Source organism: Lampris incognitus, chromosome 14 (assembly GCF_029633865.1).
Source record: "Lampris incognitus isolate fLamInc1 chromosome 14, fLamInc1.hap2, whole genome shotgun sequence".
Taxonomy (NCBI): Eukaryota; Metazoa; Chordata; class Actinopteri; order Lampriformes; family Lampridae; genus Lampris; species Lampris incognitus.
Genome location: NC_079224.1, coordinates 50,159,426 through 50,231,514, shown reverse-complemented (window position 1 = coordinate 50,231,514; position 72,089 = coordinate 50,159,426).

Sequence of the window (72,089 nt, the reverse complement as noted above, 5' to 3'; positions counted from 1 at the left end):
GCTGGGTTTTGAGATGTTGGATAAAGACTCAAGCTATACATTGTGTTTGTCCATATTATCTGAGAACATGTTGTCTGTTAGAGTGGTACAGTGTGATGGTGTTCTGCTGAGTTTTGAGATGTTGGATAAAGACTCAAGCTATACATTGTGTTTGTCCATATTATCTGGTACAGTGTGATGGTGTTCTGCTGGGTTTTGAGATGTTGGATAAAGACTCAAGTTATACATTGTGTTTGTCCATATTATCTGAGAACATGTTGTCTGTTAGAGTGGTACAGTGTGATGGTGTTCTGCTGGGTTTTGAGATGTTGGATAAAGACTCAAGCTATACATTGTGTTTGTCCATATTATCTGAGAACATGTTGTCTGTTAGAGTGGTACAGTGTGATGGTGTTCTGCTGGGTTTTGAGATGTTGGATAAAGACTCAAGCTATACATTGTGTTTGTCCATATTATCTGGTACAGTGTGATGGTGTTCTGCTGGGTTTTGAGATGTTGGATAAAGACTCAAGCTATACATTGTGTTTGTCCATATTATCTGAGAACATTTCTGTTAGAGTGGTACAGTGTGATGGTGTTCTGCTGGGTTTTGAGATGTTGGATAAAGACTCAAGCTATACATTGTGTTTGTCCATATTATCTGAGAACATGTTGTCTGTTAGAGTGGTACAGTGTGATGGTGTTCTGCTGGGTTTTGAGATGTTGGATAAAGACTCAAGCTATTCATTGTGTTTGTCCATATTATCTGGTACAGTGTGATGGTGTTCTGCTGGGTTTTGAGATGTTGGATAAAGACTCAAGCTATACATTGTGTTTGTCCATATTATCTGAGAACATGTTGTCTGTCAGAGTGGTACAGTGTGATGGTGTTCTGCTGGGTTTTGAGATGTTGGATAAAGACTCAAGCTATACATTGTGTTTGTCCATATTATCTGAGAACATGTTGTCTGTTAGAGTGGTACAGTGTGAGGGTGTTCTGCTGGGTTTTGAGATGTTGGATAAAGACTCAAGCTATACATTGTGTTTGTCCATATTATCTGAGAACATGTTGTCTGTTAGAGTGGTACAGTATGATGGTGTTCTGCTGGGTTTTGAGATGTTGGATAAAGACTCAAGCTATACATTGTGTTTGTCCATATTATCTGAGAACATGTTGTCTGTTAGAGTGGTACAGTGTGATGGTGTTCTGCTGGGTTTTGAGATGTTGGATAAAGACTCAAGCTATACATTGTGTTTGTCCATATTATCTGAGAACATGTTGTCTGTTAGAGTGGTACAGTGTGATGGTGTTCTGCTGGGTTTTGAGATTTTGGATAAAGACTCAAGCTATACATTGTGTTTGTCCATATTATCTGAGAACATGTTGTCTGTTAGAGTGGTACAGTGTGATGGTGTTCTGCTGGGTTTTGAGATGTTGGATAAAGACTCAAGCTATACATTGTGTTTGTCCATATTATCTGGTACAGTGTGATGGTGTTCTGCTGGGTTTTGAGATGTTGGATAAAGACTCAAGCTATACATTGTGTTTGTCCATATTATCTGAGAACATGTTGTCTGTTAGAGTGGTACAGTGAGATGGTGTTCTGCTGGGTTTTGAGATGTTGGATAAAGACTCAAGCTATACATTGTGTTTGTCCATATTATCTGAGAACATGTTGTCTGTTAGAGTGGTACAGTGTGATGGTGTTCTGCTGAGTTTTGAGATGTTGGATAAAGACTCAAGCTATACATTGTGTTTGTCCATATTATCTGGTACAGTGTGATGGTGTTCTGCTGGGTTTTGAGATGTTGGATAAAGACTCAAGCTATACATTGTGTTTGTCCATATTATCTGAGAACATTTCTGTTAGAGTGGTACAGTGTGATGGTGTTCTGCTGGGTTTTGAGATGTTGGATAAAGACTCAAGCTATACATTGTGTTTGTCCATATTATCTGAGAACATGTTGTCTGTTAGAGTGGTACAGTGTGATGGTGTTCTGCTGGGTTTTGAGATGTTGGATAAAGACTCAAGGTATTCATTGTGTTTGTCCATATTATCTGGTACAGTGTGATGGTGTTCTGCTGGGTTTTGAAATGTTGGATAAAGACTCAAGCTATACATTGTGTTTGTCCATATTATCTGAGAACATGTTGTCTGTTAGAGTGGTACAGTGTGATGGTGTTCTGCTGGGTTTTGAGATGTTGGATAAAGACTCAAGCTATACATTGTGTTTGTCCATATTATCTGGTACAGTGTGATGGTGTTCTGCTGGGTTTTGAGATGTTGGATAAAGACTCAAGCTATACATTGTGTTTGTCCATATTATCTGAGAACATGTTGTCTGTTAGAGTGGTACAGTGTGATGGTGTTCTGCTGGGTTTTGAGATGTTGGATAAAGACTCAAGCTATACATTGTGTTTGTCCATATTATCTGAGAACATGCTGTCTGTTAGAGTGGTACAGTGTGATGGTGTTCTGCTGGGTTTTGAGATGTTGGATAAAGACTCAAGCTATTCATTGTGTTTGTCCATATTATCTGGTACAGTGTGATGGTGTTCTGCTGGGTTTTGAGATGTTGGATAAAGACTCAAGCTATACATTGTGTTTGTCCATATTATCTGAGAACATGTTGTCTGTTAGAGTGGTACAGTGTGATGGTGTTCTGCTGGGTTTTGAGATGTTGGATAAAGACTCAAGCTATACATTGTGTTTGTCCATATTATCTGGTACAGTGTGATGGTGTTCTGCTGGGTTTTGAGATGTTGGATAAAGACTCAAGCTATACATTGTGTTTGTCCATATTATCTGAGAATATGTTGTCTGTTAGAGTGGTACAGTGTGATGGTGTTCTGCTGGGTTTTGAGATGTTGGATAAAGACTCAAGCTATACATTGTGTTTGTCCATATTATCTGAGAACATGTTGTCTGTTAGAGTGGTACAGTGTGATGGTGTTCTGCTGAGTTTTGAGATGTTGGATAAAGACTCAAGCTATACATTGTGTTTGTCCATATTATCTGGTACAGTGTGATGGTGTTCTGCTGGGTTTTGAGATGTTGGATAAAGACTCAAGTTATACATTGTGTTTGTCCATATTATCTGAGAACATGTTGTCTGTTAGAGTGGTACAGTGTGATGGTGTTCTGCTGGGTTTTGAGATGTTGGATAAAGACTCAAGCTATACATTGTGTTTGTCCATATTATCTGAGAACATGTTGTCTGTTAGAGTGGTACAGTGTGATGGTGTTCTGCTGGGTTTTGAGATGTTGGATAAAGACTCAAGCTATACATTGTGTTTGTCCATATTATCTGGTACAGTGTGATGGTGTTCTGCTGGGTTTTGAGATGTTGGATAAAGACTCAAGCTATACATTGTGTTTGTCCATATTATCTGAGAACATTTCTGTTAGAGTGGTACAGTGTGATGGTGTTCTGCTGGGTTTTGAGATGTTGGATAAAGACTCAAGCTATACATTGTGTTTGTCCATATTATCTGAGAACATGTTGTCTGTTAGAGTGGTACAGTGTGATGGTGTTCTGCTGGGTTTTGAGATGTTGGATAAAGACTCAAGCTATTCATTGTGTTTGTCCATATTATCTGGTACAGTGTGATGGTGTTCTGCTGGGTTTTGAGATGTTGGGTAAAGACTCAAGCTATACATTGTGTTTGTCCATATTATCTGAGAACATGTTGTCTGTTAGAGTGGTACAGTGTGATGGTGTTCTGCTGGGTTTTGAGATGTTGGATAAAGACTCAAGGTATACATTGTGTTTGTCCATATTATCTGAGAACATGTTGTCTGTTAGAGTGGTACAGTGTGATGGTGTTCTGCTGGGTTTTGAGATGTTGGATAAAGACTCAAGCTATACATTGTGTTTGTCCATATTATCTGAGAACATGTTGTCTGTTAGAGTGGTACAGTGTGAGGGTGTTCTGCTGGGTTTTGAGATGTTGGATAAAGACTCAAGCTATACATTGTGTTTGTCCATATTATCTGAGAACATGTTGTCTGTTAGAGTGGTACAGTGTGATGGTGTTCTGCTGGGTTTTGAGATGTTGGATAAAGACTCAAGCTATACATTGTGTTTGTCCATATTATCTGAGAACATGTTGTCTGTTAGAGTGGTACAGTGTGATGGTGTTCTGCTGGGTTTTGAGATGTTGGATAAAGACTCAAGCTATACATTGTGTTTGTCCATATTATCTGAGAACATGTTGTCTGTTAGAGTGGTACAGTGTGATGGTGTTCTGCTGGGTTTTGAGATGTTGGATAAAGACTCAAGCTATACATTGTGTTTGTCCATATTATCTGAGAACATGTTGTCTGTTAGAGTGGTACAGTGTGATGGTGTTCTGCTGGGTTTTGAGATGTTGGATAAAGACTCAAGCTATACATTGTGTTTGTCCATATTATCTGGTACAGTGTGATGGTGTTCTGCTGGGTTTTGAGATGTTGGATAAAGACTCAAGCTATACATTGTGTTTGTCCATATTATCTGAGAACATGTTGTCTGTTAGAGTGGTAGAGTGAGATGGTGTTCTGCTGGGTTTTGAGATGTTGGATAAAGACTCAAGCTATACATTGTGTTTGTCCATATTATCTGAGAACATGTTGTCTGTTAGAGTGGTACAGTGTGATGGTGTTCTGCTGAGTTTTGAGATGTTGGATAAAGACTCAAGCTATACATTGTGTTTGTCCATATTATCTGAGAACATTTCTGTTAGAGTGGTACAGTGTGATGGTGTTCTGCTGGGTTTTGAGATGTTGGATAAAGACTCAAGGTATACATTGTGTTTGTCCATATTATCTGAGAACATGCTGTCTGTTAGAGTGGTACAGTGTGATGGTGTTCTGCTGGGTTTTGAGATGTTGGATAAAGACTCAAGCTATTCATTGTGTTTGTCCATATTATCTGGTACAGTGTGATGGTGTTCTGCTGGGTTTTGAGATGTTGGATAAAGACTCAAGCTATACATTGTGTTTGTCCATATTATCTGAGAACATGTTGTCTGTTAGAGTGGTACAGTGTGATGGTGTTCTGCTGGGTTTTGAGATGTTGGATAAAGACTCAAGCTATACATTGTGTTTGTCCATATTATCTGGTACAGTGTGATGGTGTTCTGCTGGGTTTTGAGATGTTGGATAAAGACTCAAGCTATACATTGTGTTTGTCCATATTATCTGAGAATATGTTGTCTGTTAGAGTGGTACAGTGTGATGGTGTTCTGCTGGGTTTTGAGATGTTGGATAAAGACTCAAGCTATACATTGTGTTTGTCCATATTATCTGAGAACATGTTGTCTGTTAGAGTGGTACAGTGTGATGGTGTTCTGCTGAGTTTTGAGATGTTGGATAAAGACTCAAGCTATACATTGTGTTTGTCCATATTATCTGGTACAGTGTGATGGTGTTCTGCTGGGTTTTGAGATGTTGGATAAAGACTCAAGTTATACATTGTGTTTGTCCATATTATCTGAGAACATGTTGTCTGTTAGAGTGGTACAGTGTGATGGTGTTCTGCTGGGTTTTGAGATGTTGGATAAAGACTCAAGCTATACATTGTGTTTGTCCATATTATCTGAGAACATGTTGTCTGTTAGAGTGGTACAGTGTGATGGTGTTCTGCTGGGTTTTGAGATGTTGGATAAAGACTCAAGCTATACATTGTGTTTGTCCATATTATCTGGTACAGTGTGATGGTGTTCTGCTGGGTTTTGAGATGTTGGATAAAGACTCAAGCTATACATTGTGTTTGTCCATATTATCTGAGAACATTTCTGTTAGAGTGGTACAGTGTGATGGTGTTCTGCTGGGTTTTGAGATGTTGGATAAAGACTCAAGCTATACATTGTGTTTGTCCATATTATCTGAGAACATGTTGTCTGTTAGAGTGGTACAGTGTGATGGTGTTCTGCTGGGTTTTGAGATGTTGGATAAAGACTCAAGCTATTCATTGTGTTTGTCCATATTATCTGGTACAGTGTGATGGTGTTCTGCTGGGTTTTGAGATGTTGGATAAAGACTCAAGCTATACATTGTGTTTGTCCATATTATCTGAGAACATGTTGTCTGTTAGAGTGGTACAGTGTGATGGTGTTCTGCTGGGTTTTGAGATGTTGGATAAAGACTCAAGGTATACATTGTGTTTGTCCATATTATCTGAGAACATGTTGTCTGTTAGAGTGGTACAGTGTGATGGTGTTCTGCTGGGTTTTGAGATGTTGGATAAAGACTCAAGCTATACATTGTGTTTGTCCATATTATCTGAGAACATGTTGTCTGTTAGAGTGGTACAGTGTGAGGGTGTTCTGCTGGGTTTTGAGATGTTGGATAAAGACTCAAGCTATACATTGTGTTTGTCCATATTATCTGAGAACATGTTGTCTGTTAGAGTGGTACAGTGTGATGGTGTTCTGCTGGGTTTTGAGATGTTGGATAAAGACTCAAGCTATACATTGTGTTTGTCCATATTATCTGAGAACATGTTGTCTGTTAGAGTGGTACAGTGTGATGGTGTTCTGCTGGGTTTTGAGATGTTGGATAAAGACTCAAGCTATACATTGTGTTTGTCCATATTATCTGAGAACATGTTGTCTGTTAGAGTGGTACAGTGTGATGGTGTTCTGCTGGGTTTTGAGATGTTGGATAAAGACTCAAGCTATACATTTTGTTTGTCCATATTATCTGAGAACATGTTGTCTGTTAGAGTGGTACAGTGTGATGGTGTTCTGCTGGGTTTTGAGATGTTGGATAAAGACTCAAGCTATACATTGTGTTTGTCCATATTATCTGGTACAGTGTGATGGTGTTCTGCTGGGTTTTGAGATGTTGGATAAAGACTCAAGCTATACATTGTGTTTGTCCATATTATCTGAGAACATGTTGTCTGTTAGAGTGGTAGAGTGAGATGGTGTTCTGCTGGGTTTTGAGATGTTGGATAAAGACTCAAGCTATACATTGTGTTTGTCCATATTATCTGAGAACATGTTGTCTGTTAGAGTGGTACAGTGTGATGGTGTTCTGCTGAGTTTTGAGATGTTGGATAAAGACTCAAGCTATACATTGTGCTTGTCCATATTATCTGGTACAGTGTGATGGTGTTCTGCTGGGTTTTGAGATGTTGGATAAAGACTCAAGCTATACATTGTGTTTGTCCATATTATCTGAGAACATTTCTGTTAGAGTGGTACAGTGTGATGGTGTTCTGCTGGGTTTTGAGATGTTGGATAAAGACTCAAGCTATACATTGTGTTTGTCCATATTATCTGAGAACATGTTGTCTGTTAGAGTGGTACAGTGTGATGGTGTTCTGCTGGGTTTTGAGATGTTGGATAAAGACTCAAGGTATTCATTGTGTTTGTCCATATTATCTGGTACAGTGTGATGGTGTTCTGCTGGGTTTTGAGATGTTGGATAAAGACTCAAGGTATACATTGTGTTTGTCCATATTATCTGAGAACATGTTGTCTGTTAGAGTGGTACAGTGTGATGGTGTTCTGCTGGGTTTTGAGATGTTGGATAAAGACTCAGCTATACATTGTGTTTGTCCATATTATCTGAGAACATGTCTGTTAGAGTGGTACAGTGTGATGGTGTTCTGCTGGGTTTTGAGATGTTGGATAAAGACTCAAGCTATACATTGTGTTTGTCCATATTATCTGAGAACATGTTGTCTGTTAGAGTGGTACAGTGTGATGGTGTTCTGCTGGGTTTTGAGATGTTGGATAAAGACTCAAGCTATACATTGTGTTTGTCCATATTATCTGAGAACATGTTGTCTGTTAGAGTGGTACAGTGTGAGGGTGTTCTGCTGGGTTTTGAGATGTTGGATAAAGACTCAAGCTATACATTGTGTTTGTCCATATTATCTGAGAACATGTTGTCTGTTAGAGTGGTACAGTGTGATGGTGTTCTGCTGGGTTTTGAGATGTTGGATAAAGACTCAAGCTATACATTGTGTTTGTCCATATTATCTGAGAACATGTTGTCTGTTAGAGTGGTACAGTGTGATGGTGTTCTGCTGAGTTTTGAGATGTTGGATAAAGACTCAAGCTATACATTGTGCTTGTCCATATTATCTGGTACAGTGTGATGGTGTTCTGCTGGGTTTTGAGATGTTGGATAAAGACTCAAGCTATACATTGTGTTTGTCCATATTATCTGAGAACATTTCTGTTAGAGTGGTACAGTGTGATGGTGTTCTGCTGGGTTTTGAGATGTTGGATAAAGACTCAAGCTATACATTGTGTTTGTCCATATTATCTGAGAACATGTTGTCTGTTAGAGTGGTACAGTGTGATGGTGTTCTGCTGGGTTTTGAGATGTTGGATAAAGACTCAAGGTATTCATTGTGTTTGTCCATATTATCTGGTACAGTGTGATGGTGTTCTGCTGGGTTTTGAGATGTTGGATAAAGACTCAAGGTATACATTGTGTTTGTCCATATTATCTGAGAACATGTTGTCTGTTAGAGTGGTACAGTGTGATGGTGTTCTGCTGGGTTTTGAGATGTTGGATAAAGACTCAGCTATACATTGTGTTTGTCCATATTATCTGAGAACATGTCTGTTAGAGTGGTACAGTGTGATGGTGTTCTGCTGGGTTTTGAGATGTTGGATAAAGACTCAAGCTATACATTGTGTTTGTCCATATTATCTGAGAACATGTTGTCTGTTAGAGTGGTACAGTGTGATGGTGTTCTGCTGGGTTTTGAGATGTTGGATAAAGACTCAAGCTATACATTGTGATTGTCCATATTATCTGAGAACATGTTGTCTGTTAGAGTGGTACAGTGTGAGGGTGTTCTGCTGGGTTTTGAGATGTTGGATAAAGACTCAAGCTATACATTGTGTTTGTCCATATTATCTGAGAACATGTTGTCTGTTAGAGTGGTACAGTGTGATGGTGTTCTGCTGGGTTTTGAGATTTTGGATAAAGACTCAAGCTATACATTGTGTTTGTCCATATTATCTGAGAACATGTTGTCTGTTAGAGTGGTACAGTGTGATGGTGTTCTGCTGGGTTTTGAGATGTTGGATAAAGACTCAAGCTATACATTGTGTTTGTCCATATTATCTGAGAACATGTTGTCTGTTAGAGTGGTACAGTGTGATGGTGTTCTGCTGGGTTTTGAGATGTTGGATAAAGACTCAAGCTATACATTGTGTTTGTCCATATTATCTGAGAACATGTTGTCTGTTAGAGTGGTACAGTGTGATGGTGTTCTGCTGGGTTTTGAGATGTTGGATAAAGACTCAAGCTATACATTGTGTTTGTCCATATTATCTGAGAACATGTTGTCTGTTAGAGTGGTACAGTGTGATGGTGTTCTGCTGGGTTTTGAGATGTTGGATAAAGACTCAAGCTATACATTGTGTTTGTCCATATTATCTGGTACAGTGTGATGGTGTTCTGCTGGGTTTTGAGATGTTGGATAAAGACTCAAGCTATACATTGTGTTTGTCCATATTATCTGAGAACATGTTGTCTGTTAGAGTGGTAGAGTGAGATGGTGTTCTGCTGGGTTTTGAGATGTTGGATAAAGACTCAAGCTATACATTGTGTTTGTCCATATTATCTGAGAACATGTTGTCTGTTAGAGTGGTACAGTGTGATGGTGTTCTGCTGAGTTTTGAGATGTTGGATAAAGACTCAAGCTATACATTGTGTTTGTCCATATTATCTGAGAACATGTTGTCTGTTAGAGTGGTACAGTGTGATGGTGTTCTGCTGGGTTTTGAGATGTTGGATAAAGACTCAGCTATACATTGTGTTTGTCCATATTATCTGAGAACATGTCTGTTAGAGTGGTACAGTGTGATGGTGTTCTGCTGGGTTTTGAGATGTTGGATAAAGACTCAAGCTATACATTGTGTTTGTCCATATTATCTGAGAACATGTTGTCTGTTAGAGTGGTACAGTGTGATGGTGTTCTGCTGGGTTTTGAGATGTTGGATAAAGACTCAAGCTATACATTGTGTTTGTCCATATTATCTGGTACAGTGTGATGGTGTTCTGCTGGGTTTTGAGATGTTGGATAAAGACTCAAGCTATACATTGTGTTTGTCCATATTATCTGAGAACATGTTGTCTGTTAGAGTGGTACAGTGTGATGGTGTTCTGCTGGGTTTTGAGATGTTGGATAAAGACTCAAGCTATTCATTGTGTTTGTCCATATTATCTGGTACAGTGTGATGTTGTTCTGCTGGGTTTTGAGATGTTGGATAAAGACTCAAGCTATACATTGTGTTTGTCCATATTATCTGAGAACATGTTGTCTGTTAGAGTGGTACAGTGTGATGGTGTTCTGCTGGGTTTTGAGATGTTGGATAAAGACTCAAGCTATACATTGTGTTTGTCCATATTATCTGAGAACATGTTGTCTGTTAGAGTGGTACAGTGTGATGGTGTTCTGCTGGGTTTTGAGATGTTGGATAAAGACTCAAGCTATACATTGTGTTTGTCCATATTATCTGGTACAGTGTGATGGTGTTCTGCTGGGTTTTGAGATGTTGGATAAAGACTCAAGCTATACATTGTGTTTGTCCATATTATCTGAGAACATTTCTGTTAGAGTGGTACAGTGTGATGGTGTTCTGCTGGGTTTTGAGATGTTGGATAAAGACTCAAGCTATACATTGTGTTTGTCCATATTATCTGAGAACATGTTGTCTGTTAGAGTGGTACAGTGTGATGGTGTTCTGCTGGGTTTTGAGATGTTTGATAAAGACTCAAGCTATTCATTGTGTTTGTCCATATTATCTGGTACAGTGTGATGGTGTTCTGCTGGGTTTTGAGATGTTGGATAAAGACTCAAGCTATACATTGTGTTTGTCCATATTATCTGAGAACATGTTGTCTGTTAGAGTGGTACAGTGTGATGGTGTTCTGCTGGGTTTTGAGATGTTGGATAAAGACTCAGCTATACATTGTGTTTGTCCATATTATCTGAGAACATGTCTGTTAGAGTGGTACAGTGTGATGGTGTTCTGCTGGGTTTTGAGATGTTGGATAAAGACTCAAGCTATACATTGTGTTTGTCCATATTATCTGGTACAGTGTGATGGTGTTCTGCTGGGTATTGAGATGTTGGATAAAGACTCAAGCTATTCATTGTGTTTGTCCATATTATCTGGTACAGTGTGATGGTGTTCTGCTGGGTTTTGAGATGTTGGATAAAGACTCAAGCTATACATTGTGTTTGTCCATATTATCTGAGAACATGTTGTCTGTTAGAGTGGTACAGTGTGATGGTGTTCTGCTGGGTTTTGAGATGTTGGATAAAGACTCAAGCTATACATTGTGTTTGTCCATATTATCTGGTACAGTGTGATGGTGTTCTGCTGGGTTTTGAGATGTTGGATAAAGACTCAAGCTATACATTGTGTTTGTCCATATTATCTGAGAACATGTTGTCTGTTAGAGTGGTACAGTGTGATGGTGTTCTGCTGGGTTTTGAGATGTTGGATAAAGACTCAAGCTATACATTGTGTTTGTCCATATTATCTGAGAACATGTTGTCTGTTAGAGTGGTACAGTGTGATGGTGTTCTGCTGAGTTTTGAGATGTTGGATAAAGACTCAAGCTATACATTGTGTTTGTCCATATTATCTGGTACAGTGTGATGGTGTTCTGCTGGGTTTTGAGATGTTGGATAAAGACTCAAGCTATACATTGTGTTTGTCCATATTATCTGGTACAGTGTGATGGTGTTCTGCTGGGTTTTGAGATGTTGGATAAAGACTCAAGCTATTCATTGTGTTTTTCCATATTATCTGGTACAGTGTGATGTTGTTCTGCTGGGTTTTGAGATGTCGGATAAAGACTCAAGCTATACATTGTGTTTGTCCATATTATCTGAGAACATGTTGTCTGTTAGAGTGGTACAGTGTGATGGTGTTCTGCTGGGTTTTGAGATGTTGGATAAAGACTCAAGCTATACATTGTGTTTGTCCATATTATCTGGTACAGTGTGATGGTGTTCTGCTGGGTTTTGAGATGTTGGATAAAGACTCAAGCTATACATTGTGTTTGTCCATATTATCTGAGAACATGTTGTCTGTTAGAGTGGTACAGTGTGATGGTGTTCTGCTGGGTTTTGAGATGTTGGATAAAGACTCAAGCTATACATTGTGTTTGTCCATATTATCTGAGAACATGTTGTCTGTTAGAGTGGTACAGTGTGATGGTGTTCTGCTGGGTTTTGAGATGTTGGATAAAGACTCAAGCTATACATTGTGTTTGTCCATATTATCTGAGAACATGTTGTCTGTTAGAGTGGTACAGTGTGATGGTGTTCTGCTGGGTTTTGAGATGTTGGATAAAGACTCAAGCTATACATTGTGTTTGTCCATATTATCTGGTACAGTGTGATGGTGTTCTGCTGGGTTTTGAGATGTTGGATAAAGACTCAAGCTATACATTGTGTTTGTCCATATTATCTGAGAACATTTCTGTTAGAGTGGTACAGTGTGATGGTGTTCTGCTGGGTTTTGAGATGTTGGATAAAGACTCAAGCTATACATTGTGTTTGTCCATATTATCTGAGAACATGTTGTCTGTTAGAGTGGTACAGTGTGATGGTGTTCTGCTGGGTTTTGAGATGTTGGATAAAGACTCAGCTATACATTGTGTTTGTCCATATTATCTGAGAACATGTCTGTTAGAGTGGTACAGTGTGATGGTGTTCTGCTGGGTTTTGAGATGTTGGATAAAGACTCAAGCTATTCATTGTGTTTGTCCATATTATCTGGTACAGTGTGATGGTGTTCTGCTGGGTTTTGAGATGTTGGATAAAGACTCAAGCTATACATTGTGTTTGTCCATATTATCTGAGAACATGTTGTCTGTTAGAGTGGTACAGTGTGATGGTGTTCTGCTGGGTTTTGAGATGTTGGATAAAGACTCAGCTATACATTGTGTTTGTCCATATTATCTGAGAACATGTCTGTTAGAGTGGTACAGTGTGTTGGTGTTCTGCTGGGTTTTGAGATGTTGGATAAAGACTCAAGCTATACATTGTGTTTGTCCATATTATCTGGTACAGTGTGATGGTGTTCTGCTGGGTATTGAGATGTTGGAGAAAGACTCAAGCTATTCATTGTGTTTGTCCATATTATCTGGTACAGTGTGATGGTGTTCTGCTGGGTTTTGAGATGTTGGATAAAGACTCAAGCTATACATTGTGTTTGTCCATATTATCTGAGAACATGTTGTCTGTTAGAGTGGTACAGTGTGATGGTGTTCTGCTGGGTTTTGAGATGTTGGATAAAGACTCAAGCTATACATTGTGTTTGTCCATATTATCTGGTACAGTGTGATGGTGTTCTGCTGGGTTTTGAGATGTTGGATAAAGACTCAAGCTATACATTGTGTTTGTCCATATTATCTGAGAACATGTTGTCTGTTAGAGTGGTACAGTGTGATGGTGTTCTGCTGGGTTTTGAGATGTTGGATAAAGACTCAAGCTATACATTGTGTTTGTCCATATTATCTGAGAACATGTTGTCTGTTAGAGTGGTACAGTGTGATGGTGTTCTGCTGAGTTTTGAGATGTTGGATAAAGACTCAAGCTATACATTGTGTTTGTCCATATTATCTGGTACAGTGTGATGGTGTTCTGCTGGGTTTTGAGATGTTGGATAAAGATTCAAGCTATACATTGTGTTTGTCCATATTATCTGGTACAGTGTGATGGTGTTGTGCTGGGTTTTGAGATGTTGGATAAAGACTCAAGCTATACATTGTGTTTGTCCATATTATCTGAGAACATTTCTTTTAGAGTGGTACAGTGTGATGGTGTTCTGCTGGGTTTTGAGATGTTGGATAAAGACTCAAGCTATACATTGTGTTTGTCCATATTACCTGAGAACATGTTGTCTGTTAGAGTGGTTCAGTGTGATGGTGTTCTGCTGGGTTTTGAGCTGTTGGATAAAGACTCAAGCTGTACATTGTGTTTGTCCATATTATCTGAGAACATGTTGTCTGTTAGAGTGGTACAGTGTGATGGTGTTCTGCTGGGTTTGAGATGTTGGATAAAGACTCAAGCTATGCATTGTGTTTGTCCATATTATCTGAGAACATGTTGTCTGTTAGAGTGGTACAGTGTGATGGTGTTCTGCTGGGTTTTGAGATGTTGGATAAAGACTCAGCTATACAATTCTGTTTGTCCATATTATCTGAGAACATGTTGTCTGTTAGAGTGGTACAGTGTGATGGTGTTCTGCTGAGTTTTGAGATGTTGGATAAAGACTCAAGCTATACATTGTGTTTGTCCATATTATCTGGTACAGTGTGATGGTGTTTTGCTGGGTTTTGAGATGTTGGATAAAGACTCAAGCTATACATTGTGTTTGTCCATATTATCTGGTACAGTGTGATGGTGTTTTGCTGGGTTTTGAGATGTTGGATAAAGACTCAAGGTATACATTGTGTTTGTCCATATTATCTGAGAACATGTTGTCTGTTAGAGTGGTACAGTGTGATGGTGTTCTGCTGGGTTTTGAGATGTTGGATAAAGACTCAAGCTATACATTGTGTTTGTCCATATTATCTGAGAACATGTTGTCTGTTAGAGTGGTACAGTGTGATGGTGTTCCGCTGGGTTTTGAGATGTTGGATAAAGACTCAGCTATACATTATGTTTGTCCATATTATCTGAGAACATGTTGTCTGTTAGAGTGGTACAGTGTGATGGTGTTCTGCTGGGTTTTGAGATGTTGGATAAAGACTCAAGCTATACATTGTGTTTGTCCATATTATCTGAGAACATGTTGTCTGTTAGAGTGGCACTGTGTAATGGTGTTCTGCAGAGTTTTGAGAAGTTGGATAAAGACTCAAGCTATACATTGTGTTTGTCCATATTATCTGGTACAGTGTGATGGTGTTTTGCTGGGTTTTGAGATGTTGGATAAAGACTCAAGGTATACATTATGTTTGTCCATGTTATCTGAGAACATGTTGTCTGTTAGAGTGGTACAGTGTGATGGTGTTCTGCTGGGTTTTGAGATTTTGGATAAAGACTCAAGCTATACATTGTGTTTGTCCATGTTATCTGAGAACATGTTGTCTGTTAGAGTGGTACAGTGTGGTGGTGTTCTGCTGGTTTTTGAGATGTTGGATAAAGACTCAAGCTATACATTGTGTTTGTCCATATTATCTGAGAACATGTTGTCTTTTAGAGTGGTACAGTGTGATGGTGTTCTGCTGGGTTTTGAGATGTTGGATAAAGACTCAAGCTATACATTGTGTTTGTCCATATTATCTGAGAACATGTTGTCTGTTAGAGTGGTACAGTGTGATGGTGTTCTGCTGGGTTTTGAGATGTTGGATAAAGACTCAAGCTATACATTGTGTTTGTCCATATTATCTGGTACAGTGTGATGGTGTTCTGCTGGGTTTTGAGATGTTGGATAAAGACTCAAGCTATACATTGTGTTTGTCCATATTATCTGAGAACATGTTGTCTGTTAGAGTGGTACAGTGTGATGGTGTTCTGCTGGGTTTTGAGATGTTGGATAAAGACTCAAGCTATACATTGTGTTTGTCCATATTATCTGAGAACATGTTGTCTGTTAGAGTGGTACAGTGTGATGGTGTTCTGCTGAGTTTTGAGATGTTGGATAAAGACTCAAGCTATACATTGTGTTTGTCCATATTATCTGGTACAGTGTGATGGTGTTCTGCTGGGTTTTGAGATGTTGGATAAAGACTCAAGCTATACATTGTGTTTGTCCATATTATCTGGTACAGTGTGATGGTGTTCTGCTGGGTTTTGAGATGTTGGATAAAGACTCAAGCTATACATTGTGTTTGTCCATATTATCTGAGAACATTTCTTTTAGAGTGGTACAGTGTGATGGTGTTCTGCTGGGTTTTGAGATGTTGGATAAAGACTCAAGCTATACATTGTGTTTGTCCATATTACCTGAGAACATGTTGTCTGTTAGAGTGGTTCAGTGTGATGGTGTTCTGCTGGGTTTTGAGCTGTTGGATAAAGACTCAAGCTGTACATTGTGTTTGTCCATATTATCTGAGAACATGTTGTCTGTTAGAGTGGTACAGTGTGATGGTGTTCTGCTGGGTTTGAGATGTTGGATAAAGACTCAAGCTATACATTGTGTTTGTCCATATTATCTGAGAACATGTTGTCTGTTAGAGTGGTACAGTGTGATGGTGTTCTGCTGGGTTTTGAGATGTTGGATAAAGACTCAGCTATACATTGTGTTTGTCCATATTATCTGAGAACATGTTGTCTGTTAGAGTGGTACAGTGTGATGGTGTTCTGCTGAGTTTTGAGATGTTGGATAAAGACTCAAGCTATACATTGTGTTTGTCCATATTATCTGGTACAGTGTGATGGTGTTTTGCTGGGTTTTGAGATGTTGGATAAAGACTCAAGCTATACATTGTGTTTGTCCATATTATCTGGTACAGTGTGATGGTGTTTTGCTGGGTTTTGAGATGTTGGATAAAGACTCAAGCTATACATTGTGTTTGTCCATATTATCTGAGAACATGTCTGTTAGAGTGGTACAGTGTGATGGTGTTCCGCTGGGTTTTGAGATGTTGGATAAAGACTCAGCTATACATTATGTTTGTCCATATTATCTGAGAACATGTTGTCTGTTAGAGTGGTACAGTGTGATGGTGTTCTGCTGGGTTTTGAGATGTTGGATAAAGACTCAAGCTATACATTGTGTTTGTCCATATTATCTGAGAACATGTTGTCTGTTAGAGTGGCACAGTGTGATGGTGTTCTGCAGAGTTTTGAGAAGTTGGATAAAGACTCAAGCTATACATTGTGTTTGTCCATATTATCTGGTACAGTGTGATGGTGTTTTGCTGGGTTTTGAGATGTTGGATAAAGACTCAAGGTATACATTATGTTTGTCCATGTTATCTGAGAACATGTTGTCTGTTAGAGTGGTACAGTGTGATGGTGTTCTGCTGGGTTTTGAGATTTTGGATAAAGACTCAAGCTATACATTGTGTTTGTCCATGTTATCTGAGAACATGTTGTCTGTTAGAGTGGTACAGTGTGGTGGTGTTCTGCTGGTTTTTGAGATGTTGGATAAAGACTCAAGCTATACATTGTGTTTGTCCATATTATCTGAGAACATGTTGTCTGTTAGAGTGGTACAGTGTGATGGTGTTCTGCTGGGTTTTGAGATGTTGGATAAAGACTCAAGCTATTCATTGTGTTTGTCCATATTATCTGGTACAGAGTGATGGTGTTCTGCTGGGTTTTGAGATGTTGGATAAAGACTCAAGCTATACATTGTGTTTGTCCATATTATCTGAGAACATGTTGTCTGTTAGAGTGGTACAGTGTGATGGTGTTCTGCTGGGTTTTGAGATGTTGGATAAAGACTCAAGCTATACATTGTGTTTGTCCATATTATCTGGTACAGTGTGATGGTGTTCTGCTGGGTTTTGAGATGTTGGATAAAGACTCAAGCTATACATTGTGTTTGTCCATATTATCTGAGAATATGTTGTCTGTTAGAGTGGTACAGTGTGATGGTGTTCTGCTGGGTTTTGAGATGTTGGATAAAGACTCAAGCTATACATTGTGTTTGTCCATATTATCTGAGAACATGTTGTCTGTTAGAGTGGTACAGTGTGATGGTGTTCTGCTGAGTTTTGAGATGTTGGATAAAGACTCAAGCTATACATTGTGTTTGTCCATATTATCTGGTACAGTGTGATGGTGTTCTGCTGGGTTTTGAGATGTTGGATAAAGACTCAAGCTATACATTGTGTTTGTCCATATTATCTGAGAACATGTTGTCTGTTAGAGTGGTACAGTGTGATGGTGTTCTGCTGGGTTTTGAGATGTTGGATAAAGACTCAAGCTATACATTGTGTTTGTCCATATTATCTGAGAACATGTTGTCTGTTAGAGTGGTACAGTGTGATGGTGTTCTGCTGGGTTTTGAGATGTTGGATAAAGACTCAAGCTATTCATTGTGTTTGTCCATATTATCTGGTACAGTGTGATGGTGTTTTGCTGGGTTTTGACATGTTGGATAAAGACTCAAGCTATACATTGTGTTTGTCCATATTATCTGGTACAGTGTGATGGTGTTTTGCTGGGTTTTGAGATGTTGGATAAAGACTCAAGGTATACATTGTGTTTGTCCATATTATCTGAGAACATGTTGTCTGTTAGAGTGGTACAGTGTGATGGTGTTCTGCTGGGTTTTGAGATGTTGGATAAAGACTCAAGCTATACATTGTGTTTGTCCATATTATCTGAGAACATGTCTGTTAGAGTGGTACAGTGTGATGGTGTTCTGCTGGGTTTTGAGATGTTGGATAAAGACTCAAGCTATACATTATGTTTGTCCATATTATCTGAGAACATGTTGTCTGTTAGAGTGGTACAGTGTGATGGTGTTCTGCTGGGTTTTGAGATGTTGGATAAAGACTCAAGCTATACATTGTGTTTGTCCATATTATCTGAGAACATGTTGTCTGTTAGAGTGGCACAGTGTGATGGTGTTCTGCAGAGTTTTGAGAAGTTGGATAAAGACTCAAGCTATACATTGTGTTTGTCCATATTATCTGGTACAGTGTGATGGTGTTTTGCTGGGTTTTGAGATGTTGGATAAAGACTCAAGGTATACATTATGTTTGTCCATATTATCTGAGAACATGTTGTGTGTTAGAGTGGTACAGTGTGATGGTGTTCTGCTGGGTTTTGAGATTTTGGATAAAGACTCAAGCTATACATTGTGTTTGTCCATGTTATCTGAGAACATGTTGTCTGTTAGAGTGGTACAGTGTGGTGGTGTTCTGCTGGTTTTTGAGATGTTGGATAAAGACTCAAGCTATACATTGTGTTTGTCCATATTATCTGAGAACATGTTGTCTGTTAGAGTGGTACAGTGTGATGGTGTTCTGCTGGGTTTTGAGATGTTGGATAAAGACTCAAGCTATACATTGTGTTTGTCCATATTATCTGAGAACATGTTGTCTGTTAGAGTGGTACAGTGTGATGGTGTTCTGCTGGGTTTTGAGATGTTGGATAAAGACTCAGCTATACATTGTGTTTGTCCATATTATCTGAGAACATGTTGTCTGTTAGAGTGGTACAGTGTGATGGTGTTCTGCTGGGTTTTGAGATGTTGGATAAAGACTCAAGCTATACATTGTGTTTGTCCATATTATCTGAGAACATGTTGTCTGTTAGAGTGGTACAGTGTGATGGTGTTCTGCTGGGTTTTGAGATGTTGGATAAAGACTCAAGCTATTCATTGTGTTTGTCCATATTATCTGGTACAGTGTGATGGTGTTCTGCTGGGTTTTGAGATGTTGGATAAAGACTCAAGCTATACATTGTGTTTGTCCATATTATCTGAGAACATGTTGTCTGTTAGAGTGGTACAGTGTGATGGTGTTCTGCTGGGTTTTGAGATGTTGGATAAAGACTCAAGCTATACATTGTGTTTGTCCATATTATCTGAGAACATGTTGTCTGTTAGAGTGGTACAGTGTGATGGTGTTCTGCTGGGTTTTGAGATGTTGGATAAAGACTCAAGCTATACATTGTGTTTGTCCATATTATCTGAGAACATGTTGTCTGTTAGAGTGGTACAGTGTGATGGTGTTCTGCTGAGTTTTGAGATGTTGGATAAAGACTCAAGCTATACATTGTGTTTGTCCATATTATCTGAGAACATGTTGTCTGTTAGAGTGGTACAGTGTGATGGTGTTCTGCTGGGTTTTGAGATGTTGGATAAAGACTCAAGCTATACATTGTGTTTGTCCATATTATCTGAGAACATGTTGTCTGTTAGAGTGGTACAGTGTGATGGTGTTCTGCTGGGTTTTGAGATGTTGGATAAAGACTCAAGCTATACATTGTGTTTGTCCATATTATCTGGTACAGTGTGATGGTGTTCTGCTGGGTTTTGAGATGTTGGATAAAGACTCAAGCTATACATTGTGTTTGTCCATATTATCTGAGAATATGTTGTCTGTTAGAGTGGTACAGTGTGATGGTGTTCTGCTGGGTTTTGAGATGTTGGATAAAGACTCAAGCTATACATTGTGTTTGTCCATATTATCTGAGAACATGTTGTCTGTTAGAGTGGTACAGTGTGATGGTGTTCTGCTGAGTTTTGAGATGTTGGATAAAGACTCAAGCTATACATTGTGTTTGTCCATATTATCTGGTACAGTGTGATGGTGTTCTGCTGGGTTTTGAGATGTTGGATAAAGACTCAAGCTATACATTGTGTTTGTCCATATTATCTGAGAACATGTTGTCTGTTAGAGTGGTACAGTGTGATGGTGTTCTGCTGGGTTTTGAGATGTTGGATAAAGACTCAAGCTATACATTGTGTTTGTCCATATTATCTGAGAACATGTTGTCTGTTAGAGTGGTACAGTGTGATGGTGTTCTGCTGGGTTTTGAGATGTTGGATAAAGACTCAAGCTATTCATTGTGTTTGTCCATATTATCTGGTACAGTGTGATGGTGTTTTGCTGGGTTTTGACATGTTGGATAAAGACTCAAGCTATACATTGTGTTTGTCCATATTATCTGGTACAGTGTGATGGTGTTTTGCTGGGTTTTGAGATGTTGGATAAAGACTCAAGGTATACATTGTGTTTGTCCATATTATCTGAGAACATGTTGTCTGTTAGAGTGGTACAGTGTGATGGTGTTCTGCTGGGTTTTGAGATGTTGGATAAAGACTCAAGCTATACATTGTGTTTGTCCATATTATCTGAGAACATGTCTGTTAGAGTGGTACAGTGTGATGGTGTTCTGCTGGGTTTTGAGATGTTGGATAAAGACTCAAGCTATACATTATGTTTGTCCATATTATCTGAGAACATGTTGTCTGTTAGAGTGGTACAGTGTGATGGTGTTCTGCTGGGTTTTGAGATGTTGGATAAAGACTCAAGCTATACATTGTGTTTGTCCATATTATCTGAGAACATGTTGTCTGTTAGAGTGGCACAGTGTGATGGTGTTCTGCAGAGTTTTGAGAAGTTGGATAAAGACTCAAGCTATACATTGTGTTTGTCCATATTATCTGGTACAGTGTGATGGTGTTTTGCTGGGTTTTGAGATGTTGGATAAAGACTCAAGGTATACATTATGTTTGTCCATATTATCTGAGAACATGTTGTGTGTTAGAGTGGTACAGTGTGATGGTGTTCTGCTGGGTTTTGAGATTTTGGATAAAGACTCAAGCTATACATTGTGTTTGTCCATGTTATCTGAGAACATGTTGTCTGTTAGAGTGGTACAGTGTGGTGGTGTTCTGCTGGTTTTTGAGATGTTGGATAAAGACTCAAGCTATACATTGTGTTTGTCCATATTATCTGAGAACATGTTGTCTGTTAGAGTGGTACAGTGTGATGGTGTTCTGCTGGGTTTTGAGATGTTGGATAAAGACTCAAGCTATACATTGTGTTTGTCCATATTATCTGAGAACATGTTGTCTGTTAGAGTGGTACAGTGTGATGGTGTTCTGCTGGGTTTTGAGATGTTGGATAAAGACTCAGCTATACATTGTGTTTGTCCATATTATCTGAGAACATGTTGTCTGTTAGAGTGGTACAGTGTGATGGTGTTCTGCTGGGTTTTGAGATGTTGGATAAAGACTCAAGCTATACATTGTGTTTGTCCATATTATCTGAGAACATGTTGTCTGTTAGAGTGGTACAGTGTGATGGTGTTCTGCTGGGTTTTGAGATGTTGGATAAAGACTCAAGCTATTCATTGTGTTTGTCCATATTATCTGGTACAGTGTGATGGTGTTCTGCTGGGTTTTGAGATGTTGGATAAAGACTCAAGCTATACATTGTGTTTGTCCATATTATCTGAGAACATGTTGTCTGTTAGAGTGGTACAGTGTGATGGTGTTCTGCTGGGTTTTGAGATGTTGGATAAAGACTCAAGCTATACATTGTGTTTGTCCATATTATCTGAGAACATGTTGTCTGTTAGAGTGGTACAGTGTGATGGTGTTCTGCTGGGTTTTGAGATGTTGGATAAAGACTCAAGCTATACATTGTGTTTGTCCATATTATCTGAGAACATGTTGTCTGTTAGAGTGGTACAGTGTGATGGTGTTCTGCTGAGTTTTGAGATGTTGGATAAAGACTCAAGCTATACATTGTGTTTGTCCATATTATCTGAGAACATGTTGTCTGTTAGAGTGGTACAGTGTGATGGTGTTCTGCTGGGTTTTGAGATGTTGGATAAAGACTCAAGCTATACATTGTGTTTGTCCATATTATCTGAGAACATGTTGTCTGTTAGAGTGGTACAGTGTGATGGTGTTCTGCTGGGTTTTGAGATGTTGGATAAAGACTCAAGCTATACATTGTGTTTGTCCATATTATCTGGTACAGTGTGATGGTGTTCTGCTGGGTTTTGAGATGTTGGATAAAGACTCAAGCTATACATTGTGTTTGTCCATATTATCTGAGAACATGTTGTCTGTTAGAGTGGTACAGTGTGATGGTGTTCTGCTGGGTTTTGAGATGTTGGATAAAGACTCAAGCTATACATTGTGTTTGTCCATATTATCTGAGAACATGTTGTCTGTTAGAGTGGTACAGTGTGATGGTGTTCTGCTGGGTTTTGAGATGTTGGATAAAGACTCAAGCTATACATTGTGTTTGTCCATATTATCTGAGAACATGTTGTCTGTTAGAGTGGTACAGTGTGATGGTGTTCTGCTGAGTTTTGAGATGTTGGATAAAGACTCAAGCTATACATTGTGTTTGTCCATATTATCTGGTACAGTGTGATGGTGTTTTGCTGGGTTTTGAGATGTTGGATAAAGACTCAAGCTATACATTGTGTTTGTCCATATTATCTGGTACAGTGTGATGGTGTTTTGCTGGGTTTTGAGATGTTGGATAAAGACTCAAGGTATACATTGTGTTTGTCCATATTATCTGAGAACATGTTGTCTGTTAGAGTGGTACAGTGTGATGGTGTTCTGCTGGGTTTTGAGATGTTGGATAAAGACTCAAGCTATACATTGTGTTTGTCCATATTATCTGAGAACATGTCTGTTAGAGTGGTACAGTGTGATGGTGTTCCGCTGGGTTTTGAGATGTTGGATAAAGACTCAGCTATACATTATGTTTGTCCATATTATCTGAGAACATGTTGTCTGTTAGAGTGGTACAGTGTGATGGTGTTCTGCTGGGTTTTGAGATGTTGGATAAAGACTCAAGCTATACATTGTGTTTGTCCATATTATCTGAGAACATGTTGTCTGTTAGAGTGGCACAGTGTGATGGTGTTCTGCAGAGTTTTGAAAAGTTGGATAAAGACTCAAGCTATACATTGTGTTTGTCCATATTATCTGGTACAGTGTGATGGTGTTTTGCTGGGTTTTGAGATGTTGGATAAAGACTCAAGGTATACATTATGTTTGTCCATGTTATCTGAGAACATGTTGTCTGTTAGAGTGGTACAGTGTGATGGTGTTCTGCTGGGTTTTGAGATTTTGGATAAAGACTCAAGCTATACATTGTGTTTGTCCATGTTATCTGAGAACATGTTGTCTGTTAGAGTGGTACAGTGTGGTGGTGTTCTGCTGGTTTTTGAGATGTTGGATAAAGACTCAAGCTATACATTGTGTTTGTCCATATTATCTGAGAACATGTTGTCTGTTAGAGTGGTACAGTGTGATGGTGTTCTGCTGGGTTTTGAGATGTTGGATAAAGACTCAAGCTATTCATTGTGTTTGTCCATATTATCTGGTACAGAGTGATGGTGTTCTGCTGGGTTTTGAGATGTTGGATAAAGACTCAAGCTATACATTGTGTTTGTCCATATTATCTGAGAACATGTTGTCTGTTAGAGTGGTACAGTGTGATGGTGTTCTGCTGGGTTTTGAGATGTTGGATAAAGACTCAAGCTATACATTGTGTTTGTCCATATTATCTGGTACAGTGTGATGGTGTTCTGCTGGGTTTTGAGATGTTGGATAAAGACTCAAGCTATACATTGTGTTTGTCCATATTATCTGAGAATATGTTGTCTGTTAGAGTGGTACAGTGTGATGGTGTTCTGCTGGGTTTTGAGATGTTGGATAAAGACTCAAGCTATACATTGTGTTTGTCCATATTATCTGAGAACATGTTGTCTGTTAGAGTGGTACAGTGTGATGGTGTTCTGCTGAGTTTTGAGATGTTGGATAAAGACTCAAGCTATACATTGTGTTTGTCCATATTATCTGGTACAGTGTGATGGTGTTCTGCTGGGTTTTGAGATGTTGGATAAAGACTCAAGCTATACATTGTGTTTGTCCATATTATCTGAGAACATGTTGTCTGTTAGAGTGGTACAGTGTGATGGTGTTCTGCTGGGTTTTGAGATGTTGGATAAAGACTCAAGCTATACATTGTGTTTGTCCATATTATCTGGTACAGTGTGATGGTGTTTTGCTGGGTTTTGAGATGTTGGATAAAGACTCAAGGTATACATTATGTTTGTCCATGTTATCTGAGAACATGTTGTCTGTTAGAGTGGTACAGTGTGATGGTGTTCTGCTGGGTTTTGAGATTTTGGATAAAGACTCAAGCTATACATTGTGTTTGTCCATGTTATCTGAGAACATGTTGTCTGTTAGAGTGGTACAGTGTGGTGGTGTTCTGCTGGTTTTTGAGATGTTGGATAAAGACTCAAGCTATACATTGTGTTTGTCCATATTATCTGAGAACATGTTGTCTGTTAGAGTGGTACAGTGTGATGGTGTTCTGCTGGGTTTTGAGATGTTGGATAAAGACTCAAGCTATTCATTGTGTTTGTCCATATTATCTGGTACAGAGTGATGGTGTTCTGCTGGGTTTTGAGATGTTGGATAAAGACTCAAGCTATACATTGTGTTTGTCCATATTATCTGAGAACATGTTGTCTGTTAGAGTGGTACAGTGTGATGGTGTTCTGCTGGGTTTTGAGATGTTGGATAAAGACTCAAGCTATACATTGTGTTTGTCCATATTATCTGGTACAGTGTGATGGTGTTCTGCTGGGTTTTGAGATGTTGGATAAAGACTCAAGCTATACATTGTGTTTGTCCATATTATCTGAGAATATGTTGTCTGTTAGAGTGGTACAGTGTGATGGTGTTCTGCTGGGTTTTGAGATGTTGGATAAAGACTCAAGCTATACATTGTGTTTGTCCATATTATCTGAGAACATGTTGTCTGTTAGAGTGGTACAGTGTGATGGTGTTCTGCTGAGTTTTGAGATGTTGGATAAAGACTCAAGCTATACATTGTGTTTGTCCATATTATCTGGTACAGTGTGATGGTGTTCTGCTGGGTTTTGAGATGTTGGATAAAGACTCAAGCTATACATTGTGTTTGTCCATATTATCTGAGAACATGTTGTCTGTTAGAGTGGTACAGTGTGATGGTGTTCTGCTGGGTTTTGAGATGTTGGATAAAGACTCAAGCTATACATTGTGTTTGTCCATATTATCTGAGAACATGTTGTCTGTTAGAGTGGTACAGTGTGATGGTGTTCTGCTGAGTTTTGAGATGTTGGATAAAGACTCAAGCTATACATTGTGTTTGTCCATATTATCTGGTACAGTGTGATGGTGTTCTGCTGGGTTTTGAGATGTTGGATAAAGACTCAAGCTATACATTGTGTTTGTCCATATTATCTGAGAACATGTTGTCTGTTAGAGTGGTACAGTGTGATGGTGTTCTGCTGGGTTTTGAGATGTTGGATAAAGACTCAAGCTATACATTGTGTTTGTCCATATTATCTGAGAACATGTTGTCTGTTAGAGTGGTACAGTGTGATGGTGTTCTGCTGAGTTTTGAGATGTTGGATAAAGACTCAAGCTATACATTGTGTTTGTCCATATTATCTGGTACAGTGTGATGGTGTTTTGCTGGGTTTTGAGATGTTGGATAAAGACTCAAGCTATACATTGTGTTTGTCCATATTATCTGGTACAGTGTGATGGTGTTTTGCTGGGTTTTGAGATGTTGGATAAAGACTCAAGCTATACATTGTGTTTGTCCATATTATCTGAGAACATGTTGTCTGTTAGAGTGGTACAGTGTGATGGTGTTCTGCTGGGTTTTGAGATGTTGGATAAAGACTCAAGCTATACATTGTGTTTGTCCATATTATCTGGTACAGTGTGATGGTGTTTTGCTGGGTTTTGAGATGTTGGATAAAGACTCAAGGTATACATTATGTTTGTCCATGTTATCTGAGAACATGTTGTCTGTTAGAGTGGTACAGTGTGATGGTGTTCTGCTGGGTTTTGAGATTTTGGATAAAGACTCAAGCTATACATTGTGTTTGTCCATGTTATCTGAGAACATGTTGTCTGTTAGAGTGGTACAGTGTGGTGGTGTTCTGCTGGTTTTTGAGATGTTGGATAAAGACTCAAGCTATACATTGTGTTTGTCCATATTATCTGAGAACATGTTGTCTGTTAGAGTGGTACAGTGTGATGGTGTTCTGCTGGGTTTTGAGATGTTGGATAAAGACTCAAGCTATTCATTGTGTTTGTCCATATTATCTGGTACAGAGTGATGGTGTTCTGCTGGGTTTTGAGATGTTGGATAAAGACTCAAGCTATACATTGTGTTTGTCCATATTATCTGAGAACATGTTGTCTGTTAGAGTGGTACAGTGTGATGGTGTTCTGCTGGGTTTTGAGATGTTGGATAAAGACTCAAGCTATACATTGTGTTTGTCCATATTATCTGGTACAGTGTGATGGTGTTCTGCTGGGTTTTGAGATGTTGGATAAAGACTCAAGCTATACATTGTGTTTGTCCATATTATCTGAGAATATGTTGTCTGTTAGAGTGGTACAGTGTGATGGTGTTCTGCTGGGTTTTGAGATGTTGGATAAAGACTCAAGCTATACATTGTGTTTGTCCATATTATCTGAGAACATGTTGTCTGTTAGAGTGGTACAGTGTGATGGTGTTCTGCTGAGTTTTGAGATGTTGGATAAAGACTCAAGCTATACATTGTGTTTGTCCATATTATCTGGTACAGTGTGATGGTGTTCTGCTGGGTTTTGAGATGTTGGATAAAGACTCAAGCTATACATTGTGTTTGTCCATATTATCTGAGAACATGTTGTCTGTTAGAGTGGTACAGTGTGATGGTGTTCTGCTGGGTTTTGAGATGTTGGATAAAGACTCAAGCTATACATTGTGTTTGTCCATATTATCTGAGAACATGTTGTCTGTTAGAGTGGTACAGTGTGATGGTGTTCTGCTGAGTTTTGAGATGTTGGATAAAGACTCAAGCTATACATTGTGTTTGTCCATATTATCTGGTACAGTGTGATGGTGTTCTGCTGGGTTTTGAGATGTTGGATAAAGACTCAAGCTATACATTGTGTTTGTCCATATTATCTGAGAACATGTTGTCTGTTAGAGTGGTACAGTGTGATGGTGTTCTGCTGGGTTTTGAGATGTTGGATAAAGACTCAAGCTATACATTGTGTTTGTCCATATTATCTGAGAACATGTTGTCTGTTAGAGTGGTACAGTGTGATGGTGTTCTGCTGAGTTTTGAGATGTTGGATAAAGACTCAAGCTATACATTGTGTTTGTCCATATTATCTGGTACAGTGTGATGGTGTTTTGCTGGGTTTTGAGATGTTGGATAAAGACTCAAGCTATACATTGTGTTTGTCCATATTATCTGGTACAGTGTGATGGTGTTTTGCTGGGTTTTGAGATGTTGGATAAAGACTCAAGCTATACATTGTGTTTGTCCATATTATCTGAGAACATGTTGTCTGTTAGAGTGGTACAGTGTGATGGTGTTCCGCTGGGTTTTGAGATGTTGGATAAAGACTCAGCTATACATTATGTTTGTCCATATTATCTGAGAACATGTTGTCTGTTAGAGTGGTACAGTGTGATGGTGTTCTGCTGGGTTTTGAGATGTTGGATAAAGACTCAAGCTATACATTGTGTTTGTCCATATTATCTGAGAACATGTTGTCTGTTAGAGTGGCACAGTGTGATGGTGTTCTGCAGAGTTTTGAGAAGTTGGATAAAGACTCAAGCTATACATTGTGTTTGTCCATATTATCTGGTACAGTGTGATGGTGTTTTGCTGGGTTTTGAGATGTTGGATAAAGACTCAAGGTATACATTATGTTTGTCCATGTTATCTGAGAACATGTTGTCTGTTAGAGTGGTACAGTGTGATGGTGTTCTGCTGGGTTTTGAGATTTTGGATAAAGACTCAAGCTATACATTGTGTTTGTCCATGTTATCTGAGAACATGTTGTCTGTTAGAGTGGTACAGTGTGGTGGTGTTCTGCTGGTTTTTGAGATGTTGGATAAAGACTCAAGCTATACATTGTGTTTGTCCATATTATCTGAGAACATGTTGTCTGTTAGAGTGGTACAGTGTGATGGTGTTCTGCTGGGTTTTGAGATGTTGGATAAAGACTCAAGCTATTCATTGTGTTTGTCCATATTATCTGGTACAGAGTGATGGTGTTCTGCTGGGTTTTGAGATGTTGGATAAAGACTCAAGCTATACATTGTGTTTGTCCATATTATCTGAGAACATGTTGTCTGTTAGAGTGGTACAGTGTGATGGTGTTCTGCTGGGTTTTGAGATGTTGGATAAAGACTCAAGCTATACATTGTGTTTGTCCATATTATCTGGTACAGTGTGATGGTGTTCTGCTGGGTTTTGAGATGTTGGATAAAGACTCAAGCTATACATTGTGTTTGTCCATATTATCTGAGAATATGTTGTCTGTTAGAGTGGTACAGTGTGATGGTGTTCTGCTGGGTTTTGAGATGTTGGATAAAGACTCAAGCTATACATTGTGTTTGTCCATATTATCTGAGAACATGTTGTCTGTTAGAGTGGTACAGTGTGATGGTGTTCTGCTGAGTTTTGAGATGTTGGATAAAGACTCAAGCTATACATTGTGTTTGTCCATATTATCTGGTACAGTGTGATGGTGTTCTGCTGGGTTTTGAGATGTTGGATAAAGACTCAAGCTATACATTGTGTTTGTCCATATTATCTGAGAACATGTTGTCTGTTAGAGTGGTACAGTGTGATGGTGTTCTGCTGGGTTTTGAGATGTTGGATAAAGACTCAAGCTATACATTGTGTTTGTCCATATTATCTGAGAACATGTTGTCTGTTAGAGTGGTACAGTGTGATGGTGTTCTGCTGGGTTTTGAGATGTTGGATAAAGACTCAAGCTATTCATTGTGTTTGTCCATATTATCTGGTACAGTGTGATGGTGTTTTGCTGGGTTTTGAGATGTTGGATAAAGACTCAAGCTATACATTGTGTTTGTCCATATTATCTGGTACAGTGTGATGGTGTTTTGCTGGGTTTTGAGATGTTGGATAAAGACTCAAGGTATACATTGTGTTTGTCCATATTATCTGAGAACATGTTGTCTGTTAGAGTGGTACAGTGTGATGGTGTTCTGCTGGGTTTTGAGATGTTGGATAAAGACTCAAGCTATACATTGTGTTTGTCCATATTATCTGAGAACATGTCTGTTAGAGTGGTACAGTGTGATGGTCTTCTGCTGGGTTTTGAGATGTTGGATAAAGACTCAAGCTATACATTATGTTTGTCCATATTATCTGAGAACATGTTGTCTGTTAGAGTGGTACAGTGTGATGGTGTTCTGCTGGGTTTTGAGATGTTGGATAAAGACTCAAGCTATACATTGTGTTTGTCCATATTATCTGAGAACATGTTGTCTGTTAGAGTGGCACAGTGTGATGGTGTTCTGCAGAGTTTTGAGAAGTTGGATAAAGACTCAAGCTATACATTGTGTTTGTCCATATTATCTGGTACAGTGTGATGGTGTTTTGCTGGGTTTTGAGATGTTGGATAAAGACTCAAGGTATACATTATGTTTGTCCATATTATCTGAGAACATGTTGTGTGTTAGAGTGGTACAGTGTGATGGTGTTCTGCTGGGTTTTGAGATTTTGGATAAAGACTCAAGCTATACATTGTGTTTGTCCATGTTATCTGAGAACATGTTGTCTGTTAGAGTGGTACAGTGTGGTGGTGTTCTGCTGGTTTTTGAGATGTTGGATAAAGACTCAAGCTATACATTGTGTTTGTCCATATTATCTGAGAACATGTTGTCTGTTAGAGTGGTACAGTGTGATGGTGTTCTGCTGGGTTTTGAGATGTTGGATAAAGACTCAAGCTATACATTGTGTTTGTCCATATTATCTGAGAACATGTTGTCTGTTAGAGTGGTACAGTGTGATGGTGTTCTGCTGGGTTTTGAGATGTTGGATAAAGACTCAAGCTATACATTGTGTTTGTCCATATTATCTGAGAACATGTTGTCTGTTAGAGTGGTACAGTGTGATGGTGTTCTGCTGGGTTTTGAGATGTTGGATAAAGACTCAAGCTATACATTGTGTTTGTCCATATTATCTGAGAACATGTTGTCTGTTAGAGTGGTACAGTGTGATGGTGTTCTGCTGGGTTTTGAGATGTTGGATAAAGACTCAAGCTATTCATTGTGTTTGTCCATATTATCTGGTACAGTGTGATGGTGTTCTGCTGGGTTTTGAGATGTTGGATAAAGACTCAAGCTATACATTGTGTTTGTCCATATTATCTGAGAACATGTTGTCTGTTAGAGTGGTACAGTGTGATGGTGTTCTGCTGGGTTTTGAGATGTTGGATAAAGACTCAAGCTATACATTGTGTTTGTCCATATTATCTGGTACAGTGTGATGGTGTTCTGCTGGGTTTTGAGATGTTGGATAAAGACTCAAGCTATACATTGTGTTTGTCCATATTATCTGAGAACATGTTGTCTGTTAGAGTGGTACAGTGTGATGGTGTTCTGCTGGGTTTTGAGATGTTGGATAAAGACTCAAGCTATACATTGTGTTTGTCCATATTATCTGAGAACATGTTGTCTGTTAGAGTGGTACAGTGTGATGGTGTTCTGCTGAGTTTTGAGATGTTGGATAAAGACTCAAGCTATACATTGTGTTTGTCCATATTATCTGAGAACATGTTGTCTGTTAGAGTGGTACAGTGTGATGGTGTTCTGCTGGGTTTTGAGATGTTGGATAAAGACTCAAGCTATACATTGTGTTTGTCCATATTATCTGAGAACATGTTGTCTGTTAGAGTGGTACAGTGTGATGGTGTTCTGCTGGGTTTTGAGATGTTGGATAAAGACTCAAGCTATACATTGTGTTTGTCCATATTATCTGGTACAGTGTGATGGTGTTCTGCTGGGTTTTGAGATGTTGGATAAAGACTCAAGCTATACATTGTGTTTGTCCATATTATCTGAGAACATGTTGTCTGTTAGAGTGGTACAGTGTGATGGTGTTCTGCTGGGTTTTGAGATGTTGGATAAAGACTCAAGCTATACATTGTGTTTGTCCATATTATCTGAGAACATGTTGTCTGTTAGAGTGGTACAGTGTGATGGTGTTCTGCTGGGTTTTGAGATGTTGGATAAAGACTCAAGCTATACATTGTGTTTGTCCATATTATCTGAGAACATGTTGTCTGTTAGAGTGGTACAGTGTGATGGTGTTCTGCTGGGTTTTGAGATGTTGGATAAAGACTCAAGCTATACATTGTGTTTGTCCATATTATCTGGTACAGTGTGATGGTGTTCTGCTGGGTTTTGAGATGTTGGATAAAGACTCAAGCTATACATTGTGTTTGTCCATATTATCTGAGAACATTTCTGTTAGAGTGGTACAGTGTGATGGTGTTCTGCTGGGTTTTGAGATGTTGGATAAAGACTCAAGCTATACATTGTGTTTGTCCATATTATCTGAGAACATGTTGTCTGTTAGAGTGGTACAGTGTGATGGTGTTCTGCTGGGTTTTGAGATGTTGGATAAAGACTCAAGCTATTCATTGTGTTTGTCCATATTATCTGGTACAGTGTGATGGTGTTCTGCTGGGTTTTGAGATGTTGGATAAAGACGCAAGCTATACATTGTGTTTGTCCATATTATCTGAGAACATGTTGTCTGTTAGAGTGGTACAGTGTGATGGTGTTCTGCTGGGTTTTGAGATGTTGGATAAAGACTCAGCTATACATTGTGTTTGTCCATATTATCTGAGAACATGTCTGTTAGAGTGGTACAGTGTGATGGTGTTCTGCTGTGTTTTGAGATGTTGGATAAAGACTCAAGCTATACATTGTGTTTGTCCATATTATCTGAGAACATGTTGTCTGTTAGAGTGGTACAGTGTGATGGTGTTCTGCTGGGTTTTGAGATGTTGGATAAAGACTCAAGCTATACATTGTGTTTGTCCATATTATCTGAGAACATGTTGTCTGTTAGAGTGGTACAGTGTGATGGTGTTCTGCTGAGTTTTGAGATGTTGGATAAAGACTCAAGCTATACATTGTGTTTGTCCATATTATCTGGTACAGTGTGATGGTGTTCTGCTGGGTTTTGAGATGTTGGATAAAGACTCAAGCTATACATTGTGTTTGTCCATATTATCTGGTACAGTGTGATGGTGTTCTGCTGGGTTTTGAGATGTTGGATAAAGACTCAAGCTATACATTGTGTTTGTCCATATTATCTGAGAACATGTTGTCTGTTAGAGTGGTACAGTGTGATGGTGTTCTGCTGGGTTTTGAGATGTTGGATAAAGACTCAGCTATACATTGTGTTTGTCCATATTATCTGAGAACATGTTGTCTGTTAGAGTGGTACAGTGTGATGGTGTTCTGCTGGGTTTTGAGATGTTGGATAAAGACTCAAGCTATTCATTGTGTTTGTCCATATTATCTGGTACAGTGTGATGGTGTTCTGCTGGGTTTTGAGATGTTGGATAAAGACGCAAGCTATACATTGTGTTTGTCCATATTATCTGAGAACATGTTGTCTGTTAGAGTGGTACAGTGTGATGGTGTTCTGCTGGGTTTTGAGATGTTGGATAAAGACTCAGCTATACATTGTGTTTGTCCATATTATCTGAGAACATGTCTGTTAGAGTGGTACAGTGTGATGGTGTTCTGCTGTGTTTTGAGATGTTGGATAAAGACTCAAGCTATACATTGTGTTTGTCCATATTATCTGAGAACATGTTGTCTGTTAGAGTGGTACAGTGTGATGGTGTTCTGCTGGGTTTTGAGATGTTGGATAAAGACTCAAGCTATACATTGTGTTTGTCCATATTATCTGAGAACATGTTGTCTGTTAGAGTGGTACAGTGTGATGGTGTTCTGCTGAGTTTTGAGATGTTGGATAAAGACTCAAGCTATACATTGTGTTTGTCCATATTATCTGGTACAGTGTGATGGTGTTCTGCTGGGTTTTGAGATGTTGGATAAAGACTCAAGCTATACATTGTGTTTGTCCATATTATCTGGTACAGTGTGATGGTGTTCTGCTGGGTTTTGAGATGTTGGATAAAGACTCAAGCTATACATTGTGTTTGTCCATATTATCTGAGAACATTTCTTTTAGAGTGGTACAGTGTGATGGTGTTCTGCTGGGTTTTGAGATGTTGGATAAAGACTCAAGCTATACATTGTGTTTGTCCATATTACCTGAGAACATGTTGTCTGTTAGAGTGGTTCAGTGTGATGGTGTTCTGCTGGGTTTTGAGCTGTTGGATAAAGACTCAAGCTGTACATTGTGTTTGTCCATATTATCAGAGAACATGTTGTCTGTTAGAGTGGTACAGTGTGATGGTGTTCTGCTGGGTTTGAGATGTTGGATAAAGACTCAAGCTATACATTGTGTTTGTCCATATTATCTGAGAACATGTTGTCTGTTAGAGTGGTACAGTGTGATGGTGTTCTGCTGGGTTTTGAGATGTTGGATAAAGACTCAGCTATACATTGTGTTTGTCCATATTATCTGAGAACATGTTGTCTGTTAGAGTGGTACAGTGTGATGGTGTTCTGCTGAGTTTTGAGATGTTGGATAAAGACTCAAGCTATACATTGTGTTTGTCCATATTATCTGGTACAGTGTGATGGTGTTTTGCTGGGTTTTGAGATGTTGGATAAAGACTCAAGCTATACATTGTGTTTGTCCATATTATCTGGTACAGTGTGATGGTGTTTTGCTGGGTTTTGAGATGTTGGATAAAGACTCAAGGTATACATTGTGTTTGTCCATATTATCTGAGAACATGTTGTCTGTTAGAGTGGTACAGTGTGATGGTGTTCTGCTGGGTTTTGAGATGTTGGATAAAGACTCAAGCTATACATTGTGTTTGTCCATATTATCTGAGAACATGTCTGTTAGAGTGGTACAGTGTGATGGTGTTCCGCTGGGTTTTGAGATGTTGGATAAAGACTCAGCTGTACATTATGTTTGTCCATATTATCTGAGAACATGTTGTCTGTTAGAGTGGTACAGTGTGATGGTGTTCTGCTGGGTTTTGAGATGTTGGATAAAGACTCAAGCTATACATTGTGTTTGTCCATATTATCTGAGAACATGTTGTCAGTTAGAGTGGCACAGTGTGATGGTGTTCTGCAGAGTTTTGAGAAGTTGGATAAAGACTCAAGCTATACATTGTGTTTGTCCATATTATCTGGTACAGTGTGATGGTGTTTTGCTGGGTTTTGAGATGTTGGATAAAGACTCAAGGTATACATTATGTTTGTCCATGTTATCTGAGAACATGTTGTCTGTTAGAGTGGTACAGTGTGATGGTGTTCTGCTGGGTTTTGAGATTTTGGATAAAGACTCAAGCTATACATTGTGTTTGTCCATGTTATCTGAGAACATGTTGTCTGTTAGAGTGGTACAGTGTGGTGGTGTTCTGCTGGTTTTTGAGATGTTGGATAAAGACTCAAGCTATACATTGTGTTTGTCCATATTATCTGAGAACATGTTGTCTGTTAGAGTGGTACAGTGTGATGGTGTTCTGCTGGGTTTTGAGATGTTGGATAAAGACTCAAGCTATACATTGTGTTTGTCCATATTATCTGAGAACATGTTGTCTGTTAGAGTGGTACAGTGTGATGGTGTTCTGCTGGGTTTTGAGATGTTGGATAAAGACTCAAGCTATACATTGTGTTTGTCCATATTATCTGGTACAGTGTGATGGTGTTCTGCTGGGTTTTGAGATGTTGGATAAAGACTCATGCTATACATTGTGTTTGTCCATATTATCTGAGAACATGTTGTCTGTTAGAGTGGTACAGTGTGATGGTGTTCTGCTGGGTTTTGAGATGTTGGATAAAGACTCAAGCTATACATTGTGTTTGTCCATATTATCTGAGAACATGTTGTCTGTTAGAGTGGTACAGTGTGATGGTGTTCTGCTGAGTTTTGAGATGTTGGATAAAGACTCAAGCTATACATTGTGTTTGTCCATATTATCTGGTACAGTGTGATGGTGTTCTGCTGGGTTTTGAGATGTTGGATAAAGACTCAAGCTATACATTGTGTTTGTCCATATTATCTGGTACAGTGTGATGGTGTTCTGCTGGGTTTTGAGATGTTGGATAAAGACTCAAGCTATACATTGTGTTTGTCCATAACATCTGAGAACATTTCTTTTAGAGTGGTACAGTGTGATGGTGTTCTGCTGGGTTTTGAGATGTTGGATAAAGACTCAAGCTATACATTGTGTTTGTCCATATTACCTGAGAACATGTTGTCTGTTAGAGTGGTTCAGTGTGATGGTGTTCTGCTGGGTTTTGAGCTGTTGGATAAAGACTCAAGCTGTACATTGTGTTTGTCCATATTATCTGAGAACATGTTGTCTGTTAGAGTGGTACAGTGTGATGGTGTTCTGCTGGGTTTGAGATGTTGGATAAAGACTCAAGCTATACATTGTGTTTGTCCATATTATCTGAGAACATGTTGTCTGTTAGAGTGGTACAGTGTGATGGTGTTCTGCTGGGTTTTGAGATGTTGGATAAAGACTCAGCTATACATTGTGTTTGTCCATATTATCTGAGAACATGTTGTCTGTTAGAGTGGTACAGTGTGATGGTGTTCTGCTGAGTTTTGAGATGTTGGATAAAGACTCAAGCTATACATTGTGTTTGTCCATATTATCTGGTACAGTGTGATGGTGTTTTGCTGGGTTTTGAGATGTTGGATAAAGACTCAAGCTATACATTGTGTTTGTCCATATTATCTGGTACAGTGTGATGGTGTTTTGCTGGGTTTTGAGATGTTGGATAAAGACTCAAGGTATACATTGTGTTTGTCCATATTATCTGAGAACATGTTGTCTGTTAGAGTGGTACAGTGTGATGGTGTTCTGCTGGGTTTTGAGATGTTGGATAAAGACTCAAGCTATACATTGTGTTTGTCCATATTATCTGAGAACATGTCTGTTAGAGTGGTACAGTGTGATGGTGTTCCGCTGGGTTTTGAGATGTTGGATAAAGACTCAGCTATACATTATGTTTGTCCATATTATCTGAGAACATGTTGTCTGTTAGAGTGGTACAGTGTGATGGTGTTCTGCTGGGTTTTGAGATGTTGGATAAAGACTCAAGCTATACATTGTGTTTGTCCATATTATCTGAGAACATGTTGTCTGTTAGAGTGGCACAGTGTGATGGTGTTCTGCAGAGTTTTGAGAAGTTGGATAAAGACTCAAGCTATACATTGTGTTTGTCCATATTATCTGGTACAGTGTGATGGTGTTTTGCTGGGTTTTGAGATGTTGGATAAAGACTCAAGCTATACATTGTGTTTGTCCATATTATCTGAGAACATGTTGTCTGTTAGAGTGGTACAGTGTGATGGTGTTCTGCTGGGTTTTGAGATGTTGGGTAAAGACTCAAGCTATACATTGTGTTTGTCCATATTATCTGAGAACATGTTGTCTGTTAGAGTGGTACAGTGTGATGGTGTTCTGCTGGGTTTTGAGATGTTGGATAAAGACTCAAGCTATACATTGTGTTTGTCCATATTATCTGAGAACATGTTGTCTGTTAGAGTGGTACAGTGTGATGGTGTTCTGCTGGGTTTTGAGATGTTGGATAAAGACTCAAGCTATACATTGTGTTTGTCCATATTATCTGAGAACATGTTGTCTGTTAGAGTGGTACAGTGTGATGGTGTTCTGCTGAGTTTTGAGATGTTGGATAAAGACTCAAGCTATACATTGTGTTTGTCCATATTATCTGGTACAGTGTGATGGTGTTCTGCTGGGTTTTGAGATGTTGGATAAAGACTCAAGCTATACATTGTGTTTGTCCATATTATCTGAGAACATTTCTGTTAGAGTGGTACAGTGTGATGGTGTTCTGCTGGGTTTTGAGATGTTGGATAAAGACTCAAGCTATACATTGTGTTTGTCCATATTACCTGAGAACATGTTGTCTGTTAGAGTGGTTCAGTGTGATGGTGTTCTGCTGGGTTTTGAGCTGTTGGATAAAGACTCAAGCTATACATTGTGTTTGTCCATATTATCTGAGAACATGTTGTCTGTTAGAGTGGTACAGTGTGATGGTGTTCCGCTGGGTTTGAGATGTTGGATAAAGACTCAAGCTATACATTGTGTTTGTCCATATTATCTGAGAACATGTTGTCTGTTAGAGTGGTACAGTGTGATGGTGTTCTGCTGGGTTTTGAGATGTTGGATAAAGACTCAGCTATACATTGTGTTTGTCCATATTATCTGAGAACATGTTGTCTGTTAGAGTGGTACAGTGTGATGGTGTTCTGCTGAGTTTTGAGATGTTGGATAAAGACTCAAGCTATACATTGTGTTTGTCCATATTATCTGGTACAGTGTGATGGTGTTTTGCTGGGTTTTGAGATGTTGGATAAAGACTCAAGCTATACATTGTGTTTGTCCATATTATCTGGTACAGTGTGATGGTGTTTTGCTGGGTTTTGAGATGTTGGATAAAGACTCAAGGTATACATTGTGTTTGTCCATATTATCTGAGAACATGTTGTCTGTTAGAGTGGTACAGTGTGATGGTGTTCTGCTGGGTTTTGAGATGTTGGATAAAGACTCAAGCTATACATTGTGTTTGTCCATATTATCTGAGAACATGTCTGTTAGAGTGGTACAGTGTGATGGTGTTCTGCTGGGTTTTGAGATGTTGGATAAAGACTCAAGCTATACATTATGTTTGTCCATATTATCTGAGAACATGTTGTCTGTTAGAGTGGTACAGTGTGATGGTGTTCTGCTGGGTTTTGAGATGTTGGATAAAGACTCAAGCTATACATTGTGTTTGTCCATATTATCTGAGAACATGTTGTCTGTTAGAGTGGCACAGTGTGATGGTGTTCTGCAGAGTTTTGAGAAGTTGGATAAAGACTCAAGCTATACATTGTGTTTGTCCATATTATCTGGTACAGTGTGATGGTGTTTTGCTGGGTTTTGAGATGTTGGATAAAGACTCAAGGTATACATTATGTTTGTCCATATTATCTGAGAACATGTTGTCTGTTAGAGTGGTACAGTGTGATGGTGTTCTGCTGGGTTTTGAGATGTTGGATAAAGACTCAAGCTATACATTGTGTTTGTCCATGTTATCTGAGAACATGTTGTCTGTTAGAGTGGTACAGTGTGGTGGTGTTCTGCTGGTTTTTGAGATGTTGGATAAAGACTCAAGCTATACATTGTGTTTGTCCATATTATCTGAGAACATGTTGTCTGTTAGAGTGGTACAGTGTGATGGTGTTCTGCTGGGTTTTGAGATGTTGGATAAAGACTCAGCTATACATTGTGTTTGTCCATATTATCTGAGAACATGTTGTCTGTTAGAGTGGTACAGTGTGATGGTGTTCTGCTGGGTTTTGAGATGTTGGATAAAGACTCAAGCTATACATTGTGTTTGTCCATATTATCTGAGAACATGTTGTCTGTTAGAGTGGTACAGTGTGATGGTGTTCTGCTGGGTTTTGAGATGTTGGATAAAGACTCAAGCTATTCATTGTGTTTGTCCATATTATCTGGTACAGTGTGATGGTGTTCTGCTGGGTTTTGAGATGTTGGATAAAGACTCAAGCTATACATTGTGTTTGTCCATATTATCTGAGAACATGTTGTCTGTTAGAGTGGTACAGTGTGATGGTGTTCTGCTGGGTTTTGAGATGTTGGATAAAGACTCAAGCTATACATTGTGTTTGTCCATATTATCTGGTACAGTGTGATGGTGTTCTGCTGGGTTTTGAGATGTTGGATAAAGACTCAAGCTATACATTGTGTTTGTCCATATTATCTGAGAACATGTTGTCTGTTAGAGTGGTACAGTGTGATGGTGTTCTGCTGGGTTTTGAGATGTTGGATAAAGACTCAAGCTATACATTGTGTTTGTCCATATTATCTGAGAACATGTTGTCTGTTAGAGTGGTACAGTGTGATGGTGTTCTGCTGAGTTTTGAGATGTTGGATAAAGACTCAAGCTATACATTGTGTTTGTCCATATTATCTGATACAGTGTGATGGTGTTCTGCTGGGTTTTGAGATGTTGGATAAAGACTCAAGCTATACATTGTGTTTGTCCATATTATCTGAGAACATTTCTGTTAGAGTGGTACAGTGTGATGGTGTTCTGCTGGGTTTTGAGATGTTGGATAAAGACTCAAGCTATACATTGTGTTTGTCCATATTACCTGAGAACATGTTGTCTGTTAGAGTGGTTCAGTGTGATGGTGTTCTGCTGGGTTTTGAGCTGTTGGATAAAGACTCAAGCTATACATTGTGTTTGTCCATATTATCTGAGAACATGTTGTCTGTTAGAGTGGTACAGTGTGGTAGTGTTCTGCTGGGTTTTGAGCTGTTGGATAAAGACTCAAGCTATACATTGTGTTTGTCCATATTATCTGAGAACATGTTGTCTGTTAGAGTGGTACAGTGTGATGGTGTTTTGCTGGGTTTTGAGATGTTGGATAAAGACTCAAGCTATACATTGTGTTTGTCCATATTATCTGAGAACATGTTGTCTGTTAGAGTGGCACAGTGTGATGGTGTTCTGCAGAGTTTTGAGAAGTTGGATAAAGACTCAAGCTATACATTGTGTTTGTCCATATTATCTGGTACAGTGTGATGGTGTTTTGCTGGGTTTTGAGATGTTGGATAAAGACTCAAGGTATACGTTATGTTTGTCCATATTATCTGAGAACATGTTGTCTGTTAGAGTGGTACAGTGTGATGGTGTTCTGCTGGGTTTTGAGATTTTGGATAAAGACTCAAGCTATACATTGTGTTTGTCCATGTTATCTGAGAACATGTTGTCTGTTAGAGTGGTACAGTGTGGTGTTTTTCTGCTGGTTTTTGAGATGTTGGATAAAGACTCAAGCTGTACATTGTGTTTGTCCATATTATCTGAGAACATGTTGTCTGTTAGAGTGGTACAGTGTGATGGTGTTCTGCTGGGTTTTGAGATGTTGGATAAAGACTCAAGCTATACATTGTGTTTGTCCATATTATCTGAGAACATGTTGTCTGTTAGAGTGGTACAGTGTGATGGTGTTCTGCTGGGTTTTGAGATGTTGGATAAAGACTCAGCTATACATTGTGTTTGTCCATATTATCTGAGAACATGTTGTCTGTTAGAGTGGTACAGTGTGATGGTGTTCTGCTGGGTTTTGAGATGTTGGATAAAGACTCAGCTATACATTGTGTTTGTCCATATTATCTGAGAACATGTTGTCTGTTAGAGTGGTACAGTGTGATGGTGTTCTGCTGAGTTTTGAGATGTTGGATAAAGACTCAAGCTATACATTGTGTTTGTCCATATTATCTGGTACAGTGTGATGGTGTTTTGCTGGGTTTTGAGATGTTGGATAAAGACTCAAGCTATACATTGTGTTTGTCCATATTATCTGGTACAGTGTGATGGTGTTTTGCTGGGTTTTGAGATGTTGGATAAAGACTCAAGCTATACATTGTGTTTGTCCATATTATCTGGTACAGTGTGATGGTGTTTTGCTGGGTTTTGAGATGTTGGATAAAGACTCAAGGTATACATTGTGTTTGTCCATATTATCTGAGAACATGTTGTCTGTTAGAGTGGTACAGTGTGATGGTGTTCTGCTGGGTTTTGAGATGTTGGATAAAGACTCAAGCTATACATTGTGTTTGTCCATATTATCTGAGAACATGTCTGTTAGAGTGGTACAGTTAGATGGTGTTCTGCTGGGTTTTGAGATGTTGGATAAAGACTCAAGCTATACATTATGTTTGTCCATATTATCTGAGAACATGTTGTCTGTTAGAGTGGTACAGTGTGATGGTGTTCTGCTGGGTTTTGAGATGTTGGATAAAGACTCAAGCTATACATTGTGTTTGTCCATATTATCTGAGAACATGTTATCTGTTAGAGTGGCACAGTGTGATGGTGTTCTGCAGAGTTTTGAGAAGTTGGATAAAGACTCAAGCTATACATTGTGTTTGTCCATATTATCTGGTACAGTGTGATGGTGTTTTGCTGGGTTTTGAGATGTTGGATAAAGACTCAAGGTATACATTATGTTTGTCCATATTATCTGAGAACATGTTGTCTGTTAGAGTGGTACAGTGTGATGGTGTTCTGCTGGGTTTTGAGATTTTGGATAAAGACTCAAGCTATACATTGTGTTTGTCCATGTTATCTGAGAACATGTTGTCTGTTAGAGTGGTACAGTGTGGTGGTGTTCTGCTGGTTTTTGAGATGTTGGATAAAGACTCAAGCTATACATTTTGTTTGTCCATATTATCTGAGAACATGTTGTCTGTTAGAGTGGTACAGTGTGATGGTGTTCTGCTGGGTTTTGAGATGTTGGATAAAGACTCAAGCTATACATTGTGTTTGTCCATATTATCTGAGAACATGTTGTCTGTTAGAGTGGTACAGTGTGATGGTGTTCTGCTGGGTTTTGAGATGTTGGATAAAGACTCAAGCTATACATTGTGTTTGTCCATATTATCTGAGAACATGTTGTCTGTTAGAGTGGTACAGTGTGATGGTGTTCTGCTGGGTTTTGAGATGTTGGATAAAGACTCAAGCTATTCATTGTGTTTGTCCATATTATCTGGTACAGTGTGATGGTGTTCTGCTGGGTTTTGAGATGTTGGATAAAGACTCAAGCTATACATTGTGTTTGTCCATGGTATCTGAGAACATGTTGTCTGTTAGAGTGGTACAGTGTGGTGGTGTTCTGCTGGTTTTTGAGATGTTGGATAAAGACTCAAGCTATACATTTTGTTTGTCCATATTATCTGAGAACATGTTGTCTGTTAGAGTGGTACAGTGTGATGGTGTTCTGCTGGGTTTTGAGATGTCGGATAAAGACTCAAGCTATACATTGTGTTTGTCCATATTATCTGAGAACATGTTGTCTGTTAGAGTGGTACAGTGTGATGGTGTTCTGCTGAGTTTTGAGATGTTGGATAAAGACTCAAGCTATACATTGTGTTTGTCCATATTATCTGATACAGTGTGATGGTGTTCTGCTGGGTTTTGAGATGTTGGATAAAGACTCAAGCTATTCATTGTGTTTGTCCATATTATCTGGTACAGTGTGATGGTGTTCTGCTGGGTTTTGAGATGTTGGATAAAGACTCAAGCTATACATTGTGTTTGTCCATATTATCTGAGAACATGTTGTCTGTTAGAGTGGTACAGTGTGATGGTGTTCTGCTGGGTTTTGAGATGTTGGATAAAGACTCAAGCTATACATTGTGTTTGTCCATATTATCTGGTACAGTGTGATGGTGTTCTGCTGGGTTTTGAGATGTTGGATAAAGACTCAAGCTATACATTGTGTTTGTCCATATTATCTGAGAACATGTTGTCTGTTAGAGTGGTACAGTGTGATGGTGTTCTGCTGGGTTTTGAGATGTTGGATAAAGACTCAAGCTATACATTGTGTTTGTCCATATTATCTGAGAACATGTTGTCTGTTAGAGTGGTACAGTGTGATGGTGTTCTGCTGAGTTTTGAGATGTTGGATAAAGACTCAAGCTATACATTGTGTTTGTCCATATTATCTGATACAGTGTGATGGTGTTCTGCTGGGTTTTGAGATGTTGGATAAAGACTCAAGCTATACATTGTGTTTGTCCATATTATCTGAGAACATTTCTGTTAGAGTGGTACAGTGTGATGGTGTTCTGCTGGGTTTTGAGATGTTGGATAAAGACTCAAGCTATACATTGTGTTTGTCCATATTATCTGAGAACATGTTGTCTGTTAGAGTGGTACAGTGTGATGGTGTTCTGCTGGGTTTTGAGATGTTGGATAAAGACTCAAGCTATTCATTGTGTTTGTCCATATTATCTGGTACAGTGTGATGGTGTTCTGCTGGGTTATGAGATGTTGGATAAAGACGCAAGCTATACATTGTGTTTGTCCATATTATCTGAGAACATGTTGTCTGTTAGAGTGGTACAGTGTGATGGTGTTCTGCTGGGTTTTGAGCTGTTAGATAAAGACTCAAGCTATACATTGTGTTTGTCCATATTATCTGAGAACATGTTGTCTGTTAGAGTGGTACAGTGTGGTAGTGTTCTGCTGGGTTTTGAGCTGTTGGATAAAGACTCAAGCTATACATTGTGTTTGTCCATATTATCTGAGAACATGTTGTCTGTTAGAGTGGTACAGTGTGATGGTGTTTTGCTGGGTTTTGAGATGTTGGATAAAGACTCAAGCTATACATTGTGTTTGTCCATATTATCTGAGAACATGTTGTCTGTTAGAGTGGCACAGTGTGATGGTGTTCTGCAGAGTTTTGGGAAGTTGGATAAAGACTCAAGCTATACATTGTGTTTGTCCATATTATCTGGTACAGTGTGATGGTGTTTTGCTGGGTTTTGAGATGTTGGATAAAGACTCAAGGTATACATTATGTTTGTCCATATTATCTGAGAACATGTTGTCTGTTAGAGTGGTACAGTGTGATGGTGTTCTGCTGGGTTTTGAGATTTTGGATAAAGACTCAAGCTATACATTGTGTTTGTCCATGTTATCTGAGAACATGTTGTCTGTTAGAGTGGTACAGTGTGGTGGTGTTCTTCTGGTTTTTGAGATGTTGGATAAAGACTCAAGCTATACATTGTGTTTGTCCATATTATCTGAGAACATGTTGTCTGTTAGAGTGGTACAGTGTGATGGTGTTCTGCTGGGTTTTGAGATGTTGGATAAAGACTCAAGCTATACATTGTGTTTGTCCATATTATCTGAGAACATGTTGTCTGTTAGAGTGGTACAGTGTGATGGTGTTCTGCTGGGTTTTGAGATGTTGGATAAAGACTCAGCTATACATTGTGTTTGTCCATATTATCTGAGAACATGTTGTCTGTTAGAGTGGTACAGTGTGATGGTGTTCTGCTGAGTTTTGAGATGTTGGATAAAGACTCAAGCTATACATTGTGTTTGTCCATATTATCTGGTACAGTGTGATGGTGTTTTGCTGGGTTTTGAGATGTTGGATAAAGACTCAAGCTATACATTGTGTTTGTCCATATTATCTGGTACAGTGTGATGGTGTTTTGCTGGGTTTTGAGATGTTGGATAAAGACTCAAGGTATACATTGTGTTTGTCCATATTATCTGAGAACATGTTGTCTGTTAGAGTGGTACAGTGTGATGGTGTTCTGCTGGGTTTTGAGATGTCGGATAAAGACTCAAGCTATACATTGTGTTTGTCCATATTATCTTAGAACATGTCTGTTAGAGTGGTACAGTGTGATGGTGTTCTGCTGGGTTTTGAGATGTTGGATAAAGACTCAGCTATACATTATGTTTGTCCATATTATCTGAGAACATGTTGTCTGTTAGAGTGGTACAGTGTGATGGTGTTCTGCTGGGTTTTGAGATGTTGGATAAAGACTCAAGCTATACATTGTGTTTGTCCATATTATCTGGTACAGTGTGATGGTGTTTTGCTGGGTTTTGAGATGTTGGATAAAGACTCAAGCTATACATTGTGTTTGTCCATATTATCTGGTACAGTGTGATGGTGTTTTGCTGGGTTTTGAGATGTTGGATAAAGACTCAAGGTATACATTGTGTTTGTCCATATTATCTGAGAACATGTTGTCTGTTAGAGTGGTACAGTGTGATGGTGTTCTGCTGGGTTTTGAGATGTTGGATAAAGACTCAAGCTATACATTGTGTTTGTCCATATTATCTGAGAACATGTCTGTTAGAGTGGTACAGTTAGATGGTGTTCTGCTGGGTTTTGAGATGTTGGATAAAGACTCAAGCTATACATTATGTTTGTCCATATTATCTGAGAACATGTTGTCTGTTAGAGTGGTACAGTGTGATGGTGTTCTGCTGGGTTTTGAGATGTTGGATAAAGACTCAAGCTATACATTGTGTTTGTCCATATTATCTGAGAACATGTTGTCTGTTAGAGTGGCACAGTGTGATGGTGTTCTGCAGAGTTTTGAGAAGTTGGATAAAGACTCAAGCTATACATTGTGTTTGTCCATATTATCTGGTACAGTGTGATGGTGTTTTGCTGGGTTTTGAGATGTTGGATAAAGACTCAAGGTATACATTATGTTTGTCCATATTATCTGAGAACATGTTGTCTGTTAGAGTGGTACAGTGTGATGGTGTTCTGCTGGGTTTTGAGATTTTGGATAAAGACTCAAGCTATACATTGTGTTTGTCCATGTTATCTGAGAACATGTTGTCTGTTAGAGTGGTACAGTGTGGTGGTGTTCTGCTGGTTTTTGAGATGTTGGATAAAGACTCAAGCTATACATTGTGTTTGTCCATATTATCTGAGAACATGTTGTCTGTTAGAGTGGTACAGTGTGATGGTGTTCTGCTGGGTTTTGAGATGTTGGATAAAGACTCAAGCTATACATTGTGTTTGTCCATATTATCTGAGAACATGTTGTCTGTTAGAGTGGTACAGTGTGATGGTGTTCTGCTGGGTTTTGAGATGTTGGATAAAGACTCAAGCTATACATTGTGTTTGTCCATATTATCTGAGAACATGTTGTCTGTTAGAGTGGTACAGTGTGATGGTGTTCTGCTGGGTTTTGAGATGTTGGATAAAGACTCAAGCTATTCATTGTGTTTGTCCATATTATCTGGTACAGTGTGATGGTGTTCTGCTGGGTTTTGAGATGTTGGATAAAGACTCAAGCTATACATTGTGTTTGTCCATATTATCTGAGAACATGTTGTCTGTTAGAGTGGTACAGTGTGATGGTGTTCTGCTGGGTTTTGAGATGTTGGATAAAGACTCAAGCTATACATTGTGTTTGTCCATATTATCTGGTACAGTGTGATGGTGTTCTGCTGGGTTTTGAGATGTTGGATAAAGACTCAAGCTATACATTGTGTTTGTCCATATTATCTGAGAACATGTTGTCTGTTAGAGTGGTACAGTGTGATGGTGTTCTGCTGGGTTTTGAGATGTTGGATAAAGACTCAAGCTATACATTGTGTTTGTCCATATTATCTGAGAACATGTTGTCTGTTAGAGTGGTACAGTGTGATGGTGTTCTGCTGAGTTTTGAGATGTTGGATAAAGACTCAAGCTATACATTGTGTTTGTCCATATTATCTGATACAGTGTGATGGTGTTCTGCTGGGTTTTGAGATGTTGGATAAAGACTCAAGCTATACATTGTGTTTGTCCATATTATCTGAGAACATTTCCATTAGAGTGGTACAGTGTGATGGTGTTCTGCTGGGTTTTGAGATGTTGGATAAAGACTCAAGCTATACATTGTGTTTGTCCATATTACCTGAGAACATGTTGTCTGTTAGAGTGGTTCAGTGTGATGGTGTTCTGCTGGGTTTTGAGCTGTTGGATAAAGACTCAAGCTATACATTGTGTTTGTCCATATTATCTGAGAACATGTTGTCTGTTAGAGTGGTTCAGTGTGATGGTGTTCTGCTGGGTTTTGAGCTGTTGGATAAAGACTCAAGCTAGACATTGTGTTTGTCCATATTATCTGAGAACATGTTGTCTGTTAGAGTGGTACAGTGTGATGGTGTTTTGCTGGGTTTTGAGATGTTGGATAAAGACTCAAGCTATACATTGTGTTTGTCCATATTATCTGAGAACATGTTGTCTGTTAGAGTGGCACAGTGTGATGGTGTTCTGCAGAGTTTTGAGAAGTTGGATAAAGACTCAAGCTATACATTGTGTTTGTCCATATTATCTGGTACAGTGTGATGGTGTTTTGCTGGGTTTTGAGATGTTGGATAAAGACTCAAGGTATACATTATGTTTGTCCATATTATCTGAGAACATGTTGTCTGTTAGAGTGGTACAGTGTGATGGTGTTCTGCTGGGTTTTGAGATTTTGGATAAAGACTCAAGCTATACATTGTGTTTGTCCATGTTATCTGAGAACATGTTGTCTGTTAGAGTGGTACAGTGTGGTGGTGTTCTGCTGGTTTTTGAGATGTTGGATAAAGACTCAAGCTATACATTGTGTTTGTCCATATTATCTGAGAACATGTTGTCTGTTAGAGTGGTACAGTGTGATGGTGTTCTGCTGGGTTTTGAGATGTTGGATAAAGACTCAGCTATACATTGTGTTTGTCCATATTATCTGAGAACATGTTGTCTGTTAGAGTGGTACAGTGTGATGGTGTTCTGCTGGGTTTTGAGATGTTGGATAAAGACTCAGCTATACATTGTGTTTGTCCATATTATCTGAGAACATGTTGTCTGTTAGAGTGGTACAGTGTGATGGTGTTCTGCTGAGTTTTGAGATGTTGGATAAAGACTCAAGCTATACATTGTGTTTGTCCATATTATCTGGTACAGTGTGATGGTGTTTTGCTGGGTTTTGAGATGTTGGATAAAGACTCAAGCTATACATTGTGTTTGTCCATATTATCTGGTACAGTGTGATGGTGTTTTGCTGGGTTTTGAGATGTTGGATAAAGACTCAAGGTATACATTGTGTTTGTCCATATTATCTGAGAACATGTTGTCTGTTAGAGTGGTACAGTGTGATGGTGTTCTGCTGGGTTTTGAGATGTTGGATAAAGACTCAAGCTATACATTGTGTTTGTCCATATTATCTGAGAACATGTCTGTTAGAGTGGTACAGTGTGATGGTGATCTGCTGGGTTTTGAGATGTTGGATAAAGACTCAGCTATACATTATGTTTGTCCATATTATCTGAGAACATGTTGTCTGTTAGAGTGGTACAGTGTGATAGTGTTCTGCTGGGTTTTGAGATGTTGGATAAAGACTCAAGCTATACATTGTGTTTGTCCATATTATCTGGTACAGTGTGATGGTGTTTTGCTGGGTTTTGAGATGTTGGATAAAGACTCAAGCTATACATTGTGTTTGTCCATATTATCTGGTACAGTGTGATGGTGTTTTGCTGGGTTTTGAGATGTTGGATAAAGACTCAAGCTATACATTGTGTTTGTCCATATTATCTGGTACAGTGTGATGGTGTTTTGCTGGGTTTTGAGATGTTGGATAAAGACTCAAGCTATACATTGTGTTTGTCCATATTATCTGGTACAGTGTGATGGTGTTTTGCTGGGTTTTGAGATGTTGGATAAAGACTCAAGGTATACATTGTGTTTGTCCATATTATCTGAGAACATGTTGTCTGTTAGAGTGGTACAGTGTGATGGTGTTCTGCTGGGTTTTGAGATGTTGGATAAAGACTCAAGCTATACATTGTGTTTGTCCATATTATCTGAGAACATGTCTGTTAGAGTGGTACAGTGTGATGGTGTTCTGCTGGGTTTTGAGATGTTGGATAAAGACTCAGCTATACATTATGTTTGTCCATATTATCTGAGAACATGTTGTCTGTTAGAGTGGTACAGTGTGATGGTGTTCTGCTGGGTTTTGAGATGTTGGATAAAGACTCAAGCTATACATTGTGTTTGTCCATATTATCTGAGAACATGTTGTCTGCTAGAGTGGCACAGTGTGATGGTGTTCTGCAGAGTTTTGAGAAGTTGGATAAAGACTCAAGCTATACATTGTGTTTGTCCATATTATCTGGTACAGTGTGATGGTGTTTTGCTGGGTTTTGAGATGTTGGATAAAGACTCAAGGTATACATTATGTTTGTCCATATTATCTGAGAACATGTTGTCTGTTAGAGTGGTACAGTGTGATGGTGTTCTGCTGGGTTTTGAGATTTTGGATAAAGACTCAAGCTATACATTGTGTTTGTCCATGTTATCTGAGAACATGTTGTCTGTTAGAGTGGTACAGTGTGGTGGTGTTCTGCTGGGTTTTGAGATGTTGGATAAAGACTCAAGCTATACATTGTGTTTGTCCATATTATCTGAGAACATGTTGTCTGTTAGAGTGGTACAGTGTGATGGTGTTCTGCTGGGTTTTGAGATGTTGGATAAAGACTCAGCTATACATTGTGTTTGTCCATATTATCTGAGAACATGTTGTCTGTTAGAGTGGTACAGTGTGATGGTGTTCTGCTGGGTTTTGAGATGTTGGATAAAGACTCAAGCTATACATTGTGTTTGTCCATATTATCTGAGAACATGTTGTCTGTTAGAGTGGTACAGTGTGATGGTGTTCTGCTGGGTTTTGAGATGTTGGATAAAGACTCAAGCTATTCATTGTGTTTGTCCATATTATCTGGTACAGTGTGATGGTGTTCTGCTGGGTTTTGAGATGTTGGATAAAGACTCAAGCTATACATTGTGTTTGTCCATATTATCTGAGAACATGTTGTCTGTTAGAGTGGTAGAGTGTGATGGTGTTCTGCTGGGTTTTGAGATGTTGGATAAAGACTCAAGCTATACATTGTGTTTGTCCATATTATCTGGTACAGTGTGATGGTGTTCTGCTGGGTTTTGAGATGTTGGATAAAGACTCAAGCTATACATTGTGTTTGTCCATATTATCTGAGAACATGTTGTCTGTTAGAGTGGTACAGTGTGATGGTGTTCTGCTGGGTTTTGAGATGTTGGATAAAGACTCAAGCTATACATTGTGTTTGTCCATATTATCTGAGAACATGTTGTCTGTTAGAGTGGTACAGTGTGATGGTGTTCTGCTGAGTTTTGAGATGTTGGATAAAGACTCAAGCTATACATTGTGTTTGTCCATATTATCTGATACAGTGTGATGGTGTTCTGCTGGGTTTTGAGATGTTGGATAAAGACTCAAGCTATACATTGTGTTTGTCCATATTATCTGAGAACATTTCTGTTAGAGTGGTACAGTGTGATGGTGTTCTGCTGGGTTTTGAGATGTTGGATAAAGACTCAAGCTATACATTGTGTTTGTCCATATTACCTGAGAACATGTTGTCTGTTAGAGTGGTTCAGTGTGATGGTGTTCTGCTGGGTTTTGAGCTGTTGGATAAAGACTCAAGCTATACATTGTGTTTGTCCATATTATCTGAGAACATGTTGTCTGTTAGAGTGGTACAGTGTGGTAGTGTTCTTCTGGGTTTTGAGCTGTTGGATAAAGACTCAAGCTATACATTGTGTTTGTCCATATTATCTGAGAACATGTTGTCTGTTAGAGTGGTTCAGTGTGATGGTGTTCTGCTGGGTTTTGAGCTGTTGGATAAAGACTCAAGCTAGACATTGTGTTTGTCCATATTATGTGAGAACATGTTGTCTGTTAGAGTGGTACAGTGTGATGGTGTTCTGCTGGGTTTTGAGATGTTGGATAAAGACTCAAGCTATACATTGTGTTTGTCCATATTATCTGAGAACATGTTGTCTGTTAGAGTGGTACAGTGTGATGGTGTTCTGCTGGGTTTTGAGATGTTGGATAAAGACTCAAGCTATACATTGTGTTTGTCCGTATTATCTGAGAACATATCTGTTAGAGTGGTACAGTGTGATGGTGTTCTGCTGGGTTTTGAGATGTTGGATAAAGACTCAGCTATACATTATGTTTGTCCATATTATCTGAGAACATGTTGTCTGTTAGAGTGGTACAGTGTGATGGTGTTCTGCTGGGTTTTGAGATGTTAGATAAAGACTCAAGCTATACATTGTGTTTGTCCATATTATCTGAGAACATGTTGTCTGTTAGAGTGGCACAGTGTGATGGTGTTCTGCAGAGTTTTGAGAAGTTGGATAAAGACTCAAGCTATACATTGTGTTTGTCCATATTATCTGGTACAGTGTGATGGTGTTTTGCTGGGTTTTGAGATGTTGGATAAAGACTCAAGCTATACATTGTGTTTGTCCATATTATCTGGTACAGTGTGATGGTGTTTTGCTGGGTTTTGAGATGTTGGATAAAGACTCAAGCTATACATTGTGTTTGTCCATATTATCTGAGAACATGTTGTCTGTTAGAGTGGTACAGTGTGATGGTGTTCTGCTGGGTTTTGAGCTGTTGGATAAAGACTCAAGCTATACATTGTGTTTGTCCATATTATCTGAGAACATGTTGTCTGTTAGAGTGGTACAGTGTGAGGGTGTTCTGCTGGGTTTTGAGATGTTGGATAAAGACTCAAGCTATACATTGTGTTTGTCCATATTATCTGAGAACATGTTGTCTGTTAGAGTGGTACAGTGTGATGGTGTTCTGCTGGGTTTTGAGATGTTGGATAAAGACTCAAGCTATACATTGTGTTTGTCCATATTATCTGAGAACATGTTGTCTGTTAGAGTGGTACAGTGTGATGGTGTTCTGCTGGGTTTTGAGATGTTGGATAAAGACTCAAGCTATACATTGTGTTTGTCCATATTATCTGGTACAGTGTGATGGTGTTTTGCTGGGTTTTGAGATGTTGGATAAAGACTCAAGCTATACATTGTGTTTGTCCATATTATCTGTTACAGTGTGATGGTGTTTTGCTGGGTTTTGAGATGTTGGATAAAGACTCAAGGTATACATTGTGTTTGTCCATATTATCTGAGAACATGTTGTCTGTTAGAGTGGTACAGTGTGATGGTGTTCTGCTGGGTTTTGAGATGTTGGATAAAGACTCAAGCTATACATTGTGTTTGTCCATATTATCTGAGAACATGTTGTCTGTTAGAGTGGTACAGTGTGATAGTGTTCTGCTGGGTTTTGAGATGTTGGATAAAGACTCAGCTATACATTGTGTTTGTCCATATTATCTGAGAACATGTTGTCTGTTAGAGTGGTACAGTGTGATGGTGTTCTGCTGGGTTTTGAGATGTTGGATAAAGACTCAAGCTATACATTGTGTTTGTCCATATTATCTGAGAACATGTTGTCTGTTAGAGTGGTACAGTGTGATGGTGTTCTGCTGGGTTTTGAGATGTTGGATAAAGACTCAAGCTATTCATTGTGTTTGTCCATATTATCTGGTACAGTGTGATGGTGTTCTGCTGGGTTTTGAGATGTTGGATAAAGACTCAAGCTATACATTGTGTTTGTCCATATTATCTGAGAACATGTTGTCTGTTAGAGTGGTACAGTGTGATGGTGTTCTGCTGGGTTTTGAGATGTTGGATAAAGACTCAAGCTATACATTGTGTTTGTCCATATTATCTGGTACAGTGTGATGGTGTTCTGCTGGGTTTTGAGATGTTGGATAAAGACTCAAGCTATACATTGTGTTTGTCCATAATATCTGAGAACATGTTGTCTGTTAGAGTGGTACAGTGTGATGGTGTTCTGCTGAGTTTTGAGATGTTGGATAAAGACTCAAGCTATACATTGTGTTTGTCCATATTATCTGGTACAGTGTGATGGTGTTCTGCTGGGTTTTGAGATGTTGGATAAAGGCTCAAGCTATATATTGTGTTTGTCCATATTATCTGAGAACATTTCTGTTAGAGTGGTACAGTGTGATGGTGTTCTGCTGGGTTTTGAGATGTTGGATAAAGACTCAAGCTATTCATTGTGTTTGTCCATATTATTTGGTACAGTGTGATGGTGTTCTGCTGGGTTTTGAGATGTTGGATAAAGACTCAAGCTATACATTGTGTTTGTCCATATTATCTGAGAACATGTTGTCTGTTAGAGTGGTACAGTGTGATGGTGTTCTGCTGGGTTTTGAGATGTTGGATAAAGACTCAAGCTATACATTGTGTTTGTCCATATTATCTGAGAACATGTTGTCTGTTAGAGTGGTACAGTGTGATGGTGTTCTGCTGGGTTTTGAGATGTTGGATAAAGACTCAAGCTATACATTGTGTTTGTCCATATTATCTGAGAACATGTTGTCTGTTAGAGTGGTACAGTGTGATGGTGTTCTGCTGGGTTTTGAGATGTTGGATAAAGACTCAAGCTATACATTGTGTTTGTCCATATTATCTGAGAACATGTTGTCTGTTAGAGTGGTACAGTGTGATGGTGTTCTGCTGGGTTTTGAGATGTCGGATAAAGACTCAAGCTATACATTGTGTTTGTCCATATTATCTGGTACAGTGTGATGGTGTTCTGCTGGGTTTTGAGATGATGGATAAAGACTCAAGCTATACATTGTGTTTGTCCATATTATCTGAGAACATGTTGTCTGTTAGAGTGGTACAGTGTGATGGTGTTCTGCTGGGTTTTGAGATGTTGGATAAAGACTCAAGCTATACATTATGTTTGTCCATATTATCTGAGAACATGTTGTCTGTTAGAGTGGTACAGTGTGATGGTGTTCTGCTGAGTTTTGAGATGTTGGATAAAGACTCAAGCTATACATTGTGTTTGTCCATATTATCTGGTACAGTGTGATGGTGTTCTGCTGGGTTTTGAGCTGTTGGATAAAGACTCAAGCTATACATTGTGTTTGTCCATATTATCTGAGAACATGTTGTCTGTTAGAGTGGTACAGTGTGATGGTGTTCTGCTGGGTTTTGAGATGTTGGATAAAGACTCAAGCTATACATTGTGTTTGTCCATATTATCTGAGAACATGTTGTCTGTTAGAGTGGTACAGTGTGATGGTGTTCTGCTGGGTTTTGAGATGTTGGATAAAGACTCAAGCTATATATTGTGTTTGTCCATATTATCTGAGAACATGTTGTCTGTTAGAGTGTTACAGTGTGATGGTGTTCTGCTGAGTTTTGAGATGTTGGATAAAGACTCAAGCTATACATTGTGTTTGTCCATATTATCTGGTACAGTGTGATGGTGTTTTGCTGGGTTTTGAGATGTTGGATAAAGACTCAAGCTATACATTGTGTTTGTCCATATTATCTGGTACAGTGTGATGGTGTTCTGCTGGGTTTTGAGATGTTGGATAAAGACTCAAGCTATACATTGTGTTTGTCCATATTATCTGAGAACATGTTGTCTGTTAGAGTGGTACAGTGTGGTGGTGTTCTGCTGGGTTTTGAGATGTTGGATAAAGACTCAAGCTATACATTGTGTTTGTCCATATTATCTGAGAACATGTTGTCTGTTAGAGTGGTACAGTGTGATGGTGTTCTGCTGGGTTTTGAGATGTTGGATAAAGACTCAAGCTATACATTGTGTTTGTCCATATTATCTGAGAACATGTTGTCTGTTAGAGTGGTACAGTGTGATGGTGTTCTGCTGGGTTTTGAGATGTTGGATAAAGACTCAAGCTATACATTGTGTTTGTCCATATTATCTGAGAACATGTTGTCTGTTAGAGTGGTACAGTGTGATGGTGTTCTGCTGGGTTTTGAGATATTGGATAAAGACTCAAGCTATACATTGTGTTTGTCCATATTATCTGAGAACATGTTGTCTGTTAGAGTGGTACAGTGTGATGGTGTTCTGCTGGGTTTTGAGATGTTGGATAAAGACTCAAGCTATACATTGTGTTTGTCCATATTATCTGGTACAGTGTGATGGTGTTCTGCTGGGTTTTGAGATGTTGGATAAAGACTCAAGCTATACATTGTGTTTGTCCATATTATCTGAGAACATGTTGTCTGTTAGAGTGGTACAGTGTGATGGTGTTCTGCTGGGTTTTGAGATGTTGGATAAAGACTCAAGCTATACATTGTGTTTGTCCATATTATCTGAGAACATGTTGTCTGTTAGAGTGGTACAGTGTGATGGTGTTCTGCTGAGTTTTGAGATGTTGGATAAAGACTCAAGCTATACATTGTGTTTGTCCATATTATCTGATACAGTGTGATGGTGTTCTGCTGGGTTTTGAGATGTTGGATAAAGACTCAAGCTATACATTGTGTTTGTCCATATTATCTGAGAACATTTCTGTTAGAGTGGTACAGTGTGATGGTGTTCTGCTGGGTTTTGAGATGTTGGATAAAGACTCAAGCTATACATTGTGTTTGTCCATATTACCTGAGAACATGTTGTCTGTTAGAGTGGTTCAGTGTGATGGTGTTCTGCTGGGATTTGAGCTGTTGGATAAAGACTCAAGCTATACATTGTGTTTGTCCATATTATCTGAGAACATGTTGTCTGTTAGAGTGGTACAGTGTGGTAGTGTTCTGCTGGGTTTTGAGCTGTTGGATAAAGACTCAAGCTATACATTGTGTTTGTCCATATTATCTGAGAACATGTTGTCTGTTAGAGTGGTACAGTGTGATGGTGTTTTGCTGGGTTTTGAGATGTTGGATAAAGACTCAAGCTATACATTGTGTTTGTCCATATTATCTGAGAACATGTTGTCTGTTAGAGTGGCACAGTGTGATGGTGTTCTGCAGAGTTTTGAGAAGTTGGATAAAGACTCAAGCTATACATTGTGTTTGTCCATATTATCTGGTACAGTGTGATGGTGTTTTGCTGGGTTTTGAGATGTTGGATAAAGACTCAAGGTATACATTATGTTTGTCCATATTATCTGAGAACATGTTGTCTGTTAGAGTGGTACAGTGTGATGGTGTTCTGCTGGGTTTTGAGATTTTGGATAAAGACTCAAGCTATACATTGTGTTTGTCCATGTTATCTGAGAACATGTTGTCTGTTAGAGTGGTACAGTGTGGTGGTGTTCTGCTGGTTTTTGAGATGTTGGATAAAGACTCAAGCTATACATTGTGTTTGTCCATATTATCTGAGAACATGTTGTCTGTTAGAGTGGTACAGTGTGATGGTGTTCTGCTGGGTTTTGAGATGTTGGATAAAGACTCAAGCTATACATTGTGTTTGTCCATATTATCTGAGAACATGTTGTCTGTTAGAGTGGTACAGTGTGATGGTGTTCTGCTGGGTTTTGAGATGTTGGATAAAGACTCAGCTATACATTGTGTTTGTCCATATTATCTGAGAACATGTTGTCTGTTAGAGTGGTACAGTGTGATGGTGTTCTGCTGGGTTTTGAGATGTTGGATAAAGACTCAAGCTATACATTGTGTTTGTCCATATTATCTGGTACAGTGTGATGGTGTTTTGCTGGGTTTTGAGATGTTGGATAAAGACTCAAGCTATACATTGTGTTTGTCCATATTATCTGGTACAGTGTGATGGTGTTTTGCTGGGTTTTGAGATGTTGGATAAAGACTCAAGGTATACATTGTGTTTGTCCATATTATCTGAGAACATGTTGTCTGTTAGAGTGGTACAGTGTGATGGTGTTCTGCTGGGTTTTGAGATGTTGGATAAAGACTCAAGCTATACATTGTGTTTGTCCATATTATCTGAGAACATGTCTGTTAGAGTGGTACAGTGTGATGGTGTTCTGCTGGGTTTTGAGATGTTGGATAAAGACTCAGCTATACATTATGTTTGTCCATATTATCTGAGAACATGTTGTCTGTTAGAGTGGTACAGTGTGATGGTGTTCTGCTGGGTTTTGAGATGTTGGATAAAGACTCAAGCTATACATTGTGTTTGTCCATATTATCTGGTACAGTGTGATGATGTTTTGCTGGGTTTTGAGATGTTGGATAAAGACCCAAGCTATACATTGTGTTTGTCCATATTATCTGGTACAGTGTGATGGTGTTTTGCTGGGTTTTGAGATGTTGGATAAAGACTCAAGGTATACATTGTGTTTGTCCATATTATCTGAGAACATGTTGTCTGTTAGAGTGGTACAGTGTGATGGTGTTCTGCTGGGTTTTGAGATGTTGGATAAAGACTCAAGCTATACATTGTGTTTGTCCATATTATCTGAGAACATGTCTGTTAGAGTGGTACAGTTAGATGGTGTTCTGCTGGGTTTTGAGATGTTGGATAAAGACTCAAGCTATACATTATGTTTGTCCATATTATCTGAGAACATGTTGTCTGTTAGAGTGGTACAGTGTGATGGTGTTCTGCTGGGTTTTGAGATGTTGGATAAAGACTCAAGCTATACATTGTGTTTGTCCATATTATCTGAGAACATGTTGTCTGTTAGAGTGGCACAGTGTGATGGTGTTCTGCAGAGTTTTGAGAAGTTGGATAAAGACTCAAGCTATACATTGTGTTTGTCCATATTATCTGGTACAGTGTGATGGTGTTTTGCTGGGTTTTGAGATGTTGGATAAAGACTCAAGGTATACATTATGTTTGTCCATATTATCTGAGAACATGTTGTCTGTTAGAGTGGTACAGTGTGATGGTGTTCTGCTGGGTTTTGAGATTTTGGATAAAGACTCAAGCTATACATTGTGTTTGTCCATGTTATCTGAGAACATGTTGTCTGTTAGAGTGGTACAGTGTGGTGGTATTCTGCTGGTTTTTGAGATGTTGGATAAAGACTCAAGCTATACATTGTGTTTGTCCATATTATCTGAGAACATGTTGTCTGTTAGAGTGGTACAGTGTGATGGTGTTCTGCTGGGTTTTGAGATGTTGGATAAAGACTCAAGCTATACATTGTGTTTGTCCATATTATCTGAGAACATGTTGTCTGTTAGAGTGGTACAGTGTGATGGTGTTCTGCTGGGTTTTGAGATGTTGGATAAAGACTCAAGCTATACATTGTGTTTGTCCATATTATCTGAGAACATGTTGTCTGTTAGAGTGGTACAGTGTGATGGTGTTCTGCTGGGTTTTGAGATGTTGGATAAAGACTCAAGCTATTCATTGTGTTTGTCCATATTATCTGGTACAGTGTGATGGTGTTCTGCTGGGTTTTGAGATGTTGGATAAAGACTCAAGCTATACATTGTGTTTGTCCATATTATCTGAGAACATGTTGTCTGTTAGAGTGGTACAGTGTGATGGTGTTCTGCTGGGTTTTGAGATGTTGGATAAAGACTCAAGCTATACATTGTGTTTGTCCATATTATCTGGTACAGTGTGATGGTGTTCTGCTGGGTTTTGAGATGTTGGATAAAGACTCAAGCTATACATTGTGTTTGTCCATATTATCTGAGAACATGTTGTCTGTTAGAGTGGTACAGTGTGATGGTGTTCTGCTGGGTTTTGAGATGTTGGATAAAGACTCAAGCTATACATTGTGTTTGTCCATATTATCTGAGAACATGTTGTCTGTTAGAGTGGTACAGTGTGATGGTGTTCTGCTGAGTTTTGAGATGTTGGATAAAGACTCAAGCTATACATTGTGTTTGTCCATATTATCTGATACAGTGTGATGGTGTTCTGCTGGGTTTTGAGATGTTGGATAAAGACTCAAGCTATACATTGTGTTCGTCCATATTATCTGAGAACATTTCCATTAGAGTGGTACAGTGTGATGGTGTTCTGCTGGGTTTTGAGATGTTGGATAAAGACTCAAGCTATACATTGTGTTTGTCCATATTACCTGAGAACATGTTGTCTGTTAGAGTGGTTCAGTGTGATGGTGTTCTGCTGGGTTTTGAGCTGTTGGATAAAGACTCAAGCTATACATTGTGTTTGTTCATATTATCTGAGAACATGTTGTCCGTTAGAGTGGTACAGTGTGGTAGTGTTCTGCTGGGTTTTGAGCTGTTGGATAAAGACTCAAGCTATACATTGTGTTTGTCCATATTATCTGAGAACATGTTGTCTGTTAGAGTGGTTCAGTGTGATGGTGTTCTGCTGGGTTTTGAGCTGTTGGATAAAGACTCAAGCTAGACATTGTGTTTGTCCATATTATCTGAGAACATGTTGTCTGTTAGAGTGGTACAGTGTGATGGTGTTTTGCTGGGTTTTGAGATGTTGGATAAAGACTCAAGCTATACATTGTGTTTGTCCATATTATCTGAGAACATGTTGTCTGTTAGAGTGGCACAGTGTGATGGTGTTCTGCAGAGTTTTGAGAAGCTGGATAAAGACTCAAGCTATACATTGTGTTTGTCCATATTATCTGGTACAGTGTGATGGTGTTTTGCTGGGTTTTGAGATGTTGGATAAAGACTCAAGGTATACATTATGTTTGTCCATATTATCTGAGAACATGTTGTCTGTTAGAGTGGTACAGTGTGATGGTGTTCTGCTGGGTTTTGAGATTTTGGATAAAGACTCAAGCTATACATTGTGTTTGTCCATGTTATCTGAGAACATGTTGTCTGTTAGAGTGGTACAGTGTGGTGGTGTTCTCCTGGTTTTTGAGATGTTGGATAAAGACTCAAGCTATACATTGTGTTTGTCCATATTATCTGAGAACATGTTGTCTGTTAGAGTGGTACAGTGTGATGGTGTTCTGCTGGGTTTTGAGATGTTGGATAAAGACTCAAGGTATACATTGTGTTTGTCCATATTATCTGAGAACATGTTGTCTGTTAGAGTGGTACAGTGTGATGGTGTTCTGCTGGGTTTTGAGATGTTGGATAAAGACTCAAGCTATACATTGTGTTTGTCCATATTATCTGAGAACATGTCTGTTAGAGTGGTACAGTGTGATGGTGATCTGCTGGGTTTTGAGATGTTGGATAAAGACTCAGCTATACATTATGTTTGTCCATATTATCTGAGAACATGTTGTCTGTTAGAGTGGTACAGTGTGATAGTGTTCTGCTGGGTTTTGAGATGTTGGATAAAGACTCAAGCTATACATTGTGTTTGTCCATATTATCTGGTACAGTGTGATGGTGTTTTGCTGGGTTTTGAGATGTTGGATAAAGACTCAAGCTATACATTGTGTTTGTCCATATTATCTGGTACAGTGTGATGGTGTTTTGCTGGGTTTTGAGATGTTGGATAAAGACTCAAGCTATACATTGTGTTTGTCCATATTATCTGGTACAGTGTGATGGTGTTTTGCTGGGTTTTGAGATGTTGGATAAAGACTCAAGCTATACATTGTGTTTGTCCATATTATCTGGTACAGTGTGATGGTGTTTTGCTGGGTTTTGAGATGTTGGATAAAGACTCAAGGTATACATTGTGTTTGTCCATATTATCTGAGAACATGTTGTCTGTTAGAGTGGTACAGTGTGATGGTGTTCTGCTGGGTTTTGAGATGTTGGATAAAGACTCAAGCTATACATTGTGTTTGTCCATATTATCTGAGAACATGTCTGTTAGAGTGGTACAGTGTGATGGTGTTCTGCTGGGTTTTGAGATGTTGGATAAAGACTCAGCTATACATTATGTTTGTCCATATTATCTGAGAACATGTTGTCTGTTAGAGTGGTACAGTGTGATGGTGTTCTGCTGGGTTTTGAGATGTTGGATAAAGACTCAAGCTATACATTGTGTTTGTCCATATTATCTGGTACAGTGTGATGGTGTTTTGCTGGGTTTTGAGATGTTGGATAAAGACTCAAGCTATACATTGTGTTTGTCCATATTATCTGGTACAGTGTGATGGTGTTTTGCTGGGTTTTGAGATGTTGGATAAAGACTCAAGGTATACATTGTGTTTGTCCATATTATCTGAGAACATGTTGTCTGTTAGAGTGGTACAGTGTGATGGTGTTCTGCTGGGTTTTGAGATGTTGGATAAAGACTCAAGCTATACATTGTGTTTGTCCATATTATCTGAGAACATGTCTGTTAGAGTGGTACAGTGTGATGGTGTTCTGCTGGGTTTTGAGATGTTGGATAAAGACTCAAGCTATACATTATGTTTGTCCATATTATCTGAGAACATGTTGTCTGTTAGAGTGGTACAGTGTGATGGTGTTCTGCTGGGTTTTGAGATGTTGGATAAAGACTCAAGCTATACATTGTGTTTGTCCATATTATCTGAGAACATGTTGTCTGCTAGAGTGGCACAGTGTGATGGTGTTCTGCAGAGTTTTGAGAAGTTGGATAAAGACTCAAGCTATACATTGTGTTTGTCCATATTATCTGGTGCAGTGTGATGGTGTTTTGCTGGGTTTTGAGATGTTGGATAAAGACTCAAGGTATACATTATGTTTGTCCATATTATCTGAGAACATGTTGTCTGTTAGAGTGGTACAGTGTGATGGTGTTCTGCTGGGTTTTGAGATTTTGGATAAAGACTCAAGCTATACATTGTGTTTGTCCATGTTATCTGAGAACATGTTGTCTGTTAGAGTGGTACAGTGTGGTGGTGTTCTGCTGGTTTTTGAGATGTTGGATAAAGACTCAAGCTATACATTGTGTTTGTCCATATTATCTGAGAACATGTTGTCTGTTAGAGTGGTACAGTGTGATGGTGTTCTGCTGGGTTTTGAGATGTTGGATAAAGACTCAAGCTATACATTGTGTTTGTCCATATTATCTGAGAACATGTTGTCTGTTAGAGTGGTACAGTGTGATGGTGTTCTGCTGGGTTTTGAGATGTTGGATAAAGACTCAGCTATACATTGTGTTTGTCCATATTATCTGAGAACATGTTGTCTGTTAGAGTGGTACAGTGTGATGGTGTTCTGCTGGGTTTTGAGATGTTGGATAAAGACTCAAGCTATACATTGTGTTTGTCCATATTATCTGAGAACATGTTGTCTGTTAGAGTGGTACAGTGTGATGGTGTTCTGCTGGGTTTTGAGATGTTGGATAAAGACTCAAGCTATTCATTGTGTTTGTCCATATTATCTGGTACAGTGTGATGGTGTTCTGCTGGGTTTTGAGATGTTGCATAAAGACTCAAGCTATACATTGTGTTTGTCCATATTATCTGAGAACATGTTGTCTGTTAGAGTGGTAGAGTGTGATGGTGTTCTGCTGGGTTTTGAGATGTTGGATAAAGACTCAAGCTATACATTGTGTTTGTCCATATTATCTGGTACAGTGTGATGGTGTTCTGCTGGGTTTTGAGATGTTGGATAAAGACTCAAGCTATACATTGTGTTTGTCCATATTATCTGAGAACATGTTGTCTGTTAGAGTGGTACAGTGTGATGGTGTTCTGCTGGGTTTTGAGATGTTGGATAAAGACTCAAGCTATACATTGTGTTTGTCCATATTATCTGAGAACATGTTGTCTGTTAGAGTGGTACAGTGTGATGGTGTTCTGCTGAGTTTTGAGATGTTGGATAAAGACTCAAGCTATACATTGTGTTTGTCCATATTATCTGATACAGTGTGATGGTGTTCTGCTGGGTTTTGAGATGTTGGATAAAGACTCAAGCTATACATTGTGTTTGTCCATATTATCTGAGAACATTTCTGTTAGAGTGGTACAGTGTGATGGTGTTCTGCTGGGTTTTGAGATGTTGGATAAAGACTCAAGCTATACATTGTGTTTGTCCATATTACCTGAGAACATGTTGTCTGTTAGAGTGGTTCAGTGTGATGGTGTTCTGCTGGGTTTTGAGCTGTTGGATAAAGACTCAAGCTATACATTGTGTTTGTCCATATTATCTGAGAACATGTTGTCTGTTAGAGTGGTACAGTGTGGTAGTGTTCTTCTGGGTTTTGAGCTGTTGGATAAAGACTCAAGCTATACATTGTGTTTGTCCATATTATCTGAGAACATGTTGTCTGTTAGAGTGGTTCAGTGTGATGGTGTTCTGCTGGGTTTTGAGCTGTTGGATAAAGACTCAAGCTAGACATTGTGTTTGTCCATATTATCTGAGAACATGTTGTCTGTTAGAGTGGTACAGTGTGATGGTGTTCTGCTGGGTTTTGAGATGTTGGATAAAGACTCAAGCTATACATTGTGTTTGTTCATATTATCTGAGAACATGTTGTCTGTTAGAGTGGTACAGTGTGATGGTGTTCTGCTGGGTTTTGAGATGTTGGATAAAGACTCAAGCTATACATTGTGTTTGTCCGTATTATCTGAGAACATATCTGTTAGAGTGGTACAGTGTGATGGTGTTCTGCTGGGTTTTGAGATGTTGGATAAAGACTCAGCTATACATTATGTTTGTCCATATTATCTGAGAACATGTTGTCTGTTAGAGTGGTACAGTGTGATGGTGTTCTGCTGGGTTTTGAGATGTTAGATAAAGACTCAAGCTATACATTGTGTTTGTCCATATTATCTGAGAACATGTTGTCTGTTAGAGTGGCACAGTGTGATGGTGTTCTGCAGAGTTTTGAGAAGTTGGATAAAGACTCAAGCTATACATTGTGTTTGTCCATATTATCTGGTACAGTGTGATGGTGTTTTGCTGGGTTTTGAGATGTTGGATAAAGACTCAAGCTATACATTGTGTTTGTCCATATTATCTGGTACAGTGTGATGGTGTTTTGCTGGGTTTTGAGATGTTGGATAAAGACTCAAGCTATACATTGTGTTTGTCCATATTATCTGAGAACATGTTGTCTGTTAGAGTGGTACAGTGTGATGGTGTTCTGCTGGGTTTTGAGCTGTTGGATAAAGACTCAAGCTATACATTGTGTTTGTCCATATTATCTGAGAACATGTTGTCTGTTAGAGTGGTACAGTGTGAGGGTGTTCTGCTGGGTTTTGAGATGTTGGATAAAGACTCAAGCTATACATTGTGTTTGTCCATATTATCTGAGAACATGTTGTCTGTTAGAGTGGTACAGTGTGATGGTGTTCTGCTGGGTTTTGAGATGTTGGATAAAGACTCAAGCTATACATTGTGTTTGTCCATATTATCTGAGAACATGTTGTCTGTTAGAGTGGTACAGTGTGATGGTGTTCTGCTGGGTTTTGAGATGTTGGATAAAGACTCAAGCTATACATTGTGTTTGTCCATATTATCTGGTACAGTGTGATGGTGTTTTGCTGGGTTTTGAGATGTTGGATAAAGACTCAAGCTATACATTGTGTTTGTCCATATTATCTGTTACAGTGTGATGGTGTTTTGCTGGGTTTTGAGATGTTGGATAAAGACTCAAGGTATACATTGTGTTTGTCCATATTATCTGAGAACATGTTGTCTGTTAGAGTGGTACAGTGTGATGGTGTTCTGCTGGGTTTTGAGATGTTGGATAAAGACTCAAGCTATACATTGTGTTTGTCCATATTATCTGAGAACATGTTGTCTGTTAGAGTGGTACAGTGTGATAGTGTTCTGCTGGGTTTTGAGATGTTGGATAAAGACTCAGCTATACATTGTGTTTGTCCATATTATCTGAGAACATGTTGTCTGTTAGAGTGGTACAGTGTGATGGTGTTCTGCTGGGTTTTGAGATGTTGGATAAAGACTCAAGCTATACATTGTGTTTGTCCATATTATCTGAGAACATGTTGTCTGTTAGAGTGGTACAGTGTGATGGTGTTCTGCTGGGTTTTGAGATGTTGGATAAAGACTCAAGCTATTCATTGTGTTTGTCCATATTATCTGGTACAGTGTGATGGTGTTCTGCTGGGTTTCGAGATGTTGGATAAAGACTCAAGCTATACATTGTGTTTGTCCATATTATCTGAGAACATTTCTGTTAGAGTGGTACAGTGTGATGGTGTTCTGCTGGGTTTTGAGATGTTGGATAAAGACTCAAGCTATACATTGTGTTTGTCCATATTATCTGAGAACATGTTGTCTGTTAGAGTGGTACAGTGTGATGGTGTTCTGCTGAGTTTTGAGATGTTGGATAAAGACTCAAGCTATACATTGTGTTTGTCCATATTATCTGATACAGTGTGATGGTGTTTTGCTGGGTTTTGAGATGTTGGATAAAGACTCAAGCTATACATTGTGTTTGTCCATATTATCTGGTACAGTGTGATGGTGTTTTGCTGGGTTTTGAGATGTTGGATAAAGACTCAAGGTATACATTGTGTTTGTCCATATTATCTGAGAACATGTTGTCTGTTAGAGTGGTACAGTGTGATGGTGTTCTGCTGGGTTTTGAGATGTTGGATAAAGACTCAAGCTATACATTGTGTTTGTCCATATTATCTGAGAACATGTCTGTTAGAGTGGTACAGTGTGATGGTGTTCTGCTGGGTTTTGAGATGTTGGATAAAGACTCAGCTATACATTATGTTTGTCCATATTATCTGAGAACATGTTGTCTGTTAGAGTGGTACAGTGTGATGGTGTTCTGCTGGGTTTTGAGATGTTGGATAAAGACTCAAGCTATACATTGTGTTTGTCCATATTATCTGGTACAGTGTGATGGTGTTTTGCTGGGTTTTGAGATGTTGGATAAAGACTCAAGCTATACATTGTGTTTGTCCATATTATCTGGTACAGTGTGATGGTGTTTTGCTGGGTTTTGAGATGTTGGATAAAGACTCAAGGTATACATTGTGTTTGTCCATATTATCTGAGAACATGTTGTCTGTTAGAGTGGTACAGTGTGATGGTGTTCTGCTGGGTTTTGAGATGTTGGATAAAGACTCAAGCTATACATTGTGTTTGTCCATATTATCTGAGAACATGTCTGTTAGAGTGGTACAGTGTGATGGTGTTCTGCTGGGTTTTGAGATGTTGGATAAAGACTCAAGCTATACATTATGTTTGTCCATATTATCTGAGAACATGTTGTCTGTTAGAGTGGTACAGTGTGATGGTGTTCTGCTGGGTTTTGAGATGTTGGATAAAGACTCAAGCTATACATTGTGTTTGTCCATATTATCTGAGAACATGTTGTCTGCTAGAGTGGCACAGTGTGATGGTGTTCTGCAGAGTTTTGAGAAGTTGGATAAAGACTCAAGCTATACATTGTGTTTGTCCATATTATCTGGTACAGTGTGATGGTGTTTTGCTGGGTTTTGAGATGTTGGATAAAGACTCAAGGTATACATTATGTTTGTCCATATTATCTGAGAACATGTTGTCTGTTAGAGTGGTACAGTGTGATGGTGTTCTGCTGGGTTTTGAGATTTTGGATAAAGACTCAAGCTATACATTGTGTTTGTCCATGTTATCTGAGAACATGTTGTCTGTTAGAGTGGTACAGTGTGGTGGTGTTCTGCTGGTTTTTGAGATGTTGGATAAAGACTCAAGCTATACATTGTGTTTGTCCATATTATCTGAGAACATGTTGTCTGTTAGAGTGGTACAGTGTGATGGTGTTCTGCTGGGTTTTGAGATGTTGGATAAAGACTCAAGCTATACATTGTGTTTGTCCATATTATCTGAGAACATGTTGTCTGTTAGAGTGGTACAGTGTGATGGTGTTCTGCTGGGTTTTGAGATGTTGGATAAAGACTCAGCTATACATTGTGTTTGTCCATATTATCTGAGAACATGTTGTCTGTTAGAGTGGTACAGTGTGATGGTGTTCTGCTGGGTTTTGAGATGTTGGATAAAGACTCAAGCTATACATTGTGTTTGTCCATATTATCTGAGAACATGTTGTCTGTTAGAGTGGTACAGTGTGATGGTGTTCTGCTGGGTTTTGAGATGTTGGATAAAGACTCAAGCTATTCATTGTGTTTGTCCATATTATCTGGTACAGTGTGATGGTGTTCTGCTGGGTTTTGAGATGTTGCATAAAGACTCAAGCTATACATTGTGTTTGTCCATATTATCTGAGAACATGTTGTCTGTTAGAGTGGTAGAGTGTGATGGTGTTCTGCTGGGTTTTGAGATGTTGGATAAAGACTCAAGCTATACATTGTGTTTGTCCATATTATCTGGTACAGTGTGATGGTGTTCTGCTGGGTTTTGAGATGTTGGATAAAGACTCAAGCTATACATTGTGTTTGTCCATATTATCTGAGAACATGTTGTCTGTTAGAGTGGTACAGTGTGATGGTGTTCTGCTGGGTTTTGAGATGTTGGATAAAGACTCAAGCTATACATTGTGTTTGTCCATATTATCTGAGAACATGTTGTCTGTTAGAGTGGTACAGTGTGATGGTGTTCTGCTGAGTTTTGAGATGTTGGATAAAGACTCAAGCTATACATTGTGTTTGTCCATATTATCTGATACAGTGTGATGGTGTTCTGCTGGGTTTTGAGATGTTGGATAAAGACTCAAGCTATACATTGTGTTTGTCCATATTATCTGAGAACATTTCTGTTAGAGTGGTACAGTGTGATGGTGTTCTGCTGGGTTTTGAGATGTTGGATAAAGACTCAAGCTATACATTGTGTTTGTCCATATTACCTGAGAACATGTTGTCTGTTAGAGTGGTTCAGTGTGATGGTGTTCTGCTGGGTTTTGAGCTGTTGGATAAAGACTCAAGCTATACATTGTGTTTGTCCATATTATCTGAGAACATGTTGTCTGTTAGAGTGGTACAGTGTGGTAGTGTTCTTCTGGGTTTTGAGCTGTTGGATAAAGACTCAAGCTATACATTGTGTTTGTCCATATTATCTGAGAACATGTTGTCTGTTAGAGTGGTTCAGTGTGATGGTGTTCTGCTGGGTTTTGAGCTGTTGGATAAAGACTCAAGCTAGACATTGTGTTTGTCCATATTATCTGAGAACATGTTGTCTGTTAGAGTGGTACAGTGTGATGGTGTTCTGCTGGGTTTTGAGATGTTGGATAAAGACTCAAGCTATACATTGTGTTTGTCCATATTATCTGAGAACATGTTGTCTGTTAGAGTGGTACAGTGTGATGGTGTTCTGCTGGGTTTTGAGATGTTGGATAAAGACTCAAGCTATACATTGTGTTTGTCCGTATTATCTGAGAACATATCTGTTAGAGTGGTACAGTGTGATGGTGTTCTGCTGGGTTTTGAGATGTTGGATAAAGACTCAGCTATACATTATGTTTGTCCATATTATCTGAGAACATGTTGTCTGTTAGAGTGGTACAGTGTGATGGTGTTCTGCTGGGTTTTGAGATGTTAGATAAAGACTCAAGCTATACATTGTGTTTGTCCATATTATCTGAGAACATGTTGTCTGTTAGAGTGGCACAGTGTGATGGTGTTCTGCAGAGTTTTGAGAAGTTGGATAAAGACTCAAGCTATACATTGTGTTTGTCCATATTATCTGGTACAGTGTGATGGTGTTTTGCTGGGTTTTGAGATGTTGGATAAAGACTCAAGCTATACATTGTGTTTGTCCATATTATCTGGTACAGTGTGATGGTGTTTTGCTGGGTTTTGAGATGTTGGATAAAGACTCAAGCTATACATTGTGTTTGTCCATATTATCTGAGAACATGTTGTCTGTTAGAGTGGTACAGTGTGATGGTGTTCTGCTGGGTTTTGAGCTGTTGGATAAAGACTCAAGCTATACATTGTGTTTGTCCATATTATCTGAGAACATGTTGTCTGTTAGAGTGGTACAGTGTGAGGGTGTTCTGCTGGGTTTTGAGATGTTGGATAAAGACTCAAGCTATACATTGTGTTTGTCCATATTATCTGAGAACATGTTGTCTGTTAGAGTGGTACAGTGTGATGGTGTTCTGCTGGGTTTTGAGATGTTGGATAAAGACTCAAGCTATACATTGTGTTTGTCCATATTATCTGAGAACATGTTGTCTGTTAGAGTGGTACAGTGTGATGGTGTTCTGCTGGGTTTTGAGATGTTGGATAAAGACTCAAGCTATACATTGTGTTTGTCCATATTATCTGGTACAGTGTGATGGTGTTTTGCTGGGTTTTGAGATGTTGGATAAAGACTCAAGCTATACATTGTGTTTGTCCATATTATCTGTTACAGTGTGATGGTGTTTTGCTGGGTTTTGAGATGTTGGATAAAGACTCAAGGTATACATTGTGTTTGTCCATATTATCTGAGAACATGTTGTCTGTTAGAGTGGTACAGTGTGATGGTGTTCTGCTGAGTTTTGAGATGTTGGATAAAGACTCAAGCTATACATTGTGTTTGTCCATATTATCTGATACAGTGTGATGGTGTTCTGCTGGGTTTTGAGATGTTGGATAAAGACTCAAGCTATACATTGTGTTTGTCCATATTATCTGAGAACATTTCTGTTAGAGTGGTACAGTGTGATGGTGTTCTGCTGGGTTTTGAGATGTTGGATAAAGACTCAAGCTATACATTGTGTTTGTCCATATTACCTGAGAACATGTTGTCTGTTAGAGTGGTTCAGTGTGATGGTGTTCTGCTGGGTTTTGAGCTGTTGGATAAAGACTCAAGCTATACATTGTGTTTGTCCATATTATCTGAGAACATGTTGTCTGTTAGAGTGGTACAGTGTGGTAGTGTTCTTCTGGGTTTTGAGCTGTTGGATAAAGACTCAAGCTATACATTGTGTTTGTCCATATTATCTGAGAACATGTTGTCTGTTAGAGTGGTTCAGTGTGATGGTGTTCTGCTGGGTTTTGAGCTGTTGGATAAAGACTCAAGCTAGACATTGTGTTTGTCCATATTATCTGAGAACATGTTGTCTGTTAGAGTGGTACAGTGTGATGGTGTTCTGCTGGGTTTTGAGATGTTGGATAAAGACTCAAGCTATACATTGTGTTTGTCCATATTATCTGAGAACATGTTGTCTGTTAGAGTGGTACAGTGTGATGGTGTTCTGCTGGGTTTTGAGATGTTGGATAAAGACTCAAGCTATACATTGTGTTTGTCCGTATTATCTGAGAACATATCTGTTAGAGTGGTACAGTGTGATGGTGTTCTGCTGGGTTTTGAGATGTTGGATAAAGACTCAGCTATACATTATGTTTGTCCATATTATCTGAGAACATGTTGTCTGTTAGAGTGGTACAGTGTGATGGTGTTCTGCTGGGTTTTGAGATGTTAGATAAAGACTCAAGCTATACATTGTGTTTGTCCATATTATCTGAGAACATGTTGTCTGTTAGAGTGGCACAGTGTGATGGTGTTCTGCAGAGTTTTGAGAAGTTGGATAAAGACTCAAGCTATACATTGTGTTTGTCCATATTATCTGGTACAGTGTGATGGTGTTTTGCTGGGTTTTGAGATGTTGGATAAAGACTCAAGCTATACATTGTGTTTGTCCATATTATCTGGTACAGTGTGATGGTGTTTTGCTGGGTTTTGAGATGTTGGATAAAGACTCAAGCTATACATTGTGTTTGTCCATATTATCTGAGAACATGTTGTCTGTTAGAGTGGTACAGTGTGATGGTGTTCTGCTGGGTTTTGAGCTGTTGGATAAAGACTCAAGCTATACATTGTGTTTGTCCATATTATCTGAGAACATGTTGTCTGTTAGAGTGGTACAGTGTGAGGGTGTTCTGCTGGGTTTTGAGATGTTGGATAAAGACTCAAGCTATACATTGTGTTTGTCCATATTATCTGAGAACATGTTGTCTGTTAGAGTGGTACAGTGTGATGGTGTTCTGCTGGGTTTTGAGATGTTGGATAAAGACTCAAGCTATACATTGTGTTTGTCCATATTATCTGGTACAGTGTGATGGTGTTTTGCTGGGTTTTGAGATGTTGGATAAAGACTCAAGCTATACATTGTGTTTGTCCATATTATCTGTTACAGTGTGATGGTGTTTTGCTGGGTTTTGAGATGTTGGATAAAGACTCAAGGTATACATTGTGTTTGTCCATATTATCTGAGAACATGTTGTCTGTTAGAGTGGTACAGTGTGATGGTGTTCTGCTGGGTTTTGAGATGTTGGATAAAGACTCAAGCTATACATTGTGTTTGTCCATATTATCTGAGAACATGTTGTCTGTTAGAGTGGTACAGTGTGATAGTGTTCTGCTGGGTTTTGAGATGTTGGATAAAGACTCAGCTATACATTGTGTTTGTCCATATTATCTGAGAACATGTTGTCTGTTAGAGTGGTACAGTGTGATGGTGTTCTGCTGGGTTTTGAGATGTTGGATAAAGACTCAAGCTATACATTGTGTTTGTCCATATTATCTGAGAACATGTTGTCTGTTAGAGTGGTACAGTGTGATGGTGTTCTGCTGGGTTTTGAGATGTTGGATAAAGACTCAAGCTATTCATTGTGTTTGTCCATATTATCTGGTACAGTGTGATGGTGTTCTGCTGGGTTTCGAGATGTTGGATAAAGACTCAAGCTATACATTGTGTTTGTCCATATTATCTGAGAACATTTCTGTTAGAGTGGTACAGTGTGATGGTGTTCTGCTGGGTTTTGAGATGTTGGATAAAGACTCAAGCTATACATTGTGTTTGTCCATATTATCTGAGAACATGTTGTCTGTTAGAGTGGTACAGTGTGATGGTGTTCTGCTGAGTTTTGAGATGTTGGATAAAGACTCAAGCTATACATTGTGTTTGTCCATATTATCTGATACAGTGTGATGGTGTTCTGCTGGGTTTTGAGATGTTGGATAAAGACTCAAGCTATACATTGTGTTTGTCCATATTATCTGAGAACATTTCTGTTAGAGTGGTACAGTGTGATGGTGTTCTGCTGGGTTTTGAGATGTTGGATAAAGACTCAAGCTATACATTGTGTTTGTCCATATTACCTGAGAACATGTTGTCTGTTAGAGTGGTTCAGTGTGATGGTGTTCTGCTGGGTTTTGAGCTGTTGGATAAAGACTCAAGCTATACATTGTGTTTGTCCATATTATCTGAGAACATGTTGTCTGTTAGAGTGGTACAGTGTGGTAGTGTTCTTCTGGGTTTTGAGCTGTTGGATAAAGACTCAAGCTATACATTGTGTTTGTCCATATTATCTGAGAACATGTTGTCTGTTAGAGTGGTTCAGTGTGATGGTGTTCTGCTGGGTTTTGAGCTGTTGGATAAAGACTCAAGCTAGACATTGTGTTTGTCCATATTATCTGAGAACATGTTGTCTGTTAGAGTGGTACAGTGTGATGGTGTTCTGCTGGGTTTTGAGATGTTGGATAAAGACTCAAGCTATACATTGTGTTTGTCCATATTATCTGAGAACATGTTGTCTGTTAGAGTGGTACAGTGTGATGGTGTTCTGCTGGGTTTTGAGATGTTGGATAAAGACTCAAGCTATACATTGTGTTTGTCCGTATTATCTGAGAACATATCTGTTAGAGTGGTACAGTGTGATGGTGTTCTGCTGGGTTTTGAGATGTTGGATAAAGACTCAGCTATACATTATGTTTGTCCATATTATCTGAGAACATGTTGTCTGTTAGAGTGGTACAGTGTGATGGTGTTCTGCTGGGTTTTGAGATGTTAGATAAAGACTCAAGCTATACATTGTGTTTGTCCATATTATCTGAGAACATGTTGTCTGTTAGAGTGGCACAGTGTGATGGTGTTCTGCAGAGTTTTGAGAAGTTGGATAAAGACTCAAGCTATACATTGTGTTTGTCCATATTATCTGGTACAGTGTGATGGTGTTTTGCTGGGTTTTGAGATGTTGGATAAAGACTCAAGCTAT